Here is a 68,376-nt window from a genome sequence, read left to right as displayed (position 1 = left end):
CTCAGGAAGCTGAGGCAGGAGAATCGTTTGAACCCGCAAGGCAGAGGTTGCAGTGAGCTGAGCTTGTACCACTGCACTCCAGCCTAGGTGACAGAGTGAGATTCTGTCTCAAAAAAAAAAAAAAAAAAAAAAGTTATTGGGTGAGGGTGGGCTGTGGAACTGTAAGGACTCAGGGTGGAGGTCTGAACCCACAGAAGGTGCTGGTGTTGCTCAGGCTCCTAGTTCAGAAGGGAGAACAGGCCGGGCGCGGTGGTTCATGCCTGTAATCCCAGCACTTTGGGAGGCTGAGACGGTCGGATCACAAGGTCAGAAGATCGAGGCCATCCTGGCTAACATGGCGAAACCCCGTCTCTACTAAAAATACAAAAAATTAGCCGGGCGCAGTGGCGGGCGCCTGTAGTCCCAGCTACCCGGGAGGCTGAGGCAGGAGAATGGTGTAAACCCGGGAGGCGGAGCTTGCAGTGAGTGGAGATTGCACCACTGCACTCCAGCCTGGGTGACAGAGCGAGACTCCATCTCAGAAAAAAAAAAAAAAAAAAAGAAGTGAGAACAAGGAAGAAGTTGGGTCAGGGGCAGGGGTGAGATGGAGAGGGAGGGTGAGGATTGGCATGGTGCAGGTGCCCACCAGGCAAGAAAAGATCACGGCTGGGATGGCGAAGGGAAGGCAACAGAAGAGGCTCAGGATGGACAGGCAGAGATAGTCGCTGGACTCATCCTCATCAGACATCAGTGTAAACACCTGGGGGGCAGAGAGTTGGATATGTCTCACTGTGGCTTCTGAACTCTAACAATCCTTTCTCACTCTCTCCCCACTTACCCTAACTCATCTCTCCTTGGCAGCTATACGATCTTCATTGACCCCATTTAAAATTTTCATTGACTTTCTCTAACCCCCACCATGTCTCCTCTAACCTCTCTCTATCCCTTTTATTTTTTGAGACAAGGTCTTGCTCTGTCACCCAGGCTGAAGTACACTGGCATGATCATAATTCACTGCAGCCTCGAACTCCTGGGCTCAAGCAATCCTCCTGCCTCAGCCTCCCGATAGCTGGTAGTACCATAGGTACAAACCACCACACCCAGCTGATTTTTGATTGTGTTTTTTTTTTTTTTGTAGAGATGGAATCTCATTATGTTGCCCAGGCTTGTCTTCAACTCCTGGCCTTAAGTGATCCTTCTGCCTCAATCTTTCAAAGTGTTAGGATTATAGGTGTGAACCACCATGCCTGGCCTCTGTATCGCTCTTATCTATTTATTTATTTATTGAGACAGAGTTTCACTCTGTTGCCCAGGCTGGAGTAAAATGGTATGATCTCAGCTCACTGCAACCTCTGCCTCCTGGGTTCAAGCAATTCTCATGCCTCAGCCTCCTGAGTAGTTGGGATTACAGGCATGTGCCACTATGCCCGGCTAATTTTTGTATTTTTAGTAGAGATGGGATTTCACCACATTGGCCAGGCTGGTCTTGAACTCCTGACCTCAGGTGATCCACCTGCCTCGGCCTCCCAAAGTGCTGGGATTACAGGCGTGAGCCACCACACCCGGCCCATAGCCCCTCTTGTAACCTGTTAAATGTATACGTTTAGCCACCCTGTCATCATATCTCCACAGGAGCTCCAGGTACAATTGGCAGCTGGGAATGTGCCTGACAAATGTACACATCTCAGATAATTCAGTAAATGTCTCAATAGCCCTGAGAGACATGCACCAAAAAAATCAAAGCTATGTCTGACCCCACATTATCACCAGGTCAGTGGTTGGCATCCTGTTGCAGGTGAGGACTGCTCTCACCTGGACAGAAGCTCCTTACAACTTTGGCCCTAGTTGCAATGATAGACATACTTCTCTGCTGTGGATTTTTCTGCTGTTTCAGTTTCTGTATGGGAATGCAAGACAGACTTTCCCAGAGACTTTCCAGACCTTACACCATATTAGTCCAACTAACTACTCATAAATATTTCCAACTCCAAGTGGATCAGTTCCATTCTGTTGATCAATCACAATGCCCTCTTTCAGCAGGAAGTAGCCAGCATGAATGTGGCATTGAAATCCCATAGAAATGGAATGGAATTTGACAGTGGGAAACTATAATTGAGTACCCCCCCCTTTTTTTTTTTTTGAGGCAAAGTCTCGCTGTGTTGCCCAGGCTGGAGTGCAGTGATGCAATCTCAGCTGCAACCTCCGCCTTGTGGGTTCAAGCGATTCTCCTGCCTCAGCCTCCCAAGTAGCTGGGACTACAGGTACCCGCCACCACGCCCAGCTACTTTTTGTATTTTTAGTAGAGACGGGGTTTCACTGTGTTGGCCAGGCTGGTCTTGAACTCCCGACATTGTGATCCGCCTGCCTCGGCCTCCCAAAGTGCTGGGATTACAGGGTTTGAGCCACTGCGCCTGGCCAGAGTACCCCATTTTTAAAGAAAAAAAATGATTTTTTTTTTCCTTTTTCTTTTCCCCCCATCTCCTACTTAGCTCTTTAGGAATGCAATTGTAACCTCCCTACATGGCAAGCTTATCTAATTATATGTTTACTTAGAAGTTCCAGGGACTGAACCTTGAAACAAATCAGGCACCCCCAGAATTCTCTCCCATCAGATTGCCTTGAGACAATGGTCAATTTCTCTGCTCACGGTGGTGACAGCTAGAGCACCTGATAGATAAGACATCAAAGCATGTCACATAGACCCCACACCTCCTTGCCCCCCACCTTTATGTCATTCACATCAAGCCCCCCTTTAAAAGTCCCTGCTTTCTGTCCTGAAAGCTGAAGCAATACCCCTAAGGCAGGAACCTGTACCTCTTCCCCTCAGCTGAGTTGTGGAATAAAGTCACCTTCTTTATACCAGAACTTGCTCTTGTTAATTGGACTCTCCAAGAGTGGAGTGACTGGACCTGTGTTTGGGTATAAAACCTTCATTATAAATTCACCGTTCCCTTATAAAACTCTCACCCTATAAAACTTCTTTGTCTTCTCTGTGTGTGTGTGTGTGTGTGTGTGTGTTTAGAGACCGGGTCTTGCTCTCCCAGGCTGTAGGAGTGCAGAGGCACTATCATAGCTCACTGCAGCCTCAAACTCCTGGGCTCAAGTGATCCTCCTGCCTCAGCTTCCTGAGTGGCTGGGATTACCGGTGCACACCACCATGCCCGGCTAATTAAAAAAATTTTTGTTTTTTGCTGGGTGCGGTGGCTCACGCCTGTAATCCCAATACTTTGGGAGGCCGACATGGGCGGATTACCTGAGGTCAGGAGTTTGAGGCCATCTTGGCCAACATAGTGAAACCCTGTCTCTACTAAAAATACAAAAATTAGCCGGGCGTGGTGGCACACACCTGTAATCCCAGCTACTCGGGAGGCGGAGGCAGAACTCAGGAGGTGGAGGTTGAAATGAGCCGAGATCCTGCCATTGTACTACAGCCTGGGTGACACAGTGAGACTCCGTCTCAAAAAAAACCAACATTTTTTTTTTTTTCTTCTGGTAGAGACAGGGTTTTGCTATGTTGCCCATGCTGGTCTTGAATTCCTCGGCTCAAGTGATCCTCCCACCTCTGCCCCCCAAAGTAAAACTTCTATTAGCTTTCTCACTGTTCCTTTTATAATATCCTTTACTTCATCCCTATGAATCCTGCTGTAAACCTTTCCGGTTCGCCCATGAACTCCCTGCTCCTTTAGCTCCTCTAAGACCTTATTTGACCACCTATTCACTCCTCTTGCTGGGACTACAGGCGCCCGCCACCACGCCCGGCTAATTTTTTTTTTTTTTTTTTTTTTTTTTGAGACGGAGTCTCACGCTGTTGCCCAGGCTGGAGTGCAGTGGCGCGATCTCGGCTCACTGCAAGCTCCGCCTCCTGGGTTCACGCCATTCTCCTGCCTCAGCCTCCTGAGTAGCTAGGACTACAGGCGCCCGCCACCGCGCCCGGCTAATTTTTTGTATTTTTAGTAGAGACGGGGTTTCACTGTGGTCTCGATCTCCTGACCTTGTGATCCGCCCGCCTCGGCCTCCCAAAGTGCTGGGATTACAGGCTTGAGCCACCGCGCCCGGCCTAATTTTTGTATTTTTAGTAGAGACGGGGTTTCACTGTCTCTACTTCTCTGTCCCCTTACAAAGTCCTGCCCTGTCTCCCTCGAACACCTCTCAACTTCTGAAACCAGCTTCCTGACCTTTTGAACTCCTTCTCCATCCACGTACAGCAACCTTCCTGTTCTAAACCCTTGCCCCTCTAACATATGTCTCTGTCCACTTGTATCACCCCTGAGGTTCCTTTATGATACCCTTTCTGCTCTCATCATTTCCCCTCTACTCTCTCTAACACTCCTCCTCCTACTCCTACCCTCCTCGAACATTCCCAGGAGGGCACCTGGATCTGGCACTACCAGTGCTACATGGAAGCTCTTCCTTGATCACCAACCACAGGGGATTACCATGGCGGCCAGGCAGGCCCCACCTCCTAGCCCTTCTCTCTGCTTCTATTGGCCAATTGGAGGTGGTATGTCATAGGGTGGGAACCAATACTTGGCTTCTGATTGGTATGATGGAGTGACGGCTCCTCCTACTCACTCAAGTCATTGGCCAATCGAGGAATCCCTGGTTCCACCTTCAAAACAGACCCATAAATAAGCTTCATTTCCTTGATCATCTTTGTTTAAAGATTCCTTCTGAGCATCTTGAGAGAAAAACACTACTCGGGGCAAGAGTGATGTGGGCCTCCAAGTCTTGTGTTTCAGGAAAAACACAGTGCATTTTCTCTGCTCTCATACCACAACAGTCAACACAGAAGAGTTCTTTGATCAAATGTGTGGGTTCCCCCCCTTTTCCCCCATCCCCTCAATCCCCTCCAACACCAAGCAAGCAATCATTTGTTTCCTTCCTTCCTTTCCTTTCCTTTATTTTTCCCTCCCTTCCCTTCCCTTCCCTTCCCTTCCTTTCCCTTCCTTTCCCTTCCCTTCTTTTCTTTCTTTTCCTTCTTTCCTTTCTTTTCTTTCTTCTTGCTCTGTCATCCAGGCTGGAGTGCAGTGGTGTGATCTTGGCTCACTGCAACCTCCGCCTCCTGGGTTCAAGTGATTCTCCTGCCTCAGCCACCTGAGTAGCTGGGACTACAGGCATGCGCCACCATGCCCGGCTAATGTTTTGTATTTTTAGTAGAGACGGAGTTTCACCATGTTTTCCAGGCTGGTCTCAAACTCCTGGGCTCAAGTGATCTACCCACCTCGGCTTCTCAGAGTGCTGGTATTACAGGCATGAGCCATTTAACCTGGCAAATTTTTTTTTTTTTTTTTTTTTTTTTTGAGATGGAGTCTCCCTTTGTCACCATGCTGGAGTGCAGTGGTGCGATCTCGGCTCACTACAACCTCCGACTCCCTGGTTCAAGTGATTCTCCTGCCTCAGCCCCCCGAGTAGCTGGGATTACAGGCATGCGCCACCATGCCCAGCTAATTTTTGTATTTTCAGTAGAGACAGAGTTTCACCACGTTGGCCAGGATGGTCTCCTGACCTCGTGATCCGCCCGCCTTGGCCTCCCAAAGTACTGGGATTACAGGCGTGAGGCACCGCGCCCGGCTCTGGCTATTTTTTTTTAAGTGCATTACGAAAGTATTTTATAACTTGTGTGTTTAGATCATGTGCCTTAAATGTGATTATTGGTATGTTTTGCTTTAGGTCTACTATTATTTGTTTTGTATTTCCCCTTTTCTGTGTTTTGTTCATTGTTTTCCCGTTTCCTGCTTTCTTTTGGATTATTTGAATATTGTTTTAATACTCCATTTTAATTTATTCATTGTGATTTTCACTATATATCTTTGTAAGTTTTAAGTGATTGCTCTAGGGATTATGGTAAACACATTGAAACATTTTGTAGTCTACCTAGATTGAATATTTTGCAACTTCAAGTGGAATATGGAAACCTTCCACCATATTGGTCCCTTCACTGTCTCCCATTTATGTGTTGGCTTTCACATGCATTATGAAGACATGCATTGAAAATACATCCATCCAGGGCGGTGGCTCACACCTGTAATCCCAGCACTTTGAGAGGCTGAAGTAGGTGGTCAGGAGTTCAAGACCAGCCTGGCCAACATGGTGAAACCCCATCTCTACTAAAAATACAAAAATTAGCTGGGCATGGTGGTGGGCGCCTGTAATCCCAGCTACTAGGGAGACTGAGGCAAGAGAATCGCTTGAACCCAGGAGGCAGAAGTTGCAGTGAGCCCAGATCACACCATTGCACTCTAGCCTGGGTGACAGAGTGAGACTCTATCTCCAAAAAAAAAAAAAAAAAAAAAAAAAGGCCGGGCACAGTGGCTCATGCCTATAATCCCAGCACTTTGGGAGGCTGAGGCGGGCGGATCACGATGTCAGGAGATCAAGACCATCCTGGCTAACATGGTGAAACTCCATCTCTACTAAAAATACAAAAAATTAGCTGGGCATGGTGGCAGGTGTCTGTAGTCCCAGTTACTGGGAGGCTGAGGCAGGAGAATGGGGTGAACCCAGGAGGCGGAGCTGGCAGTGAACCAAGACCGCGCCACTGCACTCCAGCCTGGGTGACAGAGTGAGACTCCATTTCAAAAAAAAAAAAAATTCCCCCCCAAAGTGCTGGGATTACAGGTGTCAGCCACTGCGCCCATCAGTCATTCCTTTTAATGGCAAACACCGCAATTATTTTTGCATCAGCTACACGCACACACACACATACACACACACACACACATATATCTCATGTCACCTGCAGATATAGTTTTATTTCTTCCTTCCCAATCTACATGCCTTTTTTTTTCTTTTTTGAGACAGAGTCTCACTCTATCCCTCAGGCTGGAGTGCAATGTGGAGTGATCATAGCTCACTGCAGTCTCAAAGTCCTGGGCTCAGCCCCCTGAGTAGGTAGGACTACAAGCATGTGCCACCATACTTGGCTAATTTTTAAATATTTTTTGTAAAGATGGGGTCATGCTGTGTTGCCCAGGTTGGTCTTGACCTCCTGGTTTCAAGTGATCCTCCTGCCTCCCAAAGTGTTAGGATTACAGCCATAAGCCACTGCGCCAGGCCCTGTTTGCCTTTTTTTCTTGCAGTGACTAGAACTTCCAGCACTGTGTCAAATAGGAGTGTCAAGAGCAGACATCCTTTCCTTCTTGTTGATCTCATAGGGAAGTATTCCGTCCTTCATCATTAGGTATGATATATATTTGGTGTATTTAAATCTATTATAGTTATTATTATTATTTGAGATGGAGTTTTGCTCTTGTTGTCCAGGCTAGAGTGCAATGGCACCATCTTGGCTCACTGCAACCTCCGCCTCCCGGGCTCTAAGCGATTCTCCTGCCTCAGCCTCCCGAGTAGCTGGGATTACAGGTGACTGTCACCTCGCCCGGCTAGTTTTTGTATTTTCAGTAGAGACAAGGTTTCACCATGTTGGCCAGGCTAGTCTCGAACACCTGACCTCAATTGATCCACCCGCCTCAGCCTCCCAAAGTGCTGGGATTACAGGAGTGAGCCACCGCACCTGGCCGTTATTAATTTTTTTTTTTTTTTTTGAGACGGAGTCTCGCTCTGTCACCCAGGCTGGAGTGCAGTGGCCGGATCTCAGCTCACTGCAAGCTCCGCCTCCTGGGTTTACACCATTCTCCTGCCTCAGCCTCCCGAGTAGCTGGGACTACAGGCGCCCGCCACCTCACCCGGCTAGTTTTTCTTTTTGTATTTTTAGTAGAGACGGGGTTTCACCGTGTTAGCCAGGATGGTCTCGATCTCCTGACCTCGTGATCCGCCCGTCTCGGCCTCCCAAAGTGCTGGGATTACAGGCTTGAGCCACCGTGCCCGGCCTATTAATATTTTTGATGTTCAAGTTGTACCACTCTGGGCCAGTGGGCGCTCCTTCAAGTCAGCTTCTATGTCGAAAATGAAAATTATTTGTTAAAAGAAAGGTAAGTTATTAAAAAGTGATTCCAGCAGGTAAAAAGATTGAATTGCTACTAACGGTCGATGGGAGGCAGTGTTGTCCACCCAGTGCTTAAGAACATGGCTTTTGGTGGCAGATTTCCTGGTTCCCAATCCTGGCCCCTCAGTGGATTCACTGTAAGACCTGCACTGTGTCTTTCCAGCTCCCTGTGCTTTATCCTCAGTCTGTAAGATTGCAGGCTATATGGTTAGTGTGGAGATCAAAAGAATCAATACTCCGAAGGTGCTCATAACAGTGCCTTGCACTTGACTCCCAGAGTTCCTGCTTTCACCATCATTATGAAGACAAAGTACTCAAAATCTACTACATGAAAAAGATTACAGGCCCTGGAGATTTTGCAGGCATGTTCATTCCAACTTTTTTTTTTTTTTTTGGAGATGGAGTTTCGCTCTTGTTACCCAGGCTGCAGTGCAATGGCGTGATCTTGGCTTACTGCAACCTCCACTTCCCAGGTTCAAGTGATTCTCCTGCCTCAGCCTCCCGAGCAGCTGGGATTACATTCGTGTGCCACCATGCCCAGCTAATTTTTATATTATTAGTAGAGATGGGGTTTCACCATATTGGCCAGGCTGGTCTCGAACTCCTGACCTCAGGTGATCCACCCGCCTCAGCCTCCCAAAGTACTAGGATTACAGGCATGAGGCACCACGCCCAGCCAACTCCAACTTTTTTTTTTTTTTTTTTTTGAGACGGAGTCTTGCTCTGTAGCCCGGGCTGGAGTGCAGTGGCCGGATCTCAGCTCACTGCAAGCTCTGCCTCCCGGGTTTACGCCATTCTCCTGCCTCAGCCTCCGGAGTAGCTGGGACCACAGGCGCCCGCCACCTCGCCCGGCTAGTTTTTTGTATTTTTAGTAGAGACGGGGTTTCACCGTGTTAGCCAGGATGGTCTCGATCTCCTGACCTCGTGATCCGCCCGTCTCGGCCTCCCAAAGTGCTGGGATTACAGGCTTGAGCCACCGCGCCCGGCCTAACTCCAACTTTTAAGAAGCAAATAATTCCCATGACATAGAAATGTTTCCAGAACACAGAAACACATAGAATGCTTCTCAACTCATTCTGCATTGCCAGCACTGCCCCAATGCAAAGGACTGAGAACAGCTCCCAAATGAAAACTATATACGACCCAAATAAGGCATAAGCAAACCATATCCATCACATATTAAAAGAATAATAGAGGCCCGGCGTGGTGACTCACACCTATAATCCCAGCACTTTGGGAGGCTGAGGCGGGTGGATCACGAGGTCAGGAGATTGAGACCATCCTGGCTAATATGGTGAAACCCCGTCTCTACTAAAAATACAAAAAATTAGCTGGGCGTGGTGGCAGGCGCCTGTAGTCCCAGCTACTCGGGAGGCTGAGGCAGGAGAATGGCGTGAAACCGGGAGGCGGAGCTTGCAGTGAGCCAAGATTGCGCCACTGCACTCCAGCCTGAGTGACAGAGCAAGACTCCATCTCTAAAAAAATAAAAAATAAAAAATAAAAATAATAGATGGTGAATCAGTAAAGTTTTCCCAAGAGTATAAGAATGGTTCATTGTGAATAATTTTGTTAAAAGATTGAATTAAAATCTCATATGATCATGTTAATAGGTGCTGAAAAGTATTTAATATGATTCAACACAATTTTTAGGGTCTCACTGTGTTGCCCAGGCTGGAGTGCAAGGGTGTGATCATGGCTCACTGCCGCCTCTAACCCATGGGTTCAAGTGATCCTCCCATCTCAGCCTCCTGAGTAGCTGAGAATACAGGCACCAAGCCTGGCTAATTTTTTTTTTTTCTTTTTTCACTAGAGACAAGATCTAGCTATGTTGCTCAGGCTGGTCTCAAATTTCTGGCCTTAAATAATTCTCCTGCCTTGGCCTCCCAAAGTACTGGGACACAGGCATGAGCCACTGTGCCTAGCCTCAACATAAAATTCTAATTTAAAAAATCTTGACAAGCCAGGAATAGAAGAAAACATAACAAAATTGATGAAATTTTGGTTGGTCATGGTGGCTCATGCATGTAATTTCACCACTTTGGGAGGCCGAGGCAGTCAGATCGTTTAAGGCCAGAGGTTCAAGACCAGCCTGGCCAACACAGCAAAATCCCCTCTACTGAAAATACAAAAAACTAGCCCCACGTGGTGGTACGCGCCTGTGGTCCCAGCTGCTATAGAGGCTGAGGCACTAGAATCGCTTAAACCCGGGAGGCGGAGATTGCAGTGAGCTGAGATTGTGCCCCTGCACTCCAGCCTGGGTGACAGAGCCAGAGTCTGCTTCAGAAAAAAAAAAAAAAGATGAAATTTTTGTCAGAAATCTACATCAACTGCCTGACTTAATAGTAAAACAATAGAACAATCCCATACGAGGATGGAAACGAGGTTATGATGCTAATTTATATTTTGCTGAAAGGTTTAGCCGAGGAACTAAAAGAATACATATATAATGAGGTATTAAAATTGTTAAGAAATAATTCAAATTTAGCATAGACAATCTAAGCGTGTAAAATGATGAATTATTACACCCAGAAATTTCAGTAAGTTCGCCACACAAGATATCAACATTGGGATACTCAGTACCTTTCTTCTACCCCAATAATAATTTAGATTATGTAATGGAAAAAAGGATTGCTTATAATACATAAAATAAAGCTAAAGAGGTATAAGTCCTATTTGATATGTCATATTTATGAATAGGAAGGCTTATCATAAAGATGTTAAATCTCCCCAAACTGAGAACTACATTTATTGTAATGCAATCAAAGTCAGATAAGATTTTTTTTTTTTTTTTTTTTTTTTTTTTTTTGAGATGGAGTTTCACTCTTTTGCCCAGGCTGGAGTGAAGTGGTGCAATCTCGGCTCACTGCAACCCCCACCCCCGGGTTCAAGAGATTATCCTGCCTCAGCCTCCCGAGTAGCTGGGATTACAGGTGTGCACCACCACACCGGCTAATATTTATATTTTTGTAGAGACAGGATTTCACCATGTTGGTCAGGCTGGTCTCAAACTCCTGGCCTCAGGTGATCCTCCCACCTTGGTATCCCAAAGTGCTGGGATTACAGGTGTGAGCCACTGCACCTGGCCTTATTTTTTACACTTATTTGTTTTAGAGACAAAGTCTAGCTCTGTCCCCCAGGCCAGAGTGCTGTAGCATCATCATGACTCACTGCAGCCTCCAAATCCTGGGCTCAAGTGATCCTCCCACCTCACCCTCCTGAGTAACTGAGACTATAGGCATGTGCCACCACGCCTGGCTAATTTTGAAAAATTTTGTAGAAAACAGTTATCGACTTGCTGCCCAGGCTGGTCTCAAAGTCCTGGGCTCAAGCCATCCTCCTCTCTCAGCCTCCCAAAGCATTGAAATTATAGGCACAAACTACTGTGCCTGGCCTCATTTTGTGTTTACCTGGTGCTAAATACCAATTGGATGCCCAAGAGTGAAATTCAGGTTGGATGAAGTCTGGGAGCTGAAGTAGAGGAGGCTGGCTGGCTTTCTGAGGCCTGTAGCAGAAGATGACACTTGGGTCTGCCTGCTTATGTTGACATGGGCCATCCTAACCTGACATGGTTTTGCAGCTGAATGTGACAGGCCCCGCCTGGGCTGGATCTGGAGAAGGACAGGGATGGCTAACCCTCTAGATCCACTAACATGACAAACAACTAGGCATCATCCTGTCTCCAGGCATCCCCATAACCCAGAGCATTGTCCCACAAACACATGGGACCTGCCCAGACACCCAGGCCCACAGAGGAGACAAACTCAGCATCACAACAGTTACAATTAAGGTGGACTAGGGCCTTTGTTATTTCCTTCTATTATTATTTCCTATAAACCACCTAATAAAATGGTTGTCTCTGTTGGGCATGAACTTGAAGCTGTAATCCCAGATGTGCAAGAAATAGAACTCTATTCTCCTGCATCTGCACTGGTTCGGGTGGGTTGGGCTGTGGAAACAGGCCAAGCATGTCATTTGTCGACACAGTAGCCTATGTTCTGCTTGACCACATGAGGCAGTTGGGGGAAGGGATACTGTTCCCAGAATGATTCAGGGACCCAGGCTAATGGGGTTTTGCCATGTCTATAACGTGTGGCCTTCTAAATCATCACATGGGTATCACTTGTCCCGTTGGCCAGGGGAGGAGGAGTTTAGAGGAGTGTCCCAGGAGACATTGAAAAGCCAGCTTTGTTTGTGGTACATGTCAGTTCTGCTCACATTCCACAGGACCAAAGCACATTTCATGGCTGCAGAGGGGAACCTCTGAGATGTGGCCAGGCAATGTTCCCAGGACAAAGAGGTGATGGACTCTGGGGGACAGTGAGCAGTCTCTTCCCCAGCAGCTCCATTGAATTTCTACTGAGAATCCCCATTCTCCATGGTGGTGGGAACTTAGTTCTGCTAAATATTGTGCTAAATATTAATCTGGTTCTGAACTTGGGTTTGTCCATGAAGCTTGGGCATCAGAAGCAGCCCCTGGGTATCTATGGCCCACATTGTCAGTCTAGATCTCTGTTTTGATTCATGCAGGATGGCTCCCTGCTTATCCCTAGTTTTCTTCTATAGTTCTCTCTCCACCTGACACTTGGGATTCCTATGGAAGCCATCTTCTTCTCACTAGGCTGGGCCATGGGGTATCCTCCTTGGCTGTCTGAGGTCATTTCTTTGTAAATGTCTACACCATGTAGCATATCATCTTTGAGAACTTGGAGGCTTTCTAGGCCTTATCTGTGAGGAGGGAATACAGATAACAGCTGGGGTCTCTGACACCCCTCTTCCTCAGATGCAGGTTCCAGGAACCTTATGGATGTACTATTATCCAATCTCTCTCCACATTCCCTTTTCCATGAATGGTGAACAAATGCCTTTCTGGAGTGGGGGAGAGGTGGTCTTCATCGGCTATTCTGCCAAAGCTATTTGCATTTCTTGGGGACTTTCCATTCTTCCCCTAAGAGCTTGACATTTGGATGGCAGAAGCTGGAAGAGGTTTCTGTTTTCTTATTGCTGCTCTGAGACACTAGACATCTCCAATCCCAGCTCAAATGAGAAGACTCCTAGAGAATAAACGTCAATTCAGATTTCTAAATATCATCCACACATTGGCAATTATGCCTGCTTTACAGACAAAGGAACTATGCTCAAGAAAAGTATCTGTTCAGGGCTATACAGTTTTTCAGTGTCAGAGGTAAGTTTTTAACCCCCATCTGCCTGAATTCTATGTCTGTGGGCTTCCCCATTGGGACATTCTGATTTTCACAGTCTAGGAAACAGCTCCAGGGAAACAGAGACACTGGTCACTGACCCAGAAACAGAATAACAATCGTGGGCATGTTAACACACACACACACACACACACACACACACACACACACACACACACACACACACACAGGAAACCAGAACATTCTATTCCAGTTTTTTGGTTTAAAGATTCCTCTGAAAGAACAACCCAGTGTCAAGGAGTTAAAGGGATCTAGGGCATGAAGTGTGGACCCCTAGGGTGGATGAAGACAGCTCTGGAGCTGAGTGAGTTGAAGTAGCACAGGCAGGTGGTCTGGGTGTTCCTGGGTTCGTGGGTTTCTTGAATGTTGAGTTCCTTGGTTGGAGGATTTCTTGGCTAGATGTCTCAGCAGTTGAGTTTCTTGCTCGATGGCTGACTTGGCTGGCTAGTGTTTTGGTGAGTGGCTCGGTTGGGGAGCGGACCCTTGGGTTGCTATGCCTAGCCTTCATTAAAATAGGACTAAGCCATAAATGATGCCTAAGCCGATCATTACCGCAAATGCACTGAGCCAACCAGTTCGGCCTGAATTGGTGTAAGCCTCTTCCCATTCGCTTTTCTTGTTGGCCTTCATAGTCTGTAGGGGTTGAAGCACAGATGTGGGTTTCTGTGTCTAGGAACCCTGGGGAGAACGGTTGGAGACCTGCAGTCACTGAGGGAAAGCCCCTGTGCAGGTCCCAGGACAGGAGCAGATGCAGGGGCCAAATGGAGGACAGGGCAGGCTGGGTGCAGTGGCTCACGCCTGTAATCTCAGCACTTTGGGAGGCCGAGGCGAGTGGATCACCTGAGGTCAGAAGTTCGAGACCAGCCTGGCCAACATGGCAAAACCCGTCTCAACTAAAAATACAAAAATGAGCCAGGCGCTGTGGCCCGTGCCTGTAATCCCAGCTACTCGGGAGGCCGAGGCAGGAGAATCGCAGGAACTAGGGAGGCAGAGATTGCAGTGAGCCGAGATTGCACCACTGCTCTCCAGCCTGGGGGACAGAGTGAGACTGGGTATCAAAGGAAAAAAAATAATAAAGGACAGGGGCTATGACTTGGCCATTATTTTACCTGGTAAGAGAAGTACAAAGCTGGCAATCCAAATGGAGGGAATAAAAGTACAGCAAAGATGGTCAAACATAGGTAGTTTGGGGCGTAAAACGCCAGTTCTTCTGGTGTCTGTGTAGGCTCTTGCGGCTCTTTGGGCACCTCACCTGGGGCACCTGGACCACCTGTGGTAGGGGAGCCATCTGGATCACCTGTGGTAGGGGGCTCATTGGGAGCAGAAGGTTTCAGGGCCATGACCTTTCCCCTTAGACAAAGACGGACTCCGAGTGTCTTGAAAACGGAGCGCCAGACCCACTAGGCTTCCCCTTGTACTAACCAGAATCCCAGGACCCAAACCATCAAAGGTTGAAACTTCACAATGGAGAAACCAGCACCCCACGTCCTGATTGGCTGCCTAGTTAGGAGGCATGGCCCCACCATTCTAGCCCACCCCAAGACTCAGAGCGTGCAGCCAATCAGGATGTGGGCTCCGCCCACTCTGATAGGGATTGGTTGGAAGCCTAAGTGGTGGCTCTTGGCTCCTCCTCCTCCCACTGATCTCTCTCTGCAGGCCGCGCGGATGGGCGGTGTCAGGAGGGTCTCCCAGGAGTTGCTGAAGAGAGAAACTAGACACGCCCAGTAAGAGTAAGAAATTTACTGAGGGGAGGAAAATGAGTAATGTCAGAAGTGGATTGTAAAGCTTTGAGTTAAAAATGAATTCCGGCTGGTCGCAGTGGCTCATGCCTGTAATCCCAACACTTCGGGAGGCCGAGACGGGCGGATTACCTGTGGTCAGGAGTTCGAGACCAGCCTGATCGAAGTGGCGAAACCCCGTCTCTACTAAAAATACAAAAATTAGCCGGGTGTGATGGCGGGTGCCTGTAATCCCAGCTACTAGGGAGGCTGAGGCAGGAGAATCGCTTGAACCTGGGAGGCGGAGATTGCAGTGAGCCGAGATCACACTGCACACTCCAGCCTGGGTGACAGAGTGAGACTCCATTTCAAAAAAAAAAAGAATTCCTTGGTTTATGCTGACAGAAAGACTAGAGAAAAAAGGGGAAAAGGGGAAAAGTCTTTCTTTTTTTTTGTTTTGAGACGGAGTCTCGCTCAGTCGCCCAGGCTGGAGTGCAGTGGCGCGATCTCGGCTCACTGCAAGCTCCGCCTCCCGGGTTCACGCCATTCTCCTGCCTCAGCCTCCCAAGTAGCTGGGACTACAGGCGCCCGCCACCAAGCCCAGCTAATTTTTTGCATTTTTAGTAGAGACGGGGTTTCACCGTGTTAGCCAGGATGGTCTCGATCTCCTGACCTCGTGATCCGCCCACCTCAGTCTCCCAAAGTGCTGGGATTACATGCGTGAGCCACCGCGCCCGGCTGGGAAGGTCTTTCTTAAAGTAGCACACAACCTAGTGGAACGATGAAACAGGAAATCTCCAATGTGATAGGTAGAACTCTGAGATGACCCCAAGATTCTTGCTCCCTGGTGTACACACTCCTTCTCCAGTCAGTCAAGTACTAGTCTGTATACCGCTGGGAAGGTGTCTTGCAGACGTAGGTAGGGTCTGAAATCAGTTAACTTTAAGGTAGGAAGAATATCCTCTGTGGGCCTCACCTAATGAGGTGAGTTCTTGAAAGGGACTGAGTCTTCCTGGCAAAAGAGGTTTCAGGTATAAGAGGATTCGAGGCAAGCAAAGGTCTCCATTGCTGGTATGAAGATGTCGCCGGGGCCACCTAGGGAGGAATCCAGGCAGCCTCTGACTGAGAATGGCTCCCAGCTGACAGCCAGCAAGGAAACGGGGTCCTTAGCACTGCAACAGCAAAGATGCGAATCCTGCTGTAATCACATTCATTTGGAAGAGGATCCTGAGCGCCACATGAGAATCCAGCCCAGCGGACACCTTAATTTTAGCTTTGGTAGATCTGAGCAGAGAAGCAGTCATTCTGACTTACAGAACTGTGAGTGAATGACTGTGTGGGAATTTGTTATGCACCATTAGAAAACATTTTCAGGCCAGGCGCGGTGGCTCAAGCCTGTAATCCCAGCACTTTGGGAGGCCGAGGCCGGTGGAACACGAGGTCAGGAGATCGAGACTATCCTGGCTAACATAGTGAAACCCTGTCTCTACTAAAAATACAAAAAACTAGCAGGGCGTGGTGGCGGGCGCCTGTAGTCCCAACTACTTGGGAGGCTGAGGCAGGAGAATGGCGTGAACCCGGGAGGCGGAGCTTGCAGTGAGCCGAGATCAGGCCACTGCACTCCAGCCTGGGAGACACAGCGAGACTCTGTCTCAAAAAAAAAAAAAAAAAAAAAAAAAAAAGAAAACATTTTCAAATACCATGGTAATTGCTGATTCAGGTAGGAGCTTTTAATGAATGCTAATACTGTGGGGTTTTAGCTGATGCTTCCTTTAGCTGGTGGTTCTAGGGGAGTAGAGGGTTTGAGGAGTCACTTTTCAGGAAGTTGGGAGTGGATGGGAGATGACACTGTGCAGTCTACAAACGTAGACCTCAGTATGGCTTGTCCAAGACACAACCTGTGTATGTAAGACCAGTCCTGGACCTAGAAATAGTTAGAAGAACAGTGACAACACATGCAATCCAGAAGTCAGGATATTCTTCATGGAGGAAATTGGTTCAGAGCCTTTCAAAGGACCAAGTGGATATTCCAGGACAACAGAACATGTGAAGGTTGGGTGAGATAAAGCATGTGTATTGGTTGCTAGCAAGTCCCTTGGATGGTGGAACAAACAAACTAAGACAGGCTTAGAAAGGAGCACATGGACAAATGTGTCAAGCCCTGAGACACGTACTCCAGCTCTGAAGGCGGGAATGAATTAGCTCCTTTGGTAAGGGCAGTGTCAGAGGATCAGCAGAAGCAGTGGCCATACTGCAGGGATCCAGGCAGTGAGCAAAAAGGGGGTCGTATAGACAATGTAGACATTTATTCCAAGAGCTTGGAGGCGAAAGAGTAAGGAGAGCAATGCCACAGCTGAGAAGAACATGGGTTCCAGTTTCTGGAATGTTGTAAGCCAACACCTGGTTTCAGAGAGCCATGGATTGAGTGTGAGGTGTGGAACTGGAGAGAGTGTACACATTTGCTTCACGAATTTTGCCTATGGCTGGGTACAGTGGCTCATGCCTGTAATCCCAGCACTTTGGGAGGCCAAGGTGGGTGGATCACGAGGTCAGGAGTTCAAGACAAGCCTGGCCAAGATGGTGAAACCCCGTCTTTACTAAAAATACAAAATTTTAGCCAGGTGTGGTGGTGGGCGCCTGTAATCCCAGCTACTTGGGAGGCTGAGGCAGAAAATTGCTTGAACCGGGAGGTGGAGGTTGCAGTGAGCCGAGATCGTGCTACTGTACTCCAGCCTGGGTGACAGAGTGAGACTCCATTTCAAAAAAAAAAAAAAAAATAGTTTGCCTATGAAGAGCCAAGAAAGGCAGGACTAGGGTAGATGCAAAAGGGTGAGAATGATGATTTTGCTTGTTTGTTTTAAAGATAGGAGAGACTAGGCCGGGCGCGGTGGCTCAAGCCTGTAATCCCAGCACTTTGGGAGGCCGAGACGGGCGGATCACGAGGTCAGGAGATCGAGACCATCCTGGCTAACACGGTGAAACCCCATCTCTACTAAAAAATACAAAAAACTAGCCGGGCGAGATGGTGGGCGCCTGTAGTCCCAGCTACTCGGGAGACTGAGGCAGGAGAATGGCGTGAACCCGGGAGGCGGAGCTTGCAGTGAGCTGAGATCCGGCCACTGCACTCCAGCCTGGGCGACAGAGCGAGACTCCGTCTCAAAAAAAAAAAAAAAAAAAAAAAAAGAGAGAGAGACTTGATCATATGGAACTGAGATGGAGACTGCCAAGATGGTAGCATGGGTCTATGTTCTGCCCCCTTTTTTGTCTCTGGAATTAAAAACCGAAAACCAGATTCATAACTTGAGGGGGCTGAGTGATCAAAGGATTTTGCTTTTTTGAAAAAAATTTTTGGTGGGAAAGGTGAGACAGACCATGTCTCAATAAGAGAGAATGGAGATATGGGAGAAATATCTTTTTTTTTTTTTTTTGAGATGGAGTTTTGCTCTTGTTGCCCAGGGTGGAGTGCAATGGTGCAATCTTGGCTCACTGAAACCTCCACCTCTCGGGTTCTAAACGATTTTCCTGCCTGAGCCTCCTGAGTAGCTGGGATTACAGGCGCCCACCACCACACCTGGCTTATTTTTATATTTTTAGTAGAGATGGGGTTTTACCACGTTGGCCAGGCTGGTGTTGAACTCCTGACCTCAAATGATCCACTCACCTTGGCCTCCCAAAGTGCAAGGATTACAGGAATGAGCCACTGCACCCAGCCAGGAGAGATGTCTTAATGGGGGTGAGGTTGTTCATTTGTACTGTCTACAGCTCCAACACCTAGAACAGAGCCCAACACATAGTAGTAGGTGCTCAGTAAACATGGGCTGAATAAACACACCTTCGAACTAGACTACCTAGGTTTGGATCCCCGCCATGCCACTAACTAGCAATATCACCTTGTGCAATCAAAAGCTCTCTGTGTACCAGTTTTCTCATCTTTAAAATGGGAATAATAATTATTTATCTCTCATTTCATTGTGAGGATTAAATAAATTAATGTATGTAAGTGGTTTTGAACAGTGTATGGCACAAAATGTGCACTCTGTAAGATGATGATGGCTGAGGGGAGAGGATCGTGTGAGACCAGGAGTTCAAAACCTAGCTCGATCAATACAGTGGGACCGTGTCTCTAGAAAAACACACACACACACACACACACACACACACACACACATATATATATATATATATATATGGCATATATGGCTCTGAGGGCAGGCTTCTATATTCTCAGCTGCTTGGGAGGGTATGGTAGGAGGATTGCTTTTGCTTAGAAATTTGAGGCTGTGTTGAGCCATGGTCGCACCCCTCCACTCCAGCCTGGGCAACAGAGGGAGACCCTGTCTCAAGAAAAAAAAAAAAAGATAATAATGATGAATGAGTGGGGTTCAGAGCATGTGAGAATCATTTGAAAATAATGGCCAGGAGTTCAAGATTGGCCTGGCCAACATGGTGAAACCTGTCTACTAAAATACAAAAATTAACTGGGCGTGGTGGTCGGTACCTGTAGCCCCAGCTACTTGGGAGGCTGAGGCAGGAGAATCACTTGAGTCCAGGAGGCAGATGTTGCAGTGAGCTGAGATAATGCCACTGCACTCCAGCCTGGGTGACAGAGTGAGTCTCCATCTCCAAAAACTAAAAATAATAATAAAAAAAGAGAGATCCAATTGTCCTAGCACCATTTGTTGGATCTCCTTTTCACATTGAATGTTTTTGCCACTTTTGTCAAAAATCAGTTGACCACAAATATAAAAGCTATTTCTGGACTCTCAATTTTGCTTCATTGAGCTATATGTCCATCCTTATGCCAGTACCACACTGTCTTTATTCTTACAGCTTTGTAATCAGGAATAAATTTTGAAATTGGGAATTGGAAGTCCTCTAACTTTATTTTACTTTTTCTTTTCTTTTTTTTTTTTTTTTTTTTTTTTGAGACAGAGTCTCACGCTGTTGCCCAGGCTGGAGTGCAGTGGCGCGATCTCGGCTCACTGCAAGCTCCGCCTCCTGGGTTCACGCCATTCTCCTGCCTCAGCCTCCTGAGTAGCTAGGACTACAGGCGCCCGCCACCGCGCCCGGCTAATATTTTGTATTTTTAGTAGAGACGGGGTTTCACTGTGGTCTCGATCTCCTGACCTTGTGATCCGCCCGCCTCGGCCTCCCAAAGTGCTGGGATTACAGGCTTGAGCCACCGCGCCCGGCCACGCTTTTTTTTTTTTTTTGAGACGGAGTCTCGCTCTGTCGCCCAGGCTGGAGTTCAGTGGCACCATCTCGGCTCACTGCAAGCTCCGCCTCCTGGGTTCACGCCATTCTCCTGCCTCAGCCTCCCGAGTAGCTGGGACTACAGGCGCCCGCCACCTCGCCCGGCTAGTTTTTTGTATTTTTTAGTAGAGACAGGGGTTTCACCGTGTTAGCCAGGATGGTCTCGATCTCCTGACCTCGTGATCCGCCCGTCTCGGCCCCCCAAAGTGCTGGGATTACAGGCTTGAGCCACCGCGCCCGGCCTTACTTTTTCAATATTGCTAGATTATTCTGCATCCTTTGCATTTCCACACAACTTTTAGGATCAACTTGTCAAATTCTGCAAAAAAACAAGCCTGTTGAGATTTCGATAAAGATTGCATTGACTCTTTAGGTCAATTAGGGAAGTACTGCCTTTTTGCTGCTAATATTGAGTTTTCCAAACCATGAACATGGGATGCCACTTCATTTATTTAGATCTTTAAATCTTTTTTTTTTTTTTTTGAGACGGAGTCTCGCTCTGTCGCCCAGACTGGAGCGCAGTGGCGCGATCTTGGCTCACTGCAAGCTCCGCCTCCCGGGTTCACGCCATTCTCCTGCCTCAGCCTCCGGAGTAGCTGGGACTACAGGCGCCCGCCACCACGCCCGGCTAATTTCTTTTTGTATTTTTAGTAGAGACGGGGTTTCACCGTGTTAGCCAGGATGGTCTCGATCTCCTGACCTCGTGATCCGCCCGCCTCGGCCTCCCAAAGTGCTGGGATTACAGGCTTGAGCCACCGCGCCCGGCTAGATCTTTAAATCTTTAAAGGAAAGATTTATAGTTTTTTTTTTGTTTTTTGTTTTTTTTTGAGATGGAGTCTTGCTCTGTCGCCCAGGCTGGAGTGCAGTGGAGTGATCTTGGCTCACTGCAAGCTCCGCCTCCCAGGCTCACGCCATTCTCCTGCCTCAGCCTCCTGAATAGCTGGGACTACAGGCTCCTGCCACCACGCCCGGCTAATTTTTTGTATTTTTAGTAGAGATGGGGTTTCACCGTGTTAGCCAGGATGGTCTGGATCTCTGACCTCGTGATCCACCTGCCTAAGCCTCCCAAAGTACTGGGATTACAGGTGTGAGCCACTGTGCTCGGCCAAGATTTATAGTTTTTATTGTACAACTCTTGTACTTCTTTTGTTAAATTTATTACTTTTTTTAAATTGAATTTCTTTTTCTTTCTTTCTTTTTTTTTTTTTGGAGATGGAGTCTCTCTCTGTTACCCAAGCTGGAGTGTGGTAGCACGATCATGGCTCACTGCAACCTTCACTTCCCAGACTCAAGCAATTCTCCTGCCTCAGCCTCCCAAGTAGCTGGGATTACAGGCACCTGCCACCATGCCTAACTGATTTTTTGTATTTTTTTAGTAGAGACGGGGTTTCACCATGTTGCCCAAACTAGTCTTGAAGTCCGTCCTGACTTCAAGTGATCCGCCTGCCTCGGCCTACCAAAGTGCTGGGATTACAGGCATAAGTCACCATGCCCAGCCCGAATTTATTATTCTTTTTGATCCTATTGGGAATGAATTCATTTTATTAATTTCATTTTTTTAATCGTTCATTCCTGGCTTATTGACATACAATTGATTTTTGGATATTGATCTTGTCTTGTGCAACATTGCTGGACTCATTTCTTCTAGTGGTTATTTGTGGATTCATTAGAATTTTCTACATGCAAATTTAAGTCAACTGTGGATCAAAGCAGTTCTTCCTTTCCAACCTGGATGCCTTTTATTTCTTTTTATTGACTAATTGTACTGGCTAGGATCCCCACTACACTGTTGAATAGAAGTGGTGAGAATGAACATTCTTGTTTTGTTCTCTATCTTAGCCAGGAAGCATTTAGTCTTTCACTCCAGCCTGGATGACAGAGTGAGACTCTATTTCAAAAACAAAACAAAAAAAGTGTCTTCTTTTACAGGGGTAGGTGCAATGGCTCGTATCTATAATCCCAATACTCTGGGAGGGCAAGGCAGGAGGATTGTTTGAGCCCAGGAGTTTGAGGCTGCAGTGAGCTATGATCTCACCTGGGTGACAGAGTGAGACCCCATCTTTAAAATAAATGAATAAAATTTATTCTTTTACTATGGTGTGTTACATTAATTGATTTTCAGAACTTAAACCAATCTTGCATTTCTGGGGTAAACCCCACTTGATCTTGATGTATAATCCTTTTTATATATTGCTGTATTGGGCTTACTGATATTTTACTAATGACTTTTGTATCTATATTTATGAAAGAGATTGTACTCTAGTTGTCTTGAGATGCTACTGTCTGGTTTTGATATTAGGGTAATACTCACCTCATATAATAAGCTGGGAAGTGCTCCCTTTCTCCATATTTTGGAACAGATTGTGAAGAATTAATATTACTTATGCTTTAATGTTTTGTGAAATGCACCAATGAAACCATCTAGGCTTGAGCTTTTCTTTGTGGGAGTATTTTAAATTACAAATCTCTTTTTGTTATACATCTCCTCAGATTTTCTGTTTCTTCTTGAGTTGGTTTTGGTAATTCATCTTTCTAAGAATTTTTATGTCATCTAAGCTGTCCAATTTGTTGCCATACGTTGCTCGTGATATTCCCCTTTATTTATTTATTTATTTTAAAATTTGTCGCCCAGGCTGGAGTGCAGTGGCACAATCTTGGCTCACTGCAACCTCCGCCTCCCAGGTTCAAGAGATTCTCCTGCCTCTGCCTCCCGAGTAACTGGGATTACAGGTGCATGCCACCACACCTACCTAATTTTTTGTGTTTTTAGTAGAGACAAGGTTTCACCATGTTTCCCCTGGTGGCTGGCTCCCCTTGTACTTCAAGTCTCAGCTCAGATGTTCTCTTTTCAGAGGGGCCTTTCCTGTCTACTCAGCCTCGTCCTCCAGTTCCTTGTGATCTTCCAGAGTCCCTCTCCCCTCCTCATTTTAGTTATTTCCTCCATAGCTCTTGGTTCTGAAATAATTTCTATTATAACCCTGTCTCTACAAAAAATACGAAAACTAGCTGGGTGTGGTGGTGTGCACCTGGGGTCCCAGCTACTTGGGAGGCTGAGGCAGGATCACTTGAGCCCGGGAGGTGGAGGCTGCAGTGGGCCAAGATCATGCCACTGCACTCCAGCCTGGGTGAAAGAGCGAGACCCTGTCTCAATAATAATAATTATTAATATGTATTAAATATAATTATAATCATATGATAATTATTATTTCCATTATTTAGGTGTTTTTCTTCTTTCTCTCCCTAGAATTCCAGGATAGCTATGGTCTTGTCTCCCTTAGTTACCACGTGGCCCTCAGGGGCCAGCCTGGGCCTAATGTACAGTAACCTCCTAATAGTGATAAATCTGCCCATTACACTTATATTCAATCTGGATGTGAGATCCACACACTATATATTAAACCCATCAGGCGTTCAAACTGGCAACAACAACAAAAAGGAGTGACCGGGCACAGTGATGCAAGCCTGTAATCCCAACGTTTTGGGAGGCCGAGGCAGGAGGATTGCTTGAGGCCACGAGTTCAAGACCAGACTGGGCAACATAGTGAGACCTCTACCAAAAAAAAAAAAAAAAAATTATCCTGGTGTGGTGGCGCATGCCTGTGGTCCTAGTTACTGAGGCAGGAGGATCATTTGAGCCCAGGAAGTTGAGGCTGCAGTGAGCTATGATTGCACCACTGCATTCCAACCTGGATGACAGAGTGAGACCCTGTTTCTAAGGGAAAAAAGAAAAAAAGGAAACAGCGAGAAAAAAATTTAAAAAGGACAAGTTTCTACAACCCAGTCCCTTTATGCGTTGAATCAATCCCAAGGGCAGGAAGAAAGGAAGTGGCTGGGCCACGCCCCTTTACACACATGGAACCAATCAGAAGCCAGATTGAAGCACTGGAGACCCGCCTATAAAGAAGTAGCCAATCATAATGAAAGAGTGGCCCATAGAGGCCACGCCCTTTGACCGAAATCACCAAAGCCGCCTCAGTGAAGGGAAGCCCTAGGGTCATTTAGGTTTATGATGGGTTATCAGAAAACAGTGGGGGTGTGTGAGTTTGAGGGGCGAGGAGGGGTAGGGAGAGTTTAGAGGAGGAAAGTGGAGGCCGGGCGCGGTGGCTCAAGCCTGTAATCCCAGCACTTTGGGAGGCCGAGACGGGCGGATCACGAGGTCAGGAGTTCGAGACCATCGTGGCTAACACGGTGAAACCCCGTCTCTACTAAAAAATACAAAAAACTAGCCGGGCGAGGTGGTGGGCGCCTGTAGTCCCAGCTACTCGGGAGGCTGAGGCAGGAGAATGGCGTAAAAACCCGTGAGGCGGAGCTTGCAATGAGCTGAGATCCGGCCACTGCACTCCAGCCTGGGCAACACAGCGAGACTCCGTCTCAAAAAAAAAAAAAAAAAAAAGAGGAGGAAAGTGGAGCAGCCAGAGGGGAGCAGGGAGGGGGTTGTGAGAGGCTAGAGGAGGGTGGCATGGGTGTTCCGGAGCCAGCAAGGCTACTGTGGTGGGTTCTGGCTTGGGGCGCTGTCCCCTGGCTTGGGGCAGTGTCAACTTTCAGCACCTTTCTAGCCAGAGGAGTTGGTTTGGGTGGTCTCAATTGCTCGGGGACTCAAATGTCCCCTTCCCGGATCCATGACCCCTGTCTGCAGATTCCACTCACCCAGCATCTCCTCCTCAGGCCAAGACCCATGGCTACTGCAACGAGCCCCAGGGACTTGAAGTCACCGGTCACTCCGATGCAGCCACTCATCCCAGTGCAGCTGTTCACCCCAATGCAACCAGTCACCCTGATGCCCTTGCGTCCTCCAGAAATAGATTATTTGCTGCTCGCCATCATATCCTTCTTCTGCATCCTGCTGGCAATCCCTGCTCTGGTGTTCTCCCTCAAGGTGGGCACCACCCAGCTACAACAAACTCTCTTTGTCCCCAGATCTGCCTTCTCTTTCCTGCCGATGCCCTGCTTCTCCCCAGGGACCTCTTCTCCCCAGGGACCTCTTCTCCCCAGGGTGTTTCTTGGGGATTTGCCTCCTCCCTCTTCACCATCTGCGTGCCCTTGCCCCTCTCTAGGGCCACCTCTCTGCTCCTCCCTCTGGGTTCTGCCCAGATCTACTCCCTCATCCTGGCACCCTGGTTTCTTCCTTTTTCCCCTGGTAGACTGAGCCCTGCCCCCCCTGCCCTCCCTCAAGCCACCACCCTGATCTTCCCCTCTTCGCCTCTCCCCAGGGATTTTCCTCCCCCGCCCGTCTTGGAAATATTCACACCAGCTTGTCTTTACCCCCACAGACCCGGGAAGCCAACTTCCTTGGGAATCAGAGAAAAGCACGGATCAATTCCAGACTGATTTTGGGCTTCAGCATTGCCAGCATCCTGGTGGGCTGCATTGTGATCATTTGCTCCATTGTAATCAAAAGCTTGAAACAGAAAATATGAAAACCTGCCTCCCTCAGTGACTAATGGACTGTTCCCCCTGGAACTAGGACATCAGTAACTGCCTGTGCTGGAGGAAGTCCCCCTCCATCAGCATTTTTAAGAGCAGTAAAGTTTATGAGGAGGTTTCCACTTTCTGATTCATCTGCTGCATGCATGTACGTGTGCCCACATGTTCACATCTCCTGTGTGTCCACATTGCCAGGTACCACGGGACTCTCATATATATAATGAACATTTATTGGGTAACAGTGCCGGGCACTGTTTTAAGCCTTAGTGGTTCAGCGCTGATTCAGGCAGATGAGGTATTTGCCTCCATAAAATTTACATTATATTGAGAGGACACATGAAAAAAAGAATAAAAGAGTAAAATATAAAGCAACAAGATAATTCTAGGTCAGTGCTGTCTAACAGGACTTTTTTTCAATGATAGAAATTTCTATAATCTACTTGGTCCAATATGGTGGCCACCAGCCAAACATGGCTATTGGCTCTTGAAATGTGGCTAGTGCACCTGAAGAACTCAACCTATTTTTTTTGTTTAATTATAGTTGAATTTAATTTGCCACATGTATTACTGGCTACTATACTGGAAAGCACAGTTCTAGGTGGTGAAAAAACAGAATGAAATAGGAGCATCAGGCCGGATGCGGTGGGAGGCAGAGGTTGCAGTGAGCTGAGATCCTGCCACTGCACTCCAGCCTGGGTGACAAGAGCAAACCTCTGTCTCAAAAAAAAAAAAAAGAAGTTAAATTATTGTAAGCTAAGGTCAATTTATTATTGCAGAAAGAAAAATGTTTATAAATTTAGTGTAGGCTAAGTATAGTGTTTGTAAAGTCTATGGTGGTGTGCAGTAATGGCCTAGGACTTCACATTCACTCACCCCTCACTCAGTGACTCATCAGAGCAACTTGCAGTCCTGCAAGCTCCGTTCATCGTAAGTGCCCTGTACAGATGTTGTATTAGTCCATTTTCCCACTGCTGATAAAGACATACCCAAGACTGGGTAATTTATAGAGAAGAAGAGGTTTAATAGACTCCCAGTTCCATGTGGCTGGAGAGGCCTCACAATCATGGTGGAAGGTCAAAGGCACGTCTTACATGGTGGCAGAGAAGGGAGAATGTGTGCCGGGGAACTCCTCTTTATTAAACCATCAGATCTTGTGAGACTTATTCACTATCACAGAACAGCATGGGAAAGACCTGCTCCCATGATTCAATTACTTCCCACTGGGTCTCTCCCACAACACATGGGAATTGTGGGAACTATAAGATGAGATATGGGTGGAGACATGGCCAAATCATATCAGATGTGTACCACTTTGATCTTTTATACTGTATTTTTACTGTACCTTTTCTATGTTCAGATATGTTTAGACATACAAATACTTACCATTGTGTTAAAAATTGCCTACAGTATTCAGTACAGTAAGATGCTGTGTAGGTTTGTAGCCTGGGAGCAATAGGCCATACCATATAGCCTAGGTGTGCAGTAGGCTGTCCATTTAGGTTTGTGTAAGTACATGCTATGATGTTCAAACAATGATGACATTACCTAACAATGCATTTCTCAGAACTTTTTTTTTTTTTTTTTTTTTTTTTTTTTTTGAGACGGAGTCTTGCTCTGTCGCCCAGGCTGGAGTGCAGTGGCCGGATCTCAGCTCACTGCAAGCTCCGCCTCCCGGGTTCACGCCATTCTCCTGCCTCAGCCTCCTGAGTAGCTGGGACTACAGGCGCCCGCCACCTCGCCCGGCTAGTTTTTTGTATTTTTTAGTAGAGACAGGGTTTCACCGTGTTAGCCAGGATGGTCTCGATCTCCTGACCTCGTGATCCGCCCGTCTCGGCCTCCCAAAGTGCTGGGATTACAGGCTTGAGCCACCGCGCCCGGCGCATTTCTCAGAACTTATCCCCATTGAGTGACTGGATTTCTCAGAACTTATCCCCATTGAGTGACTGGATTAAAGCAATGAGTGACTGGATTTAAAATCCAAACTGAGCATTTTTCAGACTGAAAGGGGAGTTCTGAAGAACTTGCTAGGACCAGACCTAACTGGAAGCACCGGCAAACCAAGAGGTAGTGCTTACTGGAGAACAGGGATGGTTTAGGGAGACAGAAGACAACAGGGGTTGTGTGCGGTGGCTCACGCCTGTAATCCCAGCACTTCGGGAAACCAAGGTGGGTGAATTACTTGAGGTCAGGAGTTTGAGACCAGCCTAGCCAACATAGTGAAACCCTGTCTCTACTAAAAATACAAAAATTAGCTGGGCATGGTGGTGCAGGCCTGTGGTCCCAGCTACTCAAGAGTCTAAGGTGGGAGGATCCCAACCTGGGAGGTTGCTGTGAGCTGAGATCACACCACTGCACTCCAGCCTGGGTGACAGAGCAAGACTCTGTCTCAAAAAAAAAAAAAAAAAAAAAAAAAAAAGCAGCCAACAGGATACTTTGAGGGTGTTATAGGGCCAGCAAGGGTATTATGGGGTCAGTGGGGGCATTGCAGAGTTATTTTCCTACAAGAAAGGCCAAGTTCACTGTGGGTTGAGTGTTCCCAGCACATTCCTATTAATGGGGTTGATTCTATCGATCCCCATTCCTTGGCGTCTGCCGATCCTTCTCAGTCCTTCTGCAGACCCCGCCCCTCCCTCCACTGGGGTTCATGCCTGTGTGACTGATCTCTGGAGCCCAGAGGTCAAGGTCATGGAGACGACCATCTACAAGATGCCCTTAAGTGTTCCTGTGAATGACTGCCTGCGTCTCTGCATCTTTTTCGTCTTTTGTTTCTTCCTGCTGGGAATTGCCACTGCGTCATCCTGCTTGGTGGGTGGGGACTGACCCTCCGTCCCCCACAGTGAAACATCCCCCGCCCCATCTTGTACCCCTTTCCACGGGTGCCTCAGAAGCTTCCCCTCTTCTCTAGTTGCCAGCCCCAACCCCTTCTCCATCCCACCCTTCCTACTGCCCTGGGACTTGTCCTCACTTTGTTCACAGTCCTGCCAACCCCACTTCTTCCCAAGGTCTCCCAGCATGCCCTCCTACCTGGGCGTGCCCAGGACCCCCCCGCACTGTCTTCCTGCATTTCCTCCTCCTCTCCTCTGCCGAATCCTCCCTCCCCCAACCCTGATCATGGCCTTCAGTTTCACTCCAGGTGGCCCTTCGGCAATTTCACCCCTTCTTAGAAAATTTCACCCCCATCAGCCTGTCTTCATTTCCATAGGCACGGATAGTGAGCCGTTTGGAAAACAACGTCAGTACAAAGAGAAATTGCAAGCTGGCTTTGGGCTTCAGCATCAGGGCCATCATTCTGAGCTTGTTAATGATCCTGCAGGTTCTTGTGACAGCAGACAGCCCAGAAGCAGGAGACCCATGAGCCAGAAGCCCTCTTGTAATTGCCTTGTACCCTTCACAGTTCCAGGCACCACAAGGCCTCCTTGCTCCCCTGGGAACTTCTGAGCTTGGATTTGGACATCAGCACCCTGCCCTTGACCCGTCCCATGGAGGAAGTCTCTCCACCAGTACTTTTTTTTTTTTTTTTTTGAGCTGGAGTCTCACTCTGTCGCCCAGGCTGGAGTGCAGTGGCACAATCTCGGCTCACTGCCACCTCCGCCTCCCAGGTTCCAGTGATTCTCCTGCCTCAGCCTCCCGAGTAGCTGGGACTACTACAGGTATGTGCCACCATGCCTGGCTAATTTTTGTATTTTTAGTAGAGACAAGGTTTCACCATGTTGGCCAGGCTAGTCTCGAACTCCTGACCTCAGGTGATCTGCCCTCCTCAGCCTCCCAAAGTGCTGGGATTACAGGTGTGAGCTACTGCGCCCGGCCCTGAATATGATTTTTTAAGATCCCAGAGTGACGACGGCCTGGAAATTTCCTGAAGAAGTGAAGGGCTCTGCATCCAGCCCAGGACGGCTGACCTTTCCAATCTGCACAAAGATGGGAGAGGAACAGAATGCAGGGGCCTGGCTGCCAGCTTAGCTGGGCTGGGGGCCAACTCCTTGACTCCTTGACAATTTTTTCAATTCTGACCATCTGCCCCTGCACCTGGCCTGGAGAGGAGGGAGAAGCAAGGTCCCTGCATGCCCAGCCCCTCGCTTTCATCCCCCCAGGGTTGAAAGGGTGGGGTGACCTGCTCAGGAGGTGAAAGGCATTGCTGGGCCCATTATCTTATCAGGGAGACGCAAACATTGTACCCAAAGTCACGGTCACAGTGACTCCTGTCACTCGGCAAACACTCCCCGAGGCCAGCTCGGGCCGGGCAATGCAGGGCACACAGTAGTGACAGACATCCTGGGCCCTGCCCTCATGGATCTGGAGGGGGAGATGAAATGTCACCAAAACATGACAGCCCAGAGTGGTCAGGGCTGTGATGGAGGAATTATGGGGTCAGACTTGTCAGGACTGGGATGGGGGAAGCACAGGCAGGGAGGTAGGGGCTGTGATGGGGAGGCCCAGGGGTCGGTGGAAGCCCAGGGAGGTGCCTGACCCAGCCTGGTGGGATGTCCAAGGCTTCCTGGAGGAAGGATCGTCTGTGCTTAACAGGAAAGGTGAGGAGGGGTTGAACATGGGGAGGAGGTAGGGTGCACGCTTCAGGTAGAGGAAATTGCATGTGCCGAGGTTTTGAAATGATCGCTTGGAAAAGCAGAAGGCCTGGGCGGGCAGGATCCCAAAGCATGAAAGGGAAAAGTGGAACATGGGAAGGAAGAGGATTAGCCAGGGGTCTGATTTCATCAAGGTTTACAGGGTGCTGGGTCCCTAAGAGTGTGTATGGCCGCAATTCTAGGACGCTATTGTTCAAATTCCCCTTCAAACCCATGTAATGTTCACCATCCACCTTTTTTTTTTTTTAGACGGAGTTTCGTTCTGTCACCCAGGCTGGAGTGCAGCGGTGTGATCTTGGTTCACTGTAACCTCTGCCTCCTGGATTCAAGAGCTTCTCCTGTCTCAGCCTCCTCAGTTGCTGCGACTACAGGCGCCCACAAATTTTTGTATTTTCACTTGGCAAATTTTTTTTTTTGGAGATGCAGTCTTGCTCTGTCGCCCAGACTGGAGTGCAATGGCGCAATCTTGGCTCACTGCAATCTCCACCTCCCGGGTTCAAGCGATTCTCCTGCCTCAGCCTCCCGGGTAGCTGGGATTACAGGCATGTGCCACCATGTCCAGCTGATTTTTGTCTTTTTAGTAGAGACGGGGTTTCACCCTGTTGTTCAGGCTGGTCCTGGACTCCTGACCTCGTGATCCACCCGCCTTGGCCCCCCAAAGTGCTGGGATTACAGGCATGAGCCACTGCGCCCGGCCAAATTTTTGTATTTTTAGTAGAGACAGGGTTTCACCATGCTGGCCAGGCTGCTCTTGAACTCCTGACCTCCAGTGATCTGCCCGCCTCGGCCTCCCAGTGCTGGGATTATAGGCATGAGCCACCGCTCCTGGCCCACCATCCATTTAATAGTCTGTCCTCTGCCCCCTCTTTCGCAAGAAAAGAAAAATTTTTTCAATTCTGACCGCTAATTGTTCTCAAAAAAGTTTCCAGTGTTCTATGCGCCCCAGGCTCAGAGAAACTTGCACTACTGTGGACCGTGTCATGCTTGCAACATTCTTGTGAGAAGTTTCTTTGCCCCTGAGTTGTGCTAGAGGCTGTCCACCTGCCTGAAATGGCATCGTGTGGTCCACCCAGGCTTCATTCCAGGGTGCCAAAGACTTGGAACACTTCCCAACTTATCCAGATCCTGCCTGTGGACTAAGGCCTCTGTGTTCACCTCCCAGAGACAGGGGTTAGTATTGCTTAGACACACGGTGAAATAATAAGTTGCACAAGCAAAGACCCTCCCCACAAAAACACAGAACTTGCGTACCATCTGAGGACTACAAAATCAAGGGAGTAGGTAAAAGTATTTACCCATGAACCCAGCTGAGCAGGGGACGGTCAGAATGGACAAAAGTGGCTGGGTGTGGTGGCTCATGCCTGTTATCCCAGCATTTTGGGAGGCCGAGGCGGGTGGATTACTTGAGGTAAGGAGTTGGAGACCAGCTTGACCAACATGCAAAACCCCATCTCTACTAAAAATACAGAAATTAGCTGGGCGTGGTGGTGCCCGCCTGTAGTCCCAGCTACTTGGGAGGCTGAGGCAGGAGAATCGCTTGAACCCAGGAGGTGCAACCCAGGTTGCAGTGAGCCAAGATCGCACCACTTCAGCCTGGGCGACAGACCAAGACTCCATCTCAAAAAAAAAAAAAAAAAAAAAAGGACAAGGCCTTGGGGCTGGCACAGGCATCCACTTTAAGGGGTTGGGTGTGGGAGGTCTGGAGTCTTAGGGGAAGTGCTGGGGGCTCAGGCAATGGTTGTATTTCAATTACTTTAACCACCAGGGCAGCTGGGTGCCAGCCCTGGCTGTGGCACTGTTTTGAGTAGAAAGTAAAGATGGCATAGAATGGTTTCCTGATCACTCCCTAAGGCTCTTGAGACCCCTCCCCACCATGTCCACCCTGCTCTAGACAAGTTACAGACTCAAAAATGGGGCATGGCCTGACACGGTGATGTTCTGGGGCGGGAGGTTGGGGGGACACACATCCCTTCTGTGTTCCTGCCAAAAGCACACAACCCGAACCTAATCACGAAGAACCAGCAGCAAACCCACACCAAGCGAAGTCTACAAAATCACTGACTCATACTCTTCCAAAACGCCAAGGTCATGAAAGATAAGGAAAGACGGAGGAATCGTCACGCAATGGAGGAAGCCAAGGAGACACAGCAACAGAATGTGAGGTGTGGTCCCGGACTGGATCACGCACTAGGAAAAGGACATTAGTGGGAAAACTGGGGAAATTCAAATAAATCCTCTAAATCACAGGTGTTCAATCTTTTGGCTTCCCTGGGCCACATTGGAAAAGAATTGTCCTGGGTCACACATAAAATACATTAACACTATCGCTAGCTGATGAGCTAAAAAAAAAAAAAAAAAAAAAATCGCAAACAAATCTCATAATGTTTTAAGCAAGTTTACGAATTTGTATTGGGTAGCATTCAAAGCAGTCCTGGGCCACGTGCGGCCCGCAGGCCATGGGTTGGACAAGCTTGCTCTAGATTATTTACTAGTGTTTGATTAATGTTAATTTCCTGAGATTGATCATTAGACTGGGATTATGTAAGAAAATGTCCTTATTCATACAAGACACATGCCTAAGTATGGATAAAGGGGATCCTGTCTTCAACTTGCTCTCAAATGATTCAGCCAAAAATTTAAAGAATTCTGGCCAGGCACGGTGGCTCATGCCTGTAATCCCAGCACTTTGAGAGGCCGAGGCGGGTGGATCACTTGAGACCAGGAGTTCGAGACCAGCCTGGCCAACATGGTGAAACCCCATCTCTACTAAAAATACAGAAATTAGCCGGGCATGGTGGCAGGTGCCTGTAATTCCAGCTGCTCGGGAGGCTGAGACACAAGAATCGCTTGAATCCAAGAGACAGAGGTTGCAGTGAGCAACCAAAAAAACAATTCTATCTATCAGTCATCTATCATTTATCATTTATGTATCCATCTATTTGTCTAACATCTATTATCTATTCTTTTTTTTTTTTTTTGAGACAGTCTCACTCTGTCACCTAGGCTGGAGTGCAGTGGCACGATCTTGGCTCACTGCAACTTCCACCTCCCAGGTTCAAGTGATTCTCCTGCCTCGGCCTCCCAAGTAGCTGGGATTACAGGTGCGCACCACCATGCTCAGCTAATTTTTGTATTTTTAGTAGAGACAGGGTTTCACCGTGTTGGCCAGGCTGGTCTCAAACTCCTGACCTCAGGTGATCCATCCGCCTCGGCCTTCCAGAGTGCTAGGATTACAAATGTGAGCCATGGTGCCTGGCCCAGTCCTCCTTCTAATGAACACCAAACAAATAAAAAGGAGATACAGTGTCGGGTTGGAGTAAGAGGTGTAGATACAGTGGGGTAAAGGAACAGAACACAGTAGGGTGCAGTATTACAGAGTGGACTCTCTGAAGAGGTGACATTTGAGCTGAGACCTGAAGGAGGTGAGAAAGCCAGTGCAGACATCTAAGGAAGGGGGCCCAGGCAGAAGGAGCTGTAAGTGCTAAGGTCCTGAAGCAGGAATGACCTTGGTCTGTGCAAAGTGCAGCAGCGAGGCCAGTGCCACTGGAAACCTAGTAGCAATGGAGGCAGGACAGGTGACCAGGGCCAGATCTTGCAGGAAGGAATGCAGAGTTTATTCTGAGTGGGAAGGGAAGGCTTTGGGGGGTTGTAAGCAGAGGGGGTGACACAAGCTGTCTAACACGGCTCAGAGCTGACGGGTGCCCAGTGAGTGGGCAGATTCACTGCAAAGACAGTGTGCGGCCCCACACCACCTCCTCTTTGGAGGTTTCTTCTAGCAGGCTGGGGATGACCAGCCATGTGGGCGCGGGGAGGAGCTCCGGCTGCCCAGCAGCTTTGAGTTTCCCAGGTGACCTGCCCCAGCGGAGAAGGACGTTGCCAGCGCAGTTATCTTATCAGGTGCACTCTCACCTGCTCCTGGAGACATGCCCACCCCTTAACATACCAAGGTCCCCACCATTCCACTGGCCCAGCCCCTCACTGCTGCCCATGGAGGTCCCTACCTGAGGGATGAGGAGGGAGTCCCCAGGCTTCCTGGCATCTGTCACCAAACACCAAGCTCAAGTCAAGGCCCTCGTACACATCCTTTCCCCATGTTGCACCTTGGTTTCCCCATCTGGGGTAGGGACAGGGAATGCTTGAGAGCTATAAAGGCTCTAGCTGGGTATGTGAGTCCCTCTGAGCCTCAGTTTCCCCCTCTGCACAACAGGAATGATAGTGCCACCTGCACAGGGTTTTTTTGCAAAGACCCGTGAGGTCACACGTGCAGAACATGGAATGTGTATGGTGCTGCTGTGTGAAGTTCGGGTTTTTCCATTGGTGGTGCCATACAAGAGCCAGGCTCTGGGGTCAGGCCTGGGCTGGAACCCTGTCCCTAATTCTTAGATGTTGAAATCTTCTGCAAAGTCCCTGGTGGGGGCTAAGAAGAGAACATCGCTTTACAGGGCTGCTGTTAGATGCTAAGGAAACCATTCGAGTGACACACAGAGCATACCCAGCCCACAGTGAATAGTCCGAGTTCAGTAAACGTTCAGCCACCATAGAGAGTGTTGTAAGCACTGCAGGGTGTGGTGGCTTCTGCCTGTAATTCCAGCACTTTGGGAGGCTAAGGCGGGTGGTTCACCTGAGGTCAGGAGTTTGAGACCAGCCTGGCCAACATGGTGAAACCCTGTCTCTACTAAAAGTACAAAAATTAGCCAGGTGTGGTGGTGCGTGCCTGTAATCCCAGCTACTCAGGAGGCTGAGCAGGAGAATCGCTTGAACCCAGGAGGCAGAGGTTGCAGTGAGCCGAGAGTGCACGATTGCACTCCAGCCTGGGTGACTCAATCTCAAAAAAAAAAAAAAAGTGTGGGAGCACCCTCCTCTTCCATGCCTCTTCAGGCATGTGCTATTTAGACTGAAAGAGGACACTCTGCAGCCAGCCGATCTGGTTCTCACTCCATTACATCCTAGCCTGTGACGGAGCCATATGAGAGTGACTCAACCCCTCCATGCCTCAGTTTCCCCATCTGTAAGGGGTCTTGTCGCCTCAAAGGGTTATTGGAAGGTTAAATAAGTTAGCACACGGAAGCCCTCAGCACAATGCCCATAGGAACAAACCTTGTGTTTGCTCTTCTTGTTGCTGAGGTTGTTCCCAGGGGCTCCCTGATCTCAGGGCAGGTTGACATGGGGGGATCTGGGCGGGGGGAGCAGCCCAGGAGGGAATGCCTGAGGCACCCAGGCCTAGAGGTCACCCCAAGGAGCCCTGTAATCAGCTGTGGTCGGGCGGTTCTGTTCCACCCCCCCGCCCTCCCTGGATATATCAGGACTGGACCAGGCCCAGGCTCTGTCGGGTGGGAGCACAGGCACCGGGCACCATGGGGAAGGCCGTGAGTGGGTCCCAGGGGTCCGGGGTGTGGTGGGGACAGGGGTTGCAGTGGAATCTGAGGCCTCCCTCCCTCCATCCCATCCATTCCCAGGAGAACTACGAGCTCTACTCGGTGGAGCTGGGTCCTGGCCCTGGCGGGGACATGGCTGCCAAGATGAGCAAGAAGAAGAAGGCGGGCGGCGGGGGTGGCAAGAGGAAGGAGAAGCTGGAGAACATGAAGAAGGAGATGGAGATTGTGAGCTCTGGCTGGGGAGGGGCGGGAGCTGGAGGGTGGGCTGGTAACCAGGCAAGTGGGTGGGGAGGGGGCCAGGAGAGCCCAGAACAAGCATCCTGCCCCACCCCACCACACAGAATGACCACCAGCTGTCAGTGGCGGAGCTGGAACAGAAATACCAGACCAGTGCCACCAAGGTGAGCTGGAGACTGGGAGGGTACAGAGAGGGGAGGGGGAGAGAGGGAGGGAGAGGGAGATGGAAGGAGGGAGATGGAGAGAGGGAGAGAGAGAGGGAGATGGAAAGAGGGAGAGAGGGAAAGGGAGAGATGAAGAGAGGAAGATATGGAGAGATGGAGAGAGGGAGGGGGGAGAGGGAGAGGGAAAGAGAGAGATGGAGAGAGGGAGGGGGGAGAGGGAGAGGGAAAGAGAGAGATGGAGAGAGGGAGGGAGAGAGGGAGAGGGAGAGATAGAGGGAGAGGGAAAGGGAGAGATGGAGAGAGGAAGATATGGAGAGAGGGAGAGAGGGAAGGAGGGAGGGAGGGAAGGAGAGAGGGAAGGAGATGGAGAGGGGAGAAAGAGGGAGAGAGGGAGAGAAGGAAAGAGACAGGGAGGGAGATGGAGAGAGGGAAGAGAGGGAGAGGGAGAGAAGGGAGAAAGCATTAGAGAGAAAGGGTTAGACACAGAGATGGAGAGAGGAGTAGATGAAAAGAGAGCAACACAGAAAAGGCAGAGACAAATACGGAGAGAGCAGCAGGAGACAGACACACAGAAAGGTGAATGAGGAGAGACAGACAAAGGGAGAGATGAAGGAGGGAGGGAGAGACGGGGTGGGGGCTGGAACCAAGAGACAAAGAGATGAGAAGGAGCAGGACAGACCGAGCTGGGGAAGTGAAACCGAGGCAGGGGGCTTCCTTCAGGGTGTGCATGTGGAGGAAAGTCCCCAGCACTGCCTCGCCCTACCCCTCTGTCCCAGGGCCTGTCTGCGAGCCTGGCTGCCGAGCTGCTGCTGCGGGACGGGCCCAACGCGCTGCGGCCACCACGGGGCACCCCAGAGTATGTCAAGTTCGCAAGGCAGCTGGCTGGGGGCCTGCAGTGCCTCATGTGGGTGGCTGCCGCCATCTGCCTCATCGCCTTTGCCATCCAGGCCAGTGAGGGGGACCTCACCACAGACGACAATGTGAGTCATGTTGCGGGGGCAGGCTCGGGACATGGGGACCTGGGAATGCAGTACACTGAGAATGGGACTTGGGACAAGAGGGGCAGAGGAGGATGGGGATAGAGGAACACGAAAGGCAGTCTCAAGACAGGGGTCACGGCAGGTGGAGGACATTGGGATATGGATGGGGCAGACCTAAGGACACAGGGACACTGGGGTGAATCTCGGGTATGGGGACATAGGTGGGGCATAAAGAGTATGGCAATGCAATATGTAAGAGATGGGGCTTGGAGGCCGGGTGCATGGTTCACGCCTGTAATCCCAGCACTTTGGGAGGCTGAGGCAGGCAGATCACCTGAGGTCAGGAGTTTGAGACCAGCCTGGCCAACCTGGCAAAACCCCGTCTCTACTAAAATTACAAAAATTAGTCGGGCATGGTGGCGGGCACCTGTAATCCCAGTTACTCAGGAGGCTGAGGCAGGAGAATCTTTTTTTTTTTTTTTTTTTTGAGATGGAGTCTTGCTCTGTCACCCAGGCTGGAGTGCAGTGGCCGGATCTCAGCTCACTGCAAGCTCCGCCTCCTGGGTTCCCACCATTCTCCTGCTTCAGCCTCCCGAGTAGCTGGGACTACAGGCGCCCGCCACCTCACTCGGCTACTTTTTTGTATTTTTTAGTAGAGACGGGGTTTCACCGTGTTAGCCAGGATGGTCTCGATCTCCTGACCTCGTGATCCGCCCGTCTCGGCCTCCCAAAGTGCTGGGATTACAGGCGTGAGCCACCACTCCCGGCCTTGGAGAATCATTTGAACCCGGGAGGTGGAGGTTGCAGTGAGCCGAGACCGTGCCACTGCCACTCCAGCCTGGGTGACAGAGTGAGACTACATCTTAAAAAAAATAAAACAGAGATGGGACTTGGAAGCAGAGGACATGCAGTGCAGACACAGGACAGGCTGGGGCATGCAGAACAGGAGACCCTGGGACTCAGACATGGGACACCACGGCAGGGATACAAGCCTCAGGACACAGCACATGGAGAAACACAAAACATGAGACATAGAAGCACAGAGACAGAGAGAAAATGGAGGTGCAAGGCAAGGGACATTGGACATATGGCAGAGATCAGGGCAAGGGACATGGGGACTCAGGGACATGTGACATCGGACAGAGGCTCGAAAAGTCATGGCTGTGGGACACAGGATGGGCACTTGGAGATACGCAGACATGGGAGACACAGGACACAGTGACTGGGGAGCTGGAACACGGGGGCCATGGCCACGGAGGACACAAACCATGACATACAAGGTCTGTAGCACATGCAGGGATGGGGATGTGAAGATGCAGGGACAAGGGGGCCCAGGGGACACAAAGGTGGCAGCAGATTATGGAAAACCCAGGATGTGAAACTGGAGACACGGGGAATACAGGCCATGGGGACAGGAGGAGACATGGGACAGTGGACATGGGGAATGCAAGGCTTGGGGACACAGGAGAAGGGAATGTGTCAGACCAAGGCACACAGCGATATGGGGCACAAGTCACAGATATGGGGACACGGAAGATTGAGGATTCAGGGCCAGAGGATATGAAATATAGACAGGAACACAAGACACTGAGAAGACAGGGCAGGCCGAGTGTGGGGTATGAGGGACGTGGGAAGGGGGCTAAAGGCTACAGGGAATGGTGCATGAGCTTCCTAGTAGGCGGGGAAAAGCATTGGGAAAACCAAGAACACCAGAGCCCCAGGGAGCAGGCGGGTGGCCTCAGGTAGGCAGCTTCCAGCCCCTCTGAATAACCCCAGCCCTGTCCCTGTCCCCAGCTGTACCTGGCAATCGCTCTCATTGCTGTGGTTGTCGTCACCGGCTGCTTTGGCTACTACCAGGAATTCAAGAGCACCAATATCATCGCCAGCTTTAAGAACCTTGTGCCACAGGTGGGTTCCCCAGCACCCAGCCACTCCAGATCCCAGAGACTCCAGACTGCTCGGGTAGCCTCCTCCCATCAGGCTCAACCTGCCCCTCATCCGTGGCTTCCATCTTTCCCCATGGGTCCCAGTTCTCTCCATCCTCTACCTCTCCACATGCAGCAGCTCCCACCCCCTCAAAGTCCACCTCAACTTTGGCGTCCCTGCCCCGCAGCAAGCCACTGTCATCCGCGATGGAGACAAGTTCCAGATCAACGCCGACCAGCTGGTGGTGGGCGACCTGGTGGAGATGAAAGGCGGGGACAGAGTGCCCGCCGACATCCGCATCCTGGCGGCCCAGGGCTGCAAGGTGGACAACTCCTCACTGACCGGGGAGTCCGAGCCGCAGACCCGCTCACCCGAGTGCACGCACGAGAGTCCCTTGGAGACCCGCAACATCGCCTTCTTCTCCACCATGTGCCTTGAGGGTCTGTCCACTGGGCCTGCCCGCCCAGTAACTGCTGCCTCCACTGGTCCTTCTCCTCTACCTTCTAGGACAGGGGGCTTCTGCCTCCCTGTCTCTCCCCTGCATGACTGCCACCTCCCTGGGGCACACTGCTTCTCTGTCTCCCACTGTCGCTCCCTTCTCCCCAGGTCACATCCTCCACTGGTGGTGACTGACTGTCCATCAGCTCACACGGCAGTGCACACCCCACTGCTGCCCCCTATGCCTGAGTCACTCCTTGGCCCCCCTGCAGGCACCGCGCAGGGCCTGGTGGTGAACACAGGCGACCGCACCATCATTGGGCGTATCGCGTCACTGGCGTCGGGGGTGGAAAACGAGAAGACGCCCATCGCTATCGAGATCGAGCATTTTGTGGACATCATCGCAGGCCTGGCCATTCTCTTCGGTGCCACGTTTTTTATCGTGGCCATGTGCATTGGCTACACCTTCCTGCGGGCCATGGTCTTTTTCATGGCCATCGTGGTGGCTTATGTGCCTGAGGGGCTGCTGGCCACTGTCACAGTGAGTGGGGGCAGGCGGGAATGCAGGGAGCTGAGGGGCCTACCCAACCATCTGTTCTTTCCTCCACACTTCCCCCATCACCTCCCTGCCTGTCCATCTGTTCACTCAGCTCCCATCCACTCTCCCACCTTCCCATCATCCACTCATTCAGCAAGTGCGTCCTGATGCAAGCCTGCCACACATGGAGGGTACAGAGACGATGAGGCCAGGTCCTTAACTGGAAGAGGCTGAGGTCCTGTGCAGGCAGCCAGCATATCACAGGGCCTCCCCCAGTCAGCACCCAGCCCCAGACCAGCCCCCAGGAAGGTGCGGGGAAGGTTCCTCTTCTCATTTTGATTGTGTGAAGAGAATTTTCAGAACCTCAGCTGGGACAGCTCAGAGAGGGGCCTGGCTACTGTATCTGGGCAGACTGGGGAAGGAGTCCCAAACAAAGCACAGGCTCAACAAAAGCTGAGGCCAAGAAACAAACACCTGGTTTTTGCAGAAGCACGTTGCACACGCAATCCCGCGGCTGGGGTAAAGCCTTCCAGGTTCTGTGAGGTGGGGAAGAGGACTGGAAGCAAGGGTGGATCCCCAGCCTGCGGTGCTCACCCCTTCCCCAGGTCTGCCTGTCCCTGACAGCCAAGCGCCTGGCCAGTAAGAACTGCGTGGTCAAGAACTTAGAGGCGGTGGAGACATTGGGCTCCACCTCAGTGATCTGCTCAGACAAGACAGGGACTCTCACTCAGAACCGCATGACTGTGTCCCATCTGTGGTTTGACAACCACATCCACACAGCTGACACCACAGAAGACCAGTCAGGTGTGGGGCAGGGAGGGCACAGGCGCCAGGGCAGGATCTGGTGGATGGTGGAGACCTGAAGGGGGCTAGGGAGGTAGTGAGGGCTTTGTACGAAGGCAGGGCGGCTCGGCTCCAGGTCTCAAAGGAGACTCGCTACTGGGTCTAGAGGGAAGGGTCATCCTGGGGTTGGGTCCCTCAGGGTTGGGTGGAACCCAATCCCACCCAGGTCTGGGGAGGGGGCCCGCGACATGAGCCTAGGAGGAGGGGGCTCTGTTCTGGTCTGGGAGAGCCGACATGCGGGACCCAGCCTGGACGCCTGGTCTGCAGGGCAGACGTTTGACCAGTCCTCGGAGACGTGGCGGGCGCTGTGCCGGGTGCTCACCCTGTGCAACCGCGCTGCCTTCAAGTCCGGCCAGGATGCAGTGCCCGTGCCCAAGGTGAGAGCCAGGGGGCCTCCAGGGAATCCCGGGAGGCAAGTGTAGCCGGCTTCGCCCCTGACACCGGTCCCCGCTTCCAGCGCATCGTGATCGGAGACGCGTCGGAGACGGCGCTGCTCAAGTTCTCGGAGCTGACGCTGGGCAACGCCATGGGCTACCGCGACCGCTTCCCAAAAGTCTGCGAGATCCCCTTCAACTCCACCAACAAGTTCCAGGTGCGCAGCCGGCCCCGCCCACGGCCTGGTCCCGCATCTCGGGCCCCGCCCCAGGCCACACCCACATCAGGAGGGCCACGCGGGGCTTCGCTCCCAGTTTCCTCTCTCCGCAGCCAAACCCCACCCCATCTCCCGCTCTGCCTATGGCCCCGCCCACCAGAGGCAAGGTCCCGCTCACCACCCAGCCCCGCCCACAGCTTCTCCTCGGCCGGACTCTCCATGAGGAGCACCTCGCTCTCTAAATCCCGCCCCCAGCCCGCAACTCCGCACCCTAATTCTGTTCATTCCCTGCGCCCAGGACCCCAAATATGCGCCTAGCCCCGCCTTAAAGCTCACCTTCTACCAAGGACCTCTCTACACAAGGCCCCCATCTTCCACCTTCACCCTTCCCCGCAGCTCTCAGGCCCCGCACCAAGCTCTCGGCCCCGCCCCCTCCTCAGCCCCGCCCTGTTCCTCCGCCCATATCCCCGCCCCTCCCCGCCCACAGCTGTCCATCCATACGCTGGAGGACCCGCGGGACCCGCGACACTTGCTGGTGATGAAGGGCGCCCCCGAGCGCGTGCTGGAGCGCTGCAGCTCCATCCTTATCAAGGGCCAGGAACTGCCGCTGGACGAGCAGTGGCGCGAGGCCTTCCAGACCGCCTACCTCAGCCTGGGAGGCCTGGGCGAACGCGTGCTCGGTGAGATCCCTGGGCAGAGGAGGAGACTCTAGGTGGGAGGAGGAGCTAGCACAGACTCTGCCCACCCCGCCAGGCCCAGCCCTGACCGTCCGCATCCCTGGCTGCTGGCTGATCTGTCCCAGTCCACAGCCTCACCCTTGACTTTCCTTGTACCAGTCCTGACCCCTGTCTGTCCTCACTTTCTACCTTGACCCCAGTCCTCACCTGGACTTTTCATCCTTATCCTGACCTCTGACCTCTCCCAATTTTTGTCCTGACGCCTTAAACTTCCCTGCCTCTACCCTAGAAAACAGATCTGTGGTCCAATTCTGGGCCTTTTACTTGCTGTGTGACCTCTGGCAAGAAATGTCCCCTCTCTGAGCCTCAGTTTCCTCATCTGTAAGATGAGAATGGGCCTCAAGGGTGGTTGTGAGGGTAGATTCAGATAATGTGAGTGAAGGGGTTAGCACAGGGTCAGACATCCATAGATGTTTGGTGCAACGGGCCTGGTTATTTTACTCATTTCCTGGCCCTGCTAAGGAAGGGTCTGCCCAGGGCTCCTCCCTGACTTCCCCGTTTCCGGCCAGGCTTTTGCCAGCTCTACCTGAATGAGAAGGACTACCCGCCCGGCTATGCCTTCGATGTGGAGGACATGAACTTTCCATCTAGCGGCCTCTGCTTTGCGGGACTTGTATCCATGATTGACCCACCCCGGGCCACCGTCCCTGATGCTGTGCTCAAGTGTCGCACAGCAGGCATCCGGGTATGCCACTGTGGGGAGGAACAAGTGGGGTGAGGACAGAAGATGGCAGCAGGATTTGGGTTGAAGAACCCCATGACAAACCCACCTGAAACTGGCTTGAGCAAAAATGCATTGGTTTATGATACTGAAAAATTCTGGGGAATTAAGCTTCAGGTATAGCTGGATCCAGGAGCTCAGGGTCATTAGGAATTTTCCTTTCTCCATGTCTCAGCTCTGCTCTTTGCTCTGCTGGCTTTATTTGCAAGCACTCCCTCCACTTGGGGACACACACACCCCTGCTCAAGCAGCTCGAACTTAACTCCCACCTGTTTAGCCACCCCATAAAAAGAGAGTGCCTCTTTTTCAGTAGCATCAGATTGGGTCACTCATTCATCCCTGAGCCAGTCACTGTGGCTGGGGGATGGAAGACCTTGATTGGCCAGATCTGGGCTTTCTTGCCCAGTCTTAGCCAGGGACTTCACTGCAACCGATGGTCTAGGGAAGAGGAGTGGTTCCCCAAACACAAAACAAGGGTGGGAAACCCAAGGCCAGGCAGGCAGTGCCCAAGCCCTTCCTATGTCTCTAAGGCCCTGTTAGATCAGGGCCTTGTTACCTTTCTAAGCTCGTTCCTTAGCCCTCTTTGCTTGTTCACTCCTCTGCGGTTATGCTGTCCTCCCTGCTGTTCCTCCGACAGTTTGGGCCTGTCCTCACCTCAGGGCCTTTGCACCTGCTGTTCCCTCTCCCGGGAGCACTCCTCCCCCAGCTTTCCATGTGGCCAACTCTCTCGCCTCTTACAGGTCTCTGCTCAGATGTCACCTTCTCAATAAGCCCTTCCCTGGGTACACTTAAAATCGAGTCACCATTTTCTCCACCAAGCTTAATATGTTTTTCCCACCTTGTAACATACTATATAATTCATTTCTTTATTTTCTGTCACCCGCACTAGAATGTCAGCTCCTCAAGGACGGGGATTTTTGTCTCTTTTGTCTCTGCTATATCCCAGACATGTAGCAGGTGGTCACGCTTGGTCAAGTAAATGAACACGTGTATCAGCAGATGTCTCCCAGGGAGGACGGGGGATTGGGCTGATCTGAAGGGGTCAGGGATCCACTGGTTCCACCTACAGGTGATCATGGTGACAGGTGACCACCCTATCACCGCCAAGGCCATTGCAGCCAGTGTGGGCATCATCTCGGAAGGCAGTGAGACGGTGGAGGACATCGCTGCCCGCCTCCGTGTGCCCGTGGACCAGGTTAATCGCAAGTAAGCCCCCCTCAGACCTCTCGGGGTTCTCCCCACATCTGGCACAGACTAAGGTCCCAGTGAGGTCTTCCCATCTCCTCCCCAGGGACGCCCGTGCCTGTGTGATCAATGGCATGCAGCTGAAGGACATGGACCCATCGGAGCTGGTCGAAGCCCTGCGCACCCACCCCGAGATGGTGTTTGCGCGCACCAGCCCCCAGCAGAAGCTGGTGATCGTGGAGAGCTGCCAGCGGCTGGTGAGCCCTGCTGATGAGGGCGGGCAGGCGGGCAGAGGGGCGGGGCTGGTCCTGGGCCAGCCTCTCACTGACCACCCGCCCACCCGCCTGCACCCGCTGCCTGCAGGGTGCGATTGTGGCCGTCACAGGGGATGGTGTGAATGACTCCCCAGCTCTGAAGAAGGCAGACATCGGAGTAGCCATGGGCATCGCTGGCTCGGATGCTGCCAAAAATGCAGCTGACATGATCCTGCTGGATGACAACTTCGCCTCCATTGTGACAGGCGTGGAGCAGGGTCCGGGCCAGGCCAGGGAGGGGGTAGGCGGTGTGGGCACAGGAGGGAGAGGGCTGTGAGGAGGCTGAGGTGCCTGCCCGACCCCACAGGTCGACTGATCTTTGACAACCTGAAGAAGTCTATTGCCTACACGTTGACCAAGAACATCCCGGAGCTGACGCCCTACCTCATCTACATCACTGTCAGCGTGCCCCTGCCCCTCGGGTGCATCACCATCCTCTTCATCGAACTCTGCACTGACATTGTGAGTCCATAGCCCAGGGTACCCATCCACAGGGTGCCCAGAGACACTTGCCCACAGATGGACAGGAGGGGCAGAGACCACCACAGACACTCTTGGGCACAGAGTGACAGACAAGACCTGTGTGTGCAGTGACAGCCAGTGCAGGACACACGGCTGGCAGGCAGGTGGACAGACCTAAATGGACAGACCTACAGCCATGCACACACAGGTGGACACTCAGGTAGGCCCGGGCCGACATGCACACACGGGGACTCAGATACAGATACGCAGACAGAGATGGAAACAAAACAGGTATCTAGCCTAACCTGAATCACAGACACGTGCCCCTAAACAGACATGGACAAATAAATGCCCTCAGATAGACCCCATCACAGACAGACGGAAAAGAGCCACAGATACAGTCATGAATGCAGACAGAGGTATGGCTGGGTTGACAGGTATTTATTCTGTAACATTTACATAGTGCTTTTTCTGGGCCAGACACACAATCATTTCCTTAATATTGTACTCCTAACCACGCTATGAGATGAGTTTTCTTACTATCACCCCTACTTTACTGATGAGCTCATCGAGGCATAGACAGGTAGAGTGGCTTGTCCTAGGTCACTGGGCAAATAAGTGGCCTGGCTGTGCCTTGAGGCCGGGCAGTCACAGGTCCCACAGCCTGTGGTCGTGGTCAGTATGCTCTGCTGCCACTCTAGGCACAAGCAGATAAGGGGGCACAGTGACACCAAGAGACTGAAGATACACAGAGATAGGGAGTAACGCAGAAACGCACAAAAGCAGAGATACAGTCACAAGAGAATTATATCGGAGACAGGGACGGAGAAACAGAGTGAGGAACACAAAGAGAGAGAGAGGGAGACAGAGGGAGAAGATAAAAGCAGATGTTCTTATGAAGCTGGACACCAGGGGCCCAGGCTGTCCAGGCTGGTGTAGCTGTGCCATCCCTGCAGGTCCTGCCTGCTAACCTCAGTCCTGTTCCTGCCCACAAGTGGGGGAAGGGGGACCCGGAGTGGAGGGGACAGGGGCCCAGCCAAACCCTCAGTCCCAGTTCCTTCCACTCCTGGCCAGTTCCCATCTGTGTCCCTGGCGTATGAAAAAGCCGAGAGCGACATCATGCACCTGCGTCCACGCAACCCAAAGCGCGACAGATTGGTCAACGAGCCTCTGGCTGCCTACTCCTACTTCCAGATTGGTGGGTACCCATGGGCCAGGGAGCCTGGAGGTGGGGGGCTCTGCGCTGGGCTGCTCGCCTGCCCCAGGCTCTGCCTTGGGCTCTGGCTGGTTCTGGACCTGGGTGTCTGCATTTGGTCCTGGGTCTCCATTGTCCTCCGTGTCCCTCTCTGTGACGATCTCTCTGGTTCCACTGTGTCCCTGCTCTGTCTCTGACCTTGCTCTCCATGACCCTGTCATTGCCTATTTCTGTCTTTTTGGGTCCTGGATGTGTCTTTTTCTCTCTGTCCCTGCTTCTGTCTCTCTCTGCCTCTGTGTCCTTTCTGTTTCTGCATCCCTGTCTCTGTGTCCTTGACCTTCTTTGTGTATCTGTGTCCCTGTCTCTTCATATCCTTGTCTCTCTTCCCGTGTCCGTCTCTGTATGTCCTTGACCTTTGTGTATCTGTGTCCCTGTCTCTCCATGTCCCTCTCTTCCCATGTCCCTGTCTCTGTGTCCATCTCTGTCTCCCTGTGTCCCCTTGCCTCTCTCCAGGTGCCATTCAGTCCTTTGCTGGCTTCACTGACTACTTCACGGCCATGGCCCAGGAGGGCTGGTTCCCACTGCTGTGCGTGGGGCTGCGGGCGCAGTGGGAGGACCACCACCTACAAGATCTGCAGGACAGCTACGGCCAGGAGTGGGTGAGCCTCGCCCCATCCCTCCCATCCCTGGGCTCCCTCCTTCCCAGGGCCACTTGCCTTATGTGCAGTCCACTTGTTCCTCCACATGTGACTGAGTTCAGCCACAGTATCCCGGACACCCAGACTCCCTGCCAGTTCTGGGGGCCAGGACCTTTCCCACCATCTCCAGCTGCAAACTCCTGCTTCTGATGATGGCAACTGCAGATGGGTGTCTCTGCCCTGACACTAATGCATCATCTCAGATGTGGAACCAGGCCTCTAGTCTGCTATTTTCCCTACAGCATCACTCCACAGGGTATTTGCACATGTGGCCCATTTTAATGAAGGCGTGGAGCACAGTGAGGCTAGATTTGGCCAGCAGATGTGTTTAGTTCAGCTGTAGAGTTCCATACAGATGAGGCTATTTCCCTTAAACATTTTCTGTCATGGTTAAGATAGACATTGAAGCCAGACCGTTTGAACTCATGGTCTGGTACTGCTCCTCACAAGCTGTGTAACCCTGGGCAGGTTGCTTTGCCTCGCTGTGCCTGTTTTTTCACCTGCAAAGTGGAGAGAATACCAAAGTCTACCTCAGTGGTTTTCAGTTTGTTCCCAGACCAGCAGCATCAGCATCACCTGGGAACCTGTTTGAAACGCAAATTCTCAGGCTCTATCCCAGCCCTCTGGGAGCCCTTGCGGGGATTCTCATGCATGTTCAAGTTCCAGCACCACTGATTTACCTCCTAGGGTTACCCAGAGGATTAAATGAGCTAATGCACGTGCAACACTGGAGCAGTCGGGGATCCCCACAGTTAGCTGGTCTTAGAAGGAGCTGTGTTGCCAGGCATGGTGGCGCATGCTTGTAATTCCAGCTACTTGGGAGGCTAAGGCAGGAGAATCTCCTGAACCTGGGATTTGGAGGTTGCAGTGAGCTAAGATCGCACCAGTGCACTCCAGCCTGGGTGATACAGCGAGACTCCATCTCAGAAAAAAAAAAAAAAAAAAAAAAGAAGTAGCTGTGTTGAAGAAATGGGCTACATAGTGGCTGCCCCCTTTAAATGGGGCACGTGCCCTCTGTTCCCCAAAGGACCGCGGTGCCTGCCTCACCTATTTTTGCCATCCGCCTGGCCCCTGGAGTCACTGGACTTTGCAAATCCCATCTGAGGATTTCAATTCCCCTTTCCCAGGCCCTTTCTTTTGGGTGCCTCCCCACTTCCACTATGAAAGCAGTCGGCCCAGCCTACTGTTTTCCCGGGCACTGTCATCTAAGCTCTGCTAGGCTGAGGTTTCTGGGCCCCAGTCTGGGGTCCTGCACACCTGACAGACTCTGCCTCTCGCCTTCCCCCCACCTCCCACCCTCTGATGCAAGGCAGAGAGAGCATTTAGGGGTTCAAGGCCCTGGGACCCTATGCCTGGTGGGCTGCAGAAGCTCTCCGCCGGGACTCAGGCTGGACTCAGGCTGTTTCCATTTGCCCCTGGCCTGCAGACATTCGGGCAGCGCCTGTACCAGCAGTACACCTGCTATACCGTGTTCTTCATCAGCATCGAGGTGTGCCAGATCGCTGACGTCCTCATCCGCAAGACGCGCCGCCTCTCTGCCTTCCAGCAAGGCTTCTTCAGGTGTCCCTGGCGGGCCCCATTTCTGCCCTCCAACCCCTGGTCCCAACTCCCATCAGATCCTGACTGTGGTTTAGAACAGCCGGCAAATGCTAGCGGGTGCCGGTGCCAGATGCTGACATGCCAAAAAACTTTTCTAACTGACCAACAGCTCCCCCCAACGGCCCCCTCATTTCACTAAAGGGGTGGTGCTGAGAGGCCCGGGCCACTCCAGTGTTCAGCGTGTAGAACACCTCCCTGCTGCTGCTGACATCTGACCTACTTTGACCCACAGTATCCTGATTTGCATCACATCCCCAATTCTTAATGGCCTGTCCTATCCTGCCCACCCCCAGGAATAAGATCCTGGTGATCGCCATCGTGTTCCAGGTCTGCATTGGCTGCTTCCTGTGCTACTGCCCCGGCATGCCCAACATCTTCAACTTCATGCCCATTCGGTGAGAGGCTGTGAGGGGCCAGGAGAGGGAGGGGGCTGTGAGGCACAGGCCTGGGATGGCCTTCACCTTGCCATGTGCCTTCAGGTTCCAGTGGTGGCTGGTCCCCCTGCCCTACGGCATCCTCATCTTCGTCTATGATGAGATCCGGAAGCTTGGAGTTCGCTGTTGTCCAGGGAGTGAGTGTGGAGACTGAGGGCCTGGGGGCGGGGGACTGAAACGTTTTCGAGCAGCTGCACCCACCTTTGATCCTCAACACTTGGCCTCCAAGCCCTTGACCCTCCATAGCAAACAGCACCAATCTCTGACCTCTCAGCCCCTGGCCCTGCCTAAGTGGCACCCCCAGCACTGAGTCTCCTTTCTCCCTCTCTCTCCCAGGCTGGTGGGACCAGGAACTCTACTATTAGAGGGACGGCTGCCTTCAAGCATCCCTGCAACTGCCACAGCAGGTGGGGGCGGGGCTCGTGGGAGCCTCTGGACAGCCACCAAGTCATCTGAGCAACCAAGAGTCCCAGCCCCACCAGAATCTGCTTCTGCAGCCCACGGCACCCCACATTTGGAGGGACCTGCCCACTCCCCTCCCCCATCCCCAAGTTTGCACCTCCCGGAGCAGCAGCACCTGGGCAGTCCTCTGAGCTGGCCTTGGGAAAGCCCCCACCTACGGTGGCGGTGGGGCTCTGACAGGGAGTACAGCTGGCCGCTCCTGCAGGGTGTTTCTGTCCTCAGGACTCCAGTCCAGGCAGGAGGGCTGCCCGGGGGCCCTTCGGTAAAGACATGATTGTGTCCTGGGCGATGGTAATAAAACCAACTCATGCTGACTGTGCTGTATCCGGTGCCAGGCACTGTTCTCAGCGTCTCTCATTAGTACTTGTGATCTTCCACAGTCCTACACGTGGGGGCTGTTTATTCAGGGCTATATCTTCAGTGCCTAGGACACAGCCTGGCACATAGTAGGTGCTCAATAAACCTGCCTTGGGGAAATGATTCCTATTTCTTTGCCCAGGGTCATGGCATCTAAAGGCAAGCTGGGCCGTGACCACAGGCGCCCCCCATCACCTCTGGGCTTTCTCTGTTCTCAGCACCTTTCTCCCTCCTGGGGGCTCCCAGACACGAGGGGGCCCAAGTCATTTCCACATCAAGCATCCCCCACCCCCCACCGGTGTCTCCTCTCTGAGCCTACCTGCTTACTCCTCTGTCCCAGAAATGGCCAGTTCCTGAACAACTCCTGGAGGTCCCCTCCTCACACCCCTCACCTGAAAGGTTAACCCCATCCCCCCACCTCCCACCTCTGCTGCTCCTTTCCTAGCCTCTCTGTTCACTTCTCTTCCTCTTTCTTATGTAGCTTTCTCTGGCTAGGTCCTAGGCTTCTCCTTCCTTGTGACCACAGCCCCCCAGACCCGCATGGCTTCAGTTGTTTCTGCCGTGAGGTCCACATCTGTCCCCAGCTTCCCCCAGTGTCGGAGGTGACCTACACTGGCCTCTTCATCATCCTCCATATCCCCCATACCTGTACCCATGCACTGACCCAATCTGATAGTCCCACTGTCTCATCAGTGTGGTCCCTTCTCCCTTGGAAACGTGGTAAACCCTCAGGCTTACAGGCCCCAAACTCCAGTTATCCTGGAACTTTTTGCTCCTCCCTTACCTGTTACCACCCCACGGCGCCCCCTGCCGGTAAATAAATACACACAGCCCACTGATCACCAACACCTCCGCTTGGCTTCCAGTCGCTACCCTAACCCCACCAGCCCCGCTCTAGTCCAGCCCTGGCCTCCTGGCCTCAGCCTTCCCACTCCAGACAACAGCCATGCAGAGCTTCCTAAAGCCAAATCTGACCCTGTTCTTCCTCTGCCTAGAGCTCTCCATGGTTCCCAAAGCCTTCTGTGATCTGACCCCTGCCAGCTTCTGTAGTCTCACAAGCCTCCTTGAACTCATTCCAACCAGTTATGTTCCCTTGGGAAAAACAGGCCTCCTCTCTGACCTCAAGACCATTACCTCTGCCTTGCCCCAGTCACTCATTCTTTAGGTCTCAGCTCACATGTCCTCTGCTCAGGGGAGCCCGCACTGCTTCCACGGCAGGCCAGGCGGCTCCTCTGGATCCCCACAACCCGGTGTTTTCCCATCATAACCCTGATTACCTGCAGCCTGGCTCCCCACAGTCCAACCGCCCAGGCTTCACCGTCTTCTGCCAACTCAGCCCTAACCACTCCAGTCTCTCTCCCTGAACCCCATGTAAGCTGGGATTATTCCAGCTGGTAATTTCTGCAACCTACACTTATCTCAATGTGTGTGAAGAGCTATGTGGGGCATGGAAGTGTGGGAGAAAGTGACCTTGTCACAAGTCCACCCAGATAGACTGCCCCATCTACTTCGTTTCCACATCAAAGTCAAAGCGATCAATCACTCCCAGCTCCCGAGACCCGTGGACCCTGTCTTTATTCCAAACAATGAGAAAGAGTGGGCCTAGATGGCGGCTGCCCTGTCTGAGGGCAAATGCTCCCTCCGGAAACACTGAGACAGTCATAGCGAGCTTTCCTAGGCCTAACCTTAAAAAAAAATCATGGGCCGGGCACGGTGGCTCATGCCTATAATCCCAGCACTTTGGGAGGCTGAGGCGGACAGATCACAAGGTCAGGAGATCGAGACCATCCTGGCTAACTCGGTAAAACCCCGTCTCTACTAAAAATACAAAAAAATTAGCCGGGCGTGGTGGCGGGCGCCTGTAGTCCCAGCTATTCGGGAGGCTGAGGCAGGAGAATGGCGTGAACCCAGGAGGCGGAGCTTGCAGTGAGCCTAGATCGCGCCGCTGTACTCCAGCCTGGGCGACAGAGCGAGACTCCGTCTCAAAGGAAAAAAAAAAAGAAAAAAATCATATGGAACCTCAACAGCCTGGAGGAAGAGGGGCAACTGCCCTAACCTACTCCCTGGGGTACCCCATTGGGAACGTCAGGGCTGGGGAACATCTTCCTGAGTGGGGAAGGTGTGCATCAAAGTGGAGCTTAAACATGACATTCAAAACTTCTGACACATCCCCCTCAGAGAGAGGCGGGGAGCTGGCTTCAGTGGACCAAGGAAGGCTGAGGATGGAGGGGGGCATCCAGGACAAGGTCAAAGCTGGGGGCCCCACTGCTCTGCTCCTTGGCTGCAGCTGTCTCTCCACTCCACCCTGAGAAGGCTCAGGCTGGGATCTGAGCTGAGGGCCATAGAACTGAGGAGCTCACAGTCACAACTCTCCCCCCAGCCTCATGCTGACCCCATGGCTTGAACGATGTTAAGAATCTGGCTGGGCAAATTATTCTAGGGAGCAGTTTCAGAAAAGCTGATTTTGCTGGTTGGATAAAACCAAAGGCCGAGCAATTGGACTGTCCACTGTGTAACAAGGGGCTGCAAGTGGTTGCAAGCGGGAGGATGACCCGGTTACATGGGTTTCAGATAGATCCCCTGGCTGCCATACAGAGGATGGATTGGAGGGGGACACTGGGGCCGGGAGCCTCAGAGGTAACCAGCCCGGGAAGGACCTGTGTGGGGAGGCCCAGGTTGAGGCTGTGAGGAGAGGAAGAGCCCCCAAGGGCCTTCTCTTGGATTCTAGCTCCCCTCTATCACCTGTTCCCTGAGGGCCCTGGCCTCTGCCATTGCTCAAAGATCATCCAAACATTGTCTACTCCTGACAAACTAGGAGCCTGAGGAACAGGACATGGGACAAGCCAGTGACTGGCTAGCTTCCAGCTTGTCTACCTGGCTCCTGAGCCAGAACCAGGGCCTCTGGGACCCAGGTGGGCACGGTATTGGGAGACAGTTCCCAAGAGAGAGAGAAATGGAGGCAGCAGCAACTTTCCAAATACTGTTTACTTCACTAAAACCTGAAGCGAGTCAGGGAAAGGGTACATCAGTATCTGAGACACCAAGCCTAGGAGTGCACATTGACAACGGCGACGTACAGGGCCAAGGTGCTGAGGGCCAGCAGCCCCGTTACCACTGCTCGGGCCAGTAGGGCTGTCCAGCTGCCCAGTGAGCAGAGGTGGACGAAGGTCCTGCAGGAAAATGTCACCATGAGGGAGGGAGACTAGATAACCCACCCCACTTTGGACCCAGCCCTAAACCCCACCCAGCTCACTCCATCACGAAGGCCTTGTAGACACTGAGGAACATCAGTAGGAGGACAGCCGGCCGGAAGGTGTGGTACAGATCATAGCGTGTTATCATCCAGACCTGAGCAGATGCGACGATGTAATGGACCTGGAGGGAGGCAGAAAGTTGGGGCCAGGCCTCGATAGGAGTATGGCCGCCAGCAGAAATGTGTGTGTGGGAGAGCAGGACTGCCTACCAGACTGATGTTGGAGTCTATGCTCATCTGGATGTACTTCCAGTCAAACTCAATGCCCCGGGCTCCGACCCATAGGGGAATGCAGCTGAGGAAGGCAAAGGATGGGATTCTCCAGTACCCAGACACCTTCAGTACCAGGCTGTGAGCCCCTGCCCTCCAGCACCCCCGTGGAACCCAGGTGTCCCTTCTCAGGTGTCTGGGTTCCAGGCTGCTGCACGCACCGGGACATAATAAGCTCGGCGGTGGCCCAGCCCAGGGCAGCAACCATGATCTTGTACTCCCCCTTGCCGGCATTCCGGGACATGACAAGGTTTAGACCTATCAGGTCTGCCACATCCACGCTGGCCTTCATGAACTCCTGCGGGTCAGGTTGAGGCTTAAGTAAGCACAGGGGACAGGGAGCCCCGCTCCTGCATGCCCTGCCCTTCCCTGGCCCCTCTCACCCCAATGAAGTCATAGATGCCGCCTTCCCAGGTGGGAAAGAAAGTGGCCAAGAACAGCATCTGAGAAGAGAAAGCAGAAAGAGGTCACTTCAAGGTGAGGGGATCAAGATAAACCACGTGGGATTTGTGGGAAGTTCGTGGGTATGAGGAGGGCAGGACAGGTTCTGGGGACCCATCTGGAAGAGGAACCACCAGATGGTGGCAAGATTACAGGAATGGGGGAGATAGAGGATAGGTCCCCGGGTCCCCGAGGGGGCTGGAAGTTGGAGTTCTGGGTGATCACAGGGCATCTGAGTCAGGTTTGAAGGTGCTGCTCCTTGGGCAGTGTTAACAGCATGTAGGGAATCAGTGATCACTCTTAATCGCACCAAAAAAAAAAAACACCTCTTAGCCAACCACACTACTGACGTTTTCTCAGTTTTACTAAGTGCGACGCAAAAGTTGCTTTTAGGCCTCTTCTCAGGTCGTGCCCTCTTTAAAGTCTATCCTTTCTAGGTATCCTGACGCCTCCCTACGCTGAGTCCCGAGGGCGGTCCCACCGTGGCGGGGGATACGCAACGGGGGCGGGTCCCTGGGTCTGCAGAGCCTGGGGGCCAGAACACGTGGATTCCGGCGGCCCTTACCTTGCAGAGTTGGACAAAGAGGTAGGTGACTCCAGCCTGGACGCATTTCCAGAAGGCGTTGTACTCGGACCTGGAGAAGCGGGAGGTGAGGCTCGGCCCGGGCCCCGCGCCCTCTCCGCCCCGCGCCCTTCCCGCACTCACAGGCCGCTGCACTTGTAGGTGATGAAGTAGGGGAAGTAGGCGAGAGCGAAGCAGTTCCCGAAGTGAAACAGGGTCATGACGCCGGCCGCCCGGTCCCGCCCGCGCGGGGATCGCGAGGCGGCGTCTCCGGCAGCGGGTCTCCGGCTCCGCCGGTACTTTCGCCACGGCCAGGGCCTGGCGCCCACCTGACTGGCGGGGGCCCGCGCGCGACCTTCTGGGATCAGTAGTCTCGGCGCGGGGCGTCGCGCCCAGTGACGTCAGAGCGCCCGTGGCCGGGCCCGGTTGCCAGCGCTCCCGGCCCAGCGCTGTGGGGAGTGACTTCCGGCCATGCGGGACCTCTCCCGCTGCCATCGCTGTCCCCGTCTCCCGAAGTGGAACCCGGCTTGACGTCAAGCGCGACCCCTCGCCCGTGGGCGCAGGCGATCGAGTAAGGGTGGGGCGGGCCTCAAACCCGGATCAGAACCCGCCGTGACCGGCGCAGAAATACGGGACGCAGCTGTGAGCACTGTTTTTTATTTCACCATGGACCCAGCGGCGTGGGGCGTCCGCCCCGGGTGCCCTTCCTCCCCCGGGCAGCCAGATGCAGGAACGGGAGGCACATGTACCGGCCCTGGCCCCTGGGAAGGAAAGAAGGGACCTTTCCGTTTCACTTGTCTCGGCTGAACATGTAGCGGAGGAGGTCGACCACCCGGTGACTGTAGCCATATTCGTTGTCGTACCTGTGGAGGAGGGATTGGCAGGCTCAAGGGGGTTCCTTCCGACCACCCCTTAGTTCCCCTGCAAGTCTCCAGCTCCTTTCCCCTTACCATGAAATGAGCTTCACGAAATTGTCATTGAGCGCAATGCCGGCCTTAGCATCGAAGATGGACGAGTGGCTATCACCGACGAAGTCCGTAGAGACGACCTGGGCGTCAGAATTTCAAAGATAAGTGTGTCCGGCAGAGCAAGGACTTCCAGGAGCTGACAGTGCTCTTAGCTCTATCGCCCATCCATGCATTCATCTATTTTTGATGTAGCCCTACTGTGTTCAGTCTCTGGGGACAGGGACCAAGGCACTCTACTGGGGTCTGACCAAAGGGCACAGGTCACAAACACCCTCATGCTGTACCAGTACATCCCTTTCCTAGGAATAATGCAAGCATTTGAAATGGGCCAGTATGGAGGGCCTCTCTGAGGGGTGGCCATGAGCCTGGGTCTAGATGACTAGGAAGATCTCACTGGCTCTGGCCCTCAACACAGCGTCTGAGGTGGAAGGAGCTGCAGGAACGGAGAACCTGAGGGTTTTAGCCCTAGTGTCAGGAAAGGCCACAAGAGTGTTTTCACTCCTGAAAATGGGTGATGCAGTGTGATTCCATTAAAACAAAAGATCCTGGCGACTGTGGGAAAGTGGACCTGCAGAAGTTAATGCAGGGAGACAGCACCAAGGTAGATGTACGGGGTCCACCATGACCATGGCATCCACTCCTCACAGAGAAGGCACCTGGCCATGGCCTGGCCCTGAACAAGTATTGAAAAAAATGAGAACTGTTGTCTTTTGTTCACTAAGCATGTATTGGTCACCTGCTGTCTGCCAGGTTAGAGCCAGAAAAGTGAAAACGCAGCCCCTAAATCCCTGTTTTCTTGGAATGCACACACCATTGGGATCAACAGTGACTGACAAGAAATTTCAGGTGAGGAATAGGGCCACAGAAAGAACATCTTTTGAGGGGGTGCCTTGCTGAAGAGGGAGGTTGAAGTAGAGATTTGGAGGAAGTAAGGACAGACTGTGTGGTCATCTGGGGGGGGCAAGCATTCCAGACCAAAGGAACAGGAAGTGCAAAGGCCCTGAGGCAGGGAGATCTCCCTTCCCGCCCTGCAGTTTCTGTCTTGACACATTGAGAGCAGCTCCCTGGCAAGTGGAAATCATGTCCCTCCCCAGAGGGCTCCTCCCAGGGTCTCCTCTCCTCAGCCCCTACCTCATCCTCGGTGTAGGCAAGGATGCCAGCCATGGGCCCCTTGGCTGCTGCTTTTATAGCCTCCTTGATGGCTGAGTAGGGGGCAGGCTGGGCGAGACGGCAGGTCAGGTCCACAACAGACACATCCGGGGTTGGTACCCGGAATGCCATCCCTGTCAGCTTCCTGGAGAATCCCCCATGAAGAACAGGAGTCAGAACTTAGGGACGTTGCCCTCCAATCCCCCTTGCCCTGTGGCCGGGCCAGGCTCCTGCTTTCCCCTTAAGGACTGAGGGCCAGTCCAGTCCTCCCGGGGTATGCCCCCACCCTGGTTGCGGCTTCTTGTCCTCATACCCTTTGAGCTCTGGGATGACTTTGGTCACGGCTTTCGCAGCCCCAGTGGAGGCTGGGATGATGTTCTGGTGGGCACCCCGCCCATCTCTCCAGGCCTTCTTTGATGGCCCATCCACTGTCTTCTGGGTGGCCGTGTAGGAATGGACTGTAGTCTTGGGGAAGAGAAGGACCAAGATGAGGCCTTCATGGTCCTAAGCTCCTATACCTCTTTTTTTCCGGGACTAGGGTAGTGGCCTAGGTGTGGAGGCTGGTGGGGCCACCACCACAGACCACAGGAGGGGACGTGTGCAGGCCAGGGTCCAGCCTTGACTGAGGGTTGTACAGTGTTTTAAAAGACTTCTGCACTGGTGGGCCTCTCCTCCCGAAACCAATCTCTCCCTCTTAACTCCATATAGTAAGCAAGGCCTGGGAAGAAAAGGTTGGGGTTTCCCTGCCATCCTGCCCCAGCCCCTCATCCTCAACTCACCATCAACCCTTCCACGATCCCAAATCGCTCGTGGATGACCTTGGCAAGGGGGGCCAAGCAGTTGGTGGTGCAGGACGCGTTGCTGCAACAGCCAAGGTGTGCACGGGCACTGTGAGGTGAGTTGCAGAGCCACCCCTCCACCCTTACCCCTCTTGGGGTATGCACGCAGACTTGGTTTTGTGAAACGTCAGGATGAGGGTGAGAGGGATCTGTGCAGACACCGTCAGACTGAAGGAGGCACCGAGATGCAGCTGGGGAGGCTCCCCAAGCTTGTCCTCCAGAAGTCATGCGTGTTTAGCAGATAGTTTCGGGAAGGAGAAGTAGAAGCCGAGTGACCAGGAATCCAGTGGAGCTGAGAGTGGGGAGGACGAGTCTACCCTCCCTTCCACACATTGCAGGATGTCGCTGCCCCCCTTACCTCACAATGTTCATGGAGCCAGGGTTATAGTTGTTTTCATTCACACCCATGACGAACGTTGGTGCGTCTGGCGAGGGTGCGGAGATGACCACACGTTGAGCACCTGCTGAGATGTGGTTCTGGGGAGGAAGCGCGGTGTCAGGTGCTTCTGGCGCCATCATCCCCCCAGCTGGCCCTGGACACCTCTCCCCGGCTTACCGAAGCTGCCTCTATGGAGAGGTACACGCCTGTGGACTCCACCACGTAGGGGCTCCCGACATCCCTCCAGGGGATCTGTTTGGGCTCCTTGCTGTGGGGTAGTGGCAGGGCTGAGTCAGTCTCCCCTGCTTGAGCCCCACCTTCATAGTCCACGGCCTTCACCATTTGAAAGGTTGAGCAGATGCTGGCCCACCTGCAACTACCTGCGTCCCCCACCGACATACCTACTTGCTCCAGATGAGCTCCACCCCGCTGGCCTGGCTTTTCACCACTGCCCCACTTCGGACCACCTTCCTTTTGTTGATTGCACCACCTCTGCTATGCCTGGGTACGGGCGGTGACCTCCCCAACTCAGCCCTCAACCTCCTTAGAGGCGCCAACCCTGACTGCTGTCAGCCAGCTCAGACCCTTTCTCTGTATGCTGCCCGGGATGTGGACTCTGTGACTGTGAGGCCTGCCCAGCTGCTTTCTGGTCCCCAACCCCGACAACCTCGCCACGAACCCTCCTAGATCCTCAGTTCTGCAATAGGAAGCTGGCTGCCAAGGGCCAGGAGAGTCCCTGAAAACAGACACTGCATTAAAGAGAAAGCTCCTGGAGGACGCCTGAAGCCTGAGGCAGCCTTGGGGCAGCAGTGGCTTGTGGTTTACATTAGAAAGGTAAGTGGGGGGAGGTTTCTGGTTTCCTGTTTTATAAATTTACGTTTCTTTATTTTTTTTGAGACGGAGTCTCGCTCTGTGGCCCAGGCTGGAGTGCAGTGGCCGGATCTCAGCTCACTGCAAGCTCTGCCTCCCGGGTTCACGCTATTCTCCTGCCTCAGCCTCCCGAGTAGCTGGGACTACAGGCGCCCGCCACCTCGCCCGGCTAGTTTTTTGTATTTTTTAGTAGAGACGGGGTTTCACCGTGTTAGCCAGGATGGTCTCGATCTCCTGACCTCGTGATCCACCCGTTTCGGCCTCCCAAAATGCTGGGATTACAGGCTTGAGCCACTGCGCCCGGCCCTAAATTTACGTTTTAACTTGGTATTTTGACAAACGTTTGTATTTGAAACACATTAAACATCTAGTATTGCCATTATCTACTTGGCTTTAGCAAACAAGCATTAAGTGAATATACCTTCCCAGGTTTATTGTGAGTAACCGAGTAACCGAGTGCTTTCCTTCTGTGATTCTCGGTTGTGTGGGTCTGTTTCTTTTGCGCTTGAGCCTGCCCCCCTCAATGGGGGGTTCAATCAATGTTTGTGGGGTTTGTTTGTTTGTTTTGAGACAGGGTCTTCTTCTGTCGCCCAGGCTGGGGTGCAGTGGTGCAATCAGAGCTCACTGCTGCCTTGATCTTCCTGGCTCAAGCCATCCTACTGCCTTGGCCTCCTGAGCAGCTTGGGACTACAGGCGCACACTACCATGCCCAGCTAAATTTTAATTTTTTTAGTAGAGATGGGCTCTCACTTTTGTTTCCCAGGGTGCTTTAGAACCCCTGGGCTCAAGTGATCCTTGGCCTCCCACAGTGCCGGGATTACAGGTGTAAGCCACCGTGCCTGGCCTCATGGGTTTTCTTTGTTTGTTTTGTTTTGTTCTGTTTCGTTTTGTTTTTGAGACAGAGTCTCACTCTGTCACCCAGGCTGGAGTGCAGTGGCACGATCTTGGCTCACTGCAACCTCCACCTTCCAGGTTCAAGCAATTCTCCTGCCTCCGCCTCCTGAGTAGCTGGGGTTACAAGCATGCGCTACCACACCTGGCTAGTTTTTTGTTGTTTTTTGTATTTTTAATGGTCACGGGTTTTGCTGTGTTTGCCAGGCTGGTCTCAAACTCCTGACCTGAAGTGATCCGCCCACCTCAGCCTCCCAAAATGCTGGGATGACAGGCATGAGCCGCTGCACCTGGCCTCATGTTTTTTTTTGTTTTTTTTTTTTTTTGTCAGCCATTTTATACATGTTTACTGAACACCTGTCCTGTGCCCATATTCTAAGTGCCTTACCTGTATTAAACTCACGTAACCTTCACAACCCAATGAGGAAGTGCTACCACTGCCATTTTTTGCATTTTTTAACCGCTGTCGGGGCGGAGGGGAGGGGAGTGAGAGGGAGAGCCTGCTGGAGTGCAGGTGGCTGGCCCCAGCTCGGGTCTGCACTCCTGTTTCCACTGCCTGAATGAATGGATGAATCGGCCACCAGGCAAGGCCCCAGGCAAGGTACATGGTTATCCTCTTCCTGTCTCCTGCTCTGTCAGTCCGCTTTCCATCATCTGGCCCAACTAGCTCTTCTCAGCTACCCCCGTTTCCTGCCTTCCAAATTAGGGACACTTCCAATTCCTCTGCAGCAATTGCTGACTTGGCCTGAGGCAAGGAATGTGCCCCAGAAGACCCCAGGCCCTCCCCAAGGCTGCCATGGGCCCCAGCCTCCTGCCCACCGGCTGTTTTGAGGATTCCATTTGTTTATTCAAAGGAAGTTCTTCATGTCTACCAGGGCCTGTACCTGCTAATGCCAGAGCAACTGTGGTGGCACCAGTTGACAGAGCCCTCCCTGCAAGGCCATGGCCTTGTGGGAAGTGCCTGTTTAAGTGTCCACAAACACGTGTTCACGCCACTCGTGCTCCCAGCTACTGCTGTGGTGGGTTCCCCATCACATCGGGGAACTGAGGCTCAGGCGAGTTTGGTCCCTTGCCCAAGGTCACCCAGCCAGCTAGCGGCAGCGCAGGGCAGAGTGCAGGCACACAGCTTGGCTTATGCAGCCCAACAGTGCAGGGGTGGAGAGGGGGCTGGAGGGGCGGGGAACCACGTTGCATTGCACGAGTGACCAGAGAAGGCACCACCCGGGTTGGGGCCGTGGATGGAGGGGGCAGCTAGGTGGGGAAGGGGGATGACTCCAAGTGGTAGGAATGGTGGTGGCCACGTTGAAGTCTGCGTGATAACTACGGTGCTGGAGTTGTTTCTGCTGTGTTGATTTCAAACTTGGATTAAGCAGCTTTCTTCCGTTTTCGCTGACCCTCCTGTTTCTGCCCCCCACCCACAAACTTCCTGCACCCATCCCTGCTCGTTTATCACTCACCCTACCCCCAGTAACTACAAGCAGAAGGGCTGAGATTAGATCTGTGGGGAGGGGCGCTGGGGAGGCTGCAGACCCTGCCTGGGCCCGGACAGGGTTCAGTAGTGTGCCTGTGTGTATGTGCATGTGTGCGTGCCTGTGGGTGTGTGTGTGTAAAAGCCCCAGGCAGCCACAGAGCCAGGTGTGGCTAATAGTTTATATTAGAAAGGTGAATGTCAGCCAAAAATAAAATTCTAAGCTCTCCCAACTAACTGAATGCAGCCCTTCTCTCGGCCCAGGGCATTCTCAAGTAAACCTGAAACACTGGTTCAGGCCATGATGGGAATGGATGTTCGGATGTTCGCACAAGCCTCATTATACCTTCCTCTCTTTGGATTTCAGGCACAGTTGACCAGCAGTGGTCAGTGGGAGCTGAATAGGTGTGGGGGTGAAGGGGAATCAAGAGTTGAGTTCTGGACATGTTGATATGCCCACGAGAAAACATACCAATGTGTGTTAAAGCAAAATGTGATGGCTCGTGCCTGTAATCCCAGCACTCTGAGAGGCCAAGGTGGGAGGATTGCTTGGGGCTAGGAGTTTGAGACCAGCCTGGACCAAATGGCAAGACCTCATCCTACAGAAAATTTGCCAGGTATGGTGGCTTGTGTCAGCTACTCGGGAGGCCGAGGTGGGAGGATCACTTGAGCCCGGGAGGTCAAGGCTGCGGTGAGCTATGATTACACCACTGCATTCCATACTGGGCAAGAGAGTGATACCTCGTCCCTAAAAAAAATAAAAATAAAAAGCATTCTTGAGTACAGTGAGATATCTTTTTAGATTAGTGCTTCTTAACCATTTTAGGGGTGAAGGACCTATCTGAGACTTCCCTCTTCAAATTAGTACCTAGAGGCATGCACATGCAATTTTGGGGGCGGTTTCAGAACCCCATGTGAGAGGCTGGAATCCCATTTTAGCCACCTCCACATCCCCTGTCTCACTATGTCACAGCCGTGCATCAGACAGATGCTCTCCTTACCACTGGTAGACAGAGATCTCGTGGTTGTCCACGACCAGCTGTCCGTTCCTGAATTCCACACTTCCCTTGTATCGGCCGTGGGTGGAGTCATACTTAAACATGTACACCTGTGGGCGATGGAATGGCTCCCAGTCTTGGGGTGGCAGGGCGAGGATCCCTAGAGAGTCCCCTCTTTGGTGAAGGCCTCACATTGCAGCTGAGAGCCTTCCATACAGCTTCCCTGAGCCCCCTTCCCACCCTAGTCCCACCCTGCTGTTCCTGCCCCCTGCCAGCTACTGACCATGTATTCCGGGTCAATGAATGGATCATTCACAGCCACCACCTTAACACCCTTCTCCATGCAGGCGCGCAGGACCAGGCGACCGATGCGTCCAAATCTGGCCGGGGTCAGACAGAGGAAGGGATGGGAGAGAGGGGGTGATGGAGAGGAGGCTGGTCGGGAATCCTTAATCCAGGGGAAGAAGGCAACCACCTCTGTGCCAGCCATGGTCATCTCTTGCTAAGATGACCTCACCAGCCCCTTCACTGCTTTTTCAGCTCCCTCTCCCAATCCGTTCCCTAACCCCTATTTTTTTTTTTTTTGAGACGGAGTTTAGCTCTTTTGCCCAGGCTGGAGTGCAGTGGTGCTATCTGGGCTTATTGCAACCTCTGCCTCCTGGGTTCAAGTGATTCTCCTACCTCAGCCTCCCAAAGAGCTGGGACTACAGGCACATACCACCACACCTGGCTAATTTATATATATATATATATATATATATATTTTTTTTTTTTTTTTTTTTTTTTGAGATGGAGTCTCGCTCTGTCGCCCAGGCTGGAGTGCAGGGGCCGGATCTCAGCTCACTGCAAGCTCCGCCTCCCAGGTTTATGCCATTCTCCTGCCTCAGCCTCCCAAGTAGCTGGGACTACAGGCGCCCGCCACCACGCCTGGCTAGTTTTTTTGTATTTTTTTTAGTAGAGACGGGGTTTCACCATGTTAGCCAGGATGGTCTCGATCTCCTGACCTTGTGATCCGCCCGTCTCGGCCTCCCAAAGTGCTGGGATTACAGGCTTGAGCCACCGCGCCCGGCCTATATTTTTTATAGAGACGGGATTTCGCCATGTTGGCCAGGCTGGTCTCGAACTCCTGACCTAAAGTTGATAGACCCGCCTTAGCCTCCCAAAGTGCTGGGATTACAGACCTGAGCTACCGTGCCTGGCTCCTAATCCCTATTCTTAACCTTGTAGCTGAATGGATCTTTTATTTTTTCATTAAACAATTAAAAATATTTTTTTTTTGTAGAAACAGGGTCTCGCTATGTTGCCCACGCTGGCCTCAAACACCTGGTCTCAAACTCCTGGTCTCAAAGGATTCTCCTGCCTCGGCCTTCCAAAGTGCTGGGTTTACGGGTGTGAGCCTGGATGGATCTTTTAAAGCTTCAAGACAGATTACGTCTCTTGCCATGAAAACATCCCCGACTGTCCATTAGTAAAACAAGATCCACATTCCTCACTGTGGTGTAGCAGCTGCCCTGCTGGGCTTCCCACCGGCCTCCCTCCTTTTTCCTTTGCTTGGTGGACACCAGCCACTGTGACTTCCTGGCTGTCCCTGAACACACGGAACTCGCCTCTGCCCCAGAATCATTGCTTGTCCCGCTGCCTGGAAGACTCCTTCCCCGGCAAGGTGTCCTGAGAGCTGGCTGCGCCTCATCACTGTGATCCAACCCCAATGACACCTTCTCCCTGAGGCCTTCCCTGATCACTGGCAAAGGCTGCCCTCTCCAGCCTTACTTTTCCGCTGGGTTCTGCGCTGTTCCCAGCACACTCTACTGAACAATGTCGTTTCTTTATTTGATTACTGTCTTCCCCACCAGAATGTGGGCTGGGCGTGGGGCCCTGTCTGCCTTACTCTGGGCTATTTCTCCAGGGTCGTCGGAATGAAAGCATTGATGGGGGGCAATGTGGAGGTGCCTCCAGTTAGCGGCCAGAGGAAGGGCCGGGCTCTAAGGCTTCAGACTGATCAGGGGCTGGAGTAGACTCACCCATTGATGCCCACAGTCAGCTCCCGGGGCGCAGGCCCCATCTTAGGAGGAGGAGTAGCAGGGCGAGGAGGCGGTGATGGTGGCGGCGGCGGCTTTATTTCCTCCCTGACTGGTGTGGGCTCTGGTTGTGGCTGGGGCTCTATTTCAACCTTGGGCTCAGGTGGAGGCGGTGGTCTGGTCACTATGCGGGGAAAGGGAGGGAAAATGGGTTGCGCGACCACCAAAGAGAATAAACTGTCTTTGCTGCCCAGAATCTGTTGCTGGTTCCTGGCCCCTAGTGACCAACTATTTAGCCCAGTGTTTCCCAAACCCACTTTCTCTACAGAATAAACTTGTTTAAAATATCGATCCCAAGGGCTCTTTCCTGAGATTCTAATTCACTGGGTATGTACTTTCGTTTTCTTTTTTTTTTTTTTTTCCTGAGACGGAGTATTGCTCTGTCACCCAGGCTGGAGTGCAGTGGCCTAATCTCGGCTCACTGCAACCTCCGCCTCCCGGGTTCAGGCGATTCTCCTGCCTCAGCCTCCCGAGTAGCTGGGATTATAGGCACCTGCCATGGCGCCTGGCTACTTTTCGTATTTTTAGTACAGGTGGGGTTTCACCATGTTGGCCAGGCTGGTCTCGAACTCCTGACCTTAGGTGATCCACCCGCCTCGGCCTCCCAACGTGCTAGGATTACAGGAGTGAGCCACCGCACCCGGCCTGGGTATGTACTTTCAACATAGATCGCTTGGGGTGACATTCTCTGTGCCTCAGTTTCCTCCTCTGTAAGGTGAGATAATAGTACTTTTCTTAGAGGGTTGTTGTGAAGATTAAATGAGGTAATACATAGAGTGCTTATGACCAAGCCCAGGAAACGTTTGACATGCATTAGTATTTTGGAGATTGTTCCCCGAACTTGTCCAATAATTGATTTAGCCCAGTGGTCCCCAAACTGTTCCAATGATAGGAATCATCAGAGTGGTCAGGCGTGGTGGCTCACGCCTGTAATCCTGGCACTTTGGGAGGCCAAGGTGGGTGGATCACTTGAGGTCAGGAGTTCAAGACCAGCCTGACCAACGTGGAGAAACCCATTCTCTACTAAAAATACTGTAATCCCAGCTCCTAGCGGGGCTGAGGCAAGAGAATCTCTTGAACCTGGGAGGCAGAGGTTGCAGTGAGCCGAGATTGTGCCACTGCACACCAGCCTGGGCGACAGAGTGAGACTCTGTCTCAAAAAAAAAAAAAAAAAAAAATCACGTGAGGAGGGCTCTTCCTAGAAAAATCGGACTCCGTAGGTCTGTATGGAGGCCCAGAAATCCTGTTTTTAATAAGCACTCCAGGCCAGGAGCAGTGGCTCACACCTGTAATCCCAGCACTTTGGGAGGCCGAGGTGGGTGGATCACCTGAGATCAGGAGTTCGAGACCAGCCTGACCAACATGGAGAAACCCTGTCTCTTCTAAAAATACAAAAAAAATTAGCGAGGTATGGTGGCGCATGCCTGTATTCCCAGCTACTCAGGAGGCTGAGGCAGGAGAATCGCTTGAACCCGGGAGTAGGAGGTTGCGGTGAGTCGAGATTGCACCATTGCACTCCATCCTGGGCAACAAGAGTGAAACACTGTCTCACACACACAAATAAATAAATAAAATAAGCACTCCAGGCATTTCTTATCCCCAGGCAAGCTTAGAGAGTGCCGTGTATCATACTCTGTGAAGCCCATGGAAGCTCGCATTGGCTCCCACCTCTCCACACACACTCCCACTCCCAGACTGCACTTACAAACACCTGCACCTGGTGGTAGCAGCCACCTGAGCTACAGAGGAGGGCTTGAGAAGAGGGGAGAAGTGGAGACTTGGGACCTGGTGGCAGAGAGTTTCAAGCTGGAAAGTCAAGCCTGGCTCAGTCCACACAGACCTGCTGCTCTGTGGACTTGAGCAAGTTAATGAACCTCTTGGGGCTGATCCTCCGCGTTGGGGCTGCTGTGAGGGCTCAGTGAGATCTCGAGGCCCACACATAGGAGCTGATTTTAATAGAGGAGGGAAGTCTGATCCTACGCAGATTCACGAGGAAAGGGAGACAGCAGAGGGTAGAGAGGGGCTGGAAGGGGATAGTGGGAGTCCAAGTTTTTGGCACCACATCAAAGGCATCTGGGAGGTGGTGGGGCTGGGAGCTGGGGGCCAGCTGGCCTGTCTGTGTCCCTGACCTCTCCCTGCTGCCACAGACCTTGTGGCCTGAGGCTGGACTATGGGTGTTTCCAGTGGCTGTCCAAGTTCATGAAGGTGTTAGTGTTTATCGGTGAACTTGAGGATGTTAGAATCCCTGGGGGTTGTTTCTGCTATCGGAGGAAGGGGATTTGTACATCTGGTTCAGGGTGGGAATCTGAGCCCAATGGGTGACCTTTCCGAAGAAACTCAGATGCTCCTCCTTTCTCAGCACCCCCAGCCTTGCACTTTCTTCCCCTCCACTGTAGGGGTGGGGTCCCTGGGTTAGAGAAAAGCCTGGGGGCTAGCTGGGTGCTGTGCGGAGCTCCTCACTGCTGTCCTCCCACTGAATCCTGAGAGGCATGCGCTATAAACCCACTTTACAGAGGGGAAAATAAAGCCCGAGGCCACGGAGCAGTGATGCGCAGGGCAGGGGTTCAAGTCTCATGGCTGTTATGGCTGTTAAGCCTGTCTGCTCCTATGTCTTCCAGAGTCTCCTGCACCAAGCCCTGCCCCCATCCCGGCCACACCTACCCCTGCGGCCCCCGCCCGTGCGAAGTGAGGGAACAGTGTGGGAATGGGGGCAGCCCACCCGGAAGACCTGCTTCCTCCGGCTAGAATGAGTGAGTGTATGTGTGTGTGCGCGCGCCACCCTAGTTGAGAGACTGAGGAAGTAGTTTGCCCTCTCTTAACCTCTGTTGTCCGCTCTGCAAACTGCGGGCACACACTGGCCTTCTCAAGTGGTGGTGAGGCTTCCCTGAGCTCTCGCCTGCGAAGTGGTCAGTACGTCCCCGGCAAGGTTGCAAGTGTCCTTGTTTTGTGCATCACAGGGAGGGCAAAGCCCACCTCACGCAAAGCGCCATGAACATCACTTTTACGTGGAAGCCCAGCACCCCTGGGTTCTCCATGAGCCCCTCCTAAGCCCTCCCACTTTCCGCCACTTTCAGGCTGCAGCCTCCGGTGCGCGCTGGTTTCTGCTCTTTCCACCGCCTGATAGCGGCGCAAAGCCCACCCAGCCCTCGGGGCGGAGGCCCAGTCTCCCCGCCATCGCGGTAGACCCTAGTCTGCCAGCACACTGGCGGGTGTGGAGGGAGGGAGGGCAGACGATCCCCTTGTCCCTAGATGGTGCACACGCCAGGAAGGGCGGTTGGGATGCGGCACAGGTGTGAGGGTGCAGATGCTCCCCATTACCCTTTCCACCCCTCCCCCGCGCCCTCCGCTGCTTCCCTCACCCGGGCACGGCTGTCGCAGCAACTGGACAACAGTGACATTAGTGAGGACGATGTCTCGCTTCGACATGGTCTCTTATAAGGTTATCATTGGCCTGGCTGCCCCGGGACCTGCCGCGATGTTACTGAGGTGCGTGCGGAGCGCCAGGGCTGGTGGGTCCGGGGCTTCTTGCCGTGATGTCACAGTGCCCAGTGATGTCACAGTACACAGTGACGTCACAGTATCCAGTGACGCCACCCAGGAGGCAGTGCCCAAGCCAGAGGCCTGAGACCACCGCATCCCATCCCCGTAGAGGCATGGGACCTCAGCATGCTATGCACCACCGTTCCATGGCCACGCTCTGCCGTCTGGAGTGGAATCCCACTTTTTAAAATTATCATTTGTTTATTTATTTTGAGACAGGGTGTCACTCTGTCTCCTAGGCGGAGTGTAGTGGTGCAATCATGGCTCATTGCAGCCTTGAACTCCTGGGCTCAAAGCGATCCTCCCGCCTCGGCCTCCTGAGTAGCTGGGACTACATGTGCAGCCTTCACGGCAGGCTATTTTTATTTTTTATTTTTTTGTAGAGAGAGAGTCTCACTCTTTTGCTCAGGCTGGTCTAGAACTCTTGGGCTCAAGCGATCCTCCCACCTCAGCCTTCCAAAATGCTAGGATTGCAGGAGTGAGCCACCACACCCAGCCTGGAATTCCACCTTTTACACCGTCCTGAAAGCCTTTTCCTCCTCTCTGTCTCCTGAAGTACACAGTCTCCATACTGTTCCTTGGCTTCTCCCCCCGGAGTGACTCTAGCTGCCTCCATATCCCTGGAAAACCCACCCAGGGCTTCCCTTGGCTGCCTCTTGGTTTCCCACCCTTTAAGAGAGGCTTTCTAGACTCCCCATCTAAGTTCCCTCCTTTGTCACTGTCAGCCGTCACCCCCTTCCCCCCAATCTCTGCCCATCTTCCAGGAAGCCTTGTCTGACTTCTCCATTCTGGGTTATGTTCCAATGTGCAAAATTTCTCTAGGGCTACACTGTCTATGTTTTTATTTTCCTTAGAGCACATGTCTCTCTAAAAATTGTTTTCTTGCCAACTGTCTTTGCCCACTAGACTATAAGCTCTGAGAGACCAGGGACGTCATCTCTGTCACTTCTATATCCCATTGACAAGAAAAGTGTTTGGCACTTAAAAGGTGTTTGTGAGCTGGGCGCAGTGGCTCATGCCTGTAATCTCAACACTTTGGGAGGCCGAGGTGGGAGGATCACTTGAGCCCATGAGTTTGAGACCAACATGGGCAACGTGGCAAAACCCTGTATCTACAAAAAATTAAAAAATTAGCCAGGTGTGTTGGTGCACACCTGTCGCCCCAGTTATTAGGGAGACTGAGGTGGGAGGATCACTTGAGCCTGGGAGGTCAAGGCTGCAGTCAGCTGTGATTGTGTCACTGCACTCCAGCCAGGCGACAGAGCAAGACCCTGTCTGAAAATCGGAAAAAGGCA

General features: G+C 52.1%; 4 protein-coding genes and 1 long non-coding RNA gene across 10 annotated transcripts; 2 read left to right on the top strand and 3 right to left on the bottom strand.

Moving 5' to 3' along the window:
* Positions 1-10,704: 10,704 nt before the first annotated feature.
* Positions 10,705-14,574, bottom strand: PMIS2 (PMIS2 transmembrane protein). Its single transcript, XM_045379749.3, is given in 2 exon segments — positions 10,705-13,818; positions 14,250-14,574. Coding segments are annotated over 2 exon segments (402 nt in total). The 5' UTR covers positions 14,481-14,574; the 3' UTR covers positions 10,705-13,647.
* Positions 14,575-35,443: 20,869 nt separating this feature from the next.
* Positions 35,444-49,342, top strand: ATP4A (ATPase H+/K+ transporting subunit alpha). 5 transcript variants are annotated; one of them, XM_065536468.2, is made up of 22 exons: positions 35,444-35,484; positions 35,575-35,718; positions 35,835-35,894; positions 36,671-36,874; positions 38,669-38,782; positions 38,988-39,240; positions 39,511-39,779; positions 40,382-40,580; positions 40,887-40,996; positions 41,077-41,211; positions 41,699-41,891; positions 42,458-42,633; positions 43,739-43,875; positions 43,961-44,111; positions 44,218-44,386; positions 44,476-44,630; positions 45,705-45,828; positions 46,339-46,484; positions 47,950-48,083; positions 48,416-48,517; positions 48,602-48,693; positions 48,893-49,342. In XM_065536468.2, exons 1-22 carry the CDS (start codon positions 35,473-35,475, stop codon positions 48,919-48,921), a joined length of 3,108 nt encoding a protein of 1,035 aa, XP_065392540.1. In that variant the 5' UTR covers positions 35,444-35,472; the 3' UTR covers positions 48,922-49,342. The 5 variants fall into 5 exon arrangements, 4 of the variants coding, with proteins under 4 accessions (XP_065392540.1, XP_073879310.1, XP_065392541.1 ...); XM_065536469.2 differs by lacking the exons at positions 35,444-35,484; positions 35,575-35,718 and having other exon boundaries at positions 35,829-36,470; XM_074023209.1 differs by lacking the exons at positions 35,444-35,484; positions 35,575-35,718; positions 38,988-39,240 and having other exon boundaries at positions 35,802-35,894.
* Positions 49,343-52,342: 3,000 nt separating this feature from the next.
* On the bottom strand, positions 52,343-54,239 carry TMEM147 (transmembrane protein 147). Of its 2 annotated transcripts, XM_005588862.4 has the most exons (7): positions 54,046-54,239; positions 53,905-53,974; positions 53,282-53,341; positions 53,060-53,196; positions 52,839-52,923; positions 52,629-52,750; positions 52,343-52,545 (listed from the first exon to the last, which is right to left on the bottom strand). In XM_005588862.4, the coding sequence occupies exons 1-7, from the start codon at positions 54,120-54,122 to the stop codon at positions 52,422-52,424; spliced, it is 675 nt and encodes a 224-aa protein (XP_005588919.1). In that variant the 5' UTR covers positions 54,123-54,239; the 3' UTR covers positions 52,343-52,421. The 2 variants fall into 2 exon arrangements, with proteins under 2 accessions (XP_005588919.1, XP_065392542.1); XM_065536470.1 differs by lacking the exons at positions 52,839-52,923; positions 53,060-53,196.
* A 65-nt stretch (positions 54,240-54,304) lies between these two features.
* Positions 54,305-57,047, top strand: LOC141406911 (uncharacterized). Its single transcript, XR_010583605.2, has 2 exons — positions 54,305-55,715; positions 56,727-57,047. It is a non-coding gene; the product is annotated as an uncharacterized lncRNA (long non-coding RNA).
* Positions 54,543-66,967, bottom strand: GAPDHS (glyceraldehyde-3-phosphate dehydrogenase, spermatogenic). The gene is made up of 11 exons (XM_045381174.3): positions 66,901-66,967; positions 63,485-63,665; positions 61,747-61,843; positions 61,467-61,573; positions 57,414-57,504; positions 57,216-57,334; positions 56,798-56,879; positions 56,332-56,483; positions 56,001-56,163; positions 54,852-54,949; positions 54,543-54,764 (listed from the first exon to the last, which is right to left on the bottom strand). The coding sequence occupies exons 1-11, from the start codon at positions 66,965-66,967 to the stop codon at positions 54,692-54,694; spliced, it is 1,230 nt and encodes a 409-aa protein (XP_045237109.1). The 3' UTR covers positions 54,543-54,691.
* Between the last annotated feature and the right edge of the window lie 1,409 nt (positions 66,968-68,376).

The sequence above is a fragment of the Macaca fascicularis genome, chromosome 19 (assembly GCF_037993035.2).
Source record: "Macaca fascicularis isolate 582-1 chromosome 19, T2T-MFA8v1.1".
Lineage (NCBI taxonomy): Eukaryota > Metazoa > Chordata > Mammalia > Primates > Cercopithecidae > Macaca > Macaca fascicularis.
This window is presented reverse-complemented; position numbering and strand designations above follow the sequence as displayed.

Excerpts from the sequence above, each read along its gene's own strand:
- ATP4A (XM_065536468.2), top strand. Across the intron at positions 40,997-41,076 it reads ATGCAGTGCCCGTGCCCAAG|CGCATCGTGATCGGAGACGC; the intron begins GTGAGAGCCAGG and ends CCCCGCTTCCAG. Across the intron at positions 41,892-42,457 it reads CCTGGGCGAACGCGTGCTCG|GCTTTTGCCAGCTCTACCTG; the intron begins GTGAGATCCCTG and ends GTTTCCGGCCAG.
- TMEM147 (XM_005588862.4), bottom strand. The coding sequence starts at position 54,122 with ATGACCCTGTTTCACTTCGGGAACTGCTTCGCTCTCGCCTACTTCCCC. Across the intron at positions 52,751-52,838 it reads TAGACTCCAACATCAGTCTG|GTCCATTACATCGTCGCATC; the intron begins GTAGGCAGTCCT and ends GCCTCCCTCCAG. Across the intron at positions 52,546-52,628 it reads TACAAGGCCTTCGTGATGGA|GACCTTCGTCCACCTCTGCT; the intron begins GTGAGCTGGGTG and ends ATTTTCCTGCAG.
- GAPDHS (XM_045381174.3), bottom strand. The coding sequence starts at position 66,967 with ATGTCGAAGCGAGACATCGTCCTCACTAATGTCACTGTTGTCCAGTTG. Across the intron at positions 61,844-63,484 it reads CTGACTGTGGGCATCAATGG|ATTTGGACGCATCGGTCGCC; the intron begins GTGAGTCTACTC and ends GACCCCGGCCAG. Across the intron at positions 56,484-56,797 it reads GGATCGTGGAAGGGTTGATG|ACTACAGTCCATTCCTACAC; the intron begins GTGAGTTGAGGA and ends CTCTTCCCCAAG.